This window comes from Salvelinus alpinus, chromosome 6 (assembly GCF_045679555.1).
Source record: "Salvelinus alpinus chromosome 6, SLU_Salpinus.1, whole genome shotgun sequence".
Taxonomy (NCBI): domain Eukaryota; kingdom Metazoa; phylum Chordata; class Actinopteri; order Salmoniformes; family Salmonidae; genus Salvelinus; species Salvelinus alpinus.
The window spans coordinates 88,089,057-88,156,871 of NC_092091.1; the positions used below are offsets into that span (position 1 = coordinate 88,089,057).

A 67,815-nucleotide genomic window follows, 5' to 3' on the forward strand; every position below is an offset into this window, starting at 1 on the left:
TGGCTGAGGGCTGTGGAGGAGGACAGGCTCAGGGGGATGTAGGTCTCCCCTCCACAGGACCAGCTACCCTGCACAGCAACATGAGGTAGGACTCTGCTGCTATCGCATGTTATAAAGAGGGAGAAGGTAGAGGAGGCTCAGTACAGGGAGAGGGAGAGGGGAGGAGGCTGAGGACAGGGAGCGGGGGAGGAAGCTGAGGACAGGGAGAGGGAGAGGGGAGGAGGCTGAGGACAGGGAGCGGGGGAGGAAGCTGAGGACAGGGAGAGGGAGAGGGGAGGAAGCTGAGGACAGGGAGAGGGGGAGGGGGGAGGCTGAGGACAGGGAGAGGAGGCTGAGGACAGGGAGAGGGAGGGGGAGGAGGCTGAGGACAGAGAGAGGGAGAGGGGAGGAAGCTGAGGACAGGGAGAGGGGGAGGGGGGAGGCTGAGGACAGGGAGAGGAGGCTGAGGACAGGGAGAGGGAGGGGGAGGAGGCTGAGGACAGAGAGAGGGAGAGGGGAGGAAGCTGAGGACAGGGAGAGGGGGAGGGGGGAGGCTGAGGACAGAGAGAGGGAGAGGGGAGGAAGCTGAGGACAGGGAGAGGGGGAGGGGGGAGGCTGAGGACAGGGAGAGGGGGAGGGGGGAGGCTGAGGACAGGAAGAGGGAGGAGGCTGAGGACAGGAAGAGGGAGAGGGAGGAGGCTGAGGACAGGAAGAAGGAGAGGGAGGAGGCTGAGGACAGGGAGAGGAGGCTGAGGACAGGGAGAGGGAGGGGGAGGAGGCTGAGGGCAGGGAGAGGGAGAGGGGGATGTAGGTAGAGGAGGCTGAGGACAGGGAGAGGAGGCTGAGGACAGGGAGAGGGAGAGGGGGATGTAGGTAGAGGAGGCTGAGGACAGGGCCAGGGAGAGGGGGATGGAGGGGGAGGACAGGGCCAGGGAGAGGGGGATGGAGGGGGAGGACAGGGCCAGGGAGAGGGGGATGGAGGGGGAGGACAGGGCCAGGGAGAGGGGGATGTAGGTATCCTCTCCACAGAATCAGCTACCCTTCACAACAACATGAGGTCGGAATGTACTGCTGTTTATACATGTTTAGCTCTATAACATATTGATTCTCAACTATTTTGCCCCTCAGGGCCACCGTATAGCAATCTTTTAACACTTATTTAATCAATGCTGTTATAGAAAAGGGTCAATGCAGACAGCTTGTTTAAAACTTTTCACAAATGCTAAAGTTTGGTATGAGCCGTTACCACACCCTTCATATCAGATAGAGAACTGGAAATCTTACATGTTGTTGTTTCATATCTCCTACAGTCCCCAGTTTTATAGAACCATCAGTCTGGACAGAGGAGCTCTGGGTCTGGGCTTCAGCATAGTAGGAGGGTTCAGCAGTCCCCACGGAGACCTGCCCATCTACGTCAAAACCGTCTTCGGAAAGGTAACTGACTATTTCATTTAGAACGGTAACACAGGCCTCTATTTCATTTAGAACAGTAACACAGGCCTCTATTTCATTTAGAACGGTAACACAGGCCTCTATTTCATTTAGAACGGTAACACAGGCCTCTATTTCATTTAGAACGGTAACACAGACCTCTATTTCATTTAGAACGGTAACACAGGCCTCTATTTCATTTAGAAAGGTAACACAGGCCTCTATTTCATTTAGAACGGTAACACAGACCTCTACTTCATTTAGAACAGTAACACAGACCTCTATTTCATTTAGAAAGGTAACACAGGCCTCTATTTCATTTAGAAAGGTAACACAGGCCTCTATTTCATTTAGAAAGGTAACACAGGCCTCTATTTCATTTAGAACAGTAACACAGACCTCTACTTCATTTAGAACAGTAACACAGACCTCTATTTCATTTAGAAAGGTAACACAGGCCTCTATTTCATTTAGAAAGGTAACACAGGCCTCTATTTCATTTAGAAAGGTAACACAGACCTCTATTTCATTTAGAAAGGTAACACAGACCTCTATTTCATTTAGAAAGGTAACACAGGCCTCTATTTCATTTAGAAAGGTAACACAGGCCTCTATTTCATTTAGAAAGGTAACACAGACCTCTATTTCATTTAGAAAGGTAACACAGACCTCTATTTCATTTAGAAAGGTAACACAGACCTCTATTTCATTTAGAACGGTAACACAGGCCTCTATTTCATTTAGAACGGTAACACAGGCCTCTATTTCATTTAGAACAGTAACACAGGCCTCTATTTCATTTAGAACAGTAACACAGACCTCTATTTCATTTAGAACGGTAACACAGGCCTCTATTTCATTTAGAACGGTAACACAGGCCTCTATTTCATTTAGAACAGTAACACAGGCCTCTATTTCATTTAGAAAGGTAACACAGGCCTCTATTTCATGTAGAACTGTAACACAGGCCTCTATTTCATTTATTAAGGTAACACAGGCCTCTATTTCATTTATTAAGGTAACACAGGCCTCTATTTCATTTAGAAATGTAACACAGGCCTGTATTTCATTTAGAACGGTAACACAGGCCTCTATTTCATTTAGAACGGTAACACAGGCCTCTATTTCATTTAGAACCGTAACACAGGCCTCTATTTCATTTATTAAGGTAACACAGGCCTGTATTTCATTTAGAACGGTAACACAGGCCTCTATTTCATTTAGAACAGTAACACAGGCCTCTATTTCATTTAGAAAGGTAACACAGGCCTCTATTTCATGTAGAACTGTAACACAGGCCTCTATTTCATTTATTAAGGTAACACAGGCCTCTATTTCATTTATTAAGGTAACACAGGACTCTATTTCATTTAGAAATGTAACACAGGCCTGTATTTCATTTAGAACGGTAACACAGGCCTCTATTTCATTTAGAACGGTAACACAGGCCTCTATTTCATTTAGAAAGGTAACACAGGCCTCTATTTCATTTAGAAAGGTAACACAGACCTCTATTTCATTTAGAACGGTAACACAGGCCTCTATTTCATGTAGAACGGTAACACAGGCCTCTATTTCATTTAGAAAGGTAACACAGGCCTCTATTTCATTTAGAAAGGTAACACAGGCCTCTATTTCATTTAGAACGGTAACACAGGCCTGTATTTCATTTAGAATGGTAACACAGGCCTGTATTTTATTTAGAAAGGTAACACAGGCCTCTATTTCATTTAGAACGGTAACACAGGCCTGTATTTCATTTAGAACGGTAACACAGGCCTGTATTTCATTTAGAATGGTAACACAGGCCTCTATTTCATTTAGAAAGGTAACACAGGCCTCTATTTCATTTAGAAAGGTAACACAGGCCTCTATTTCATTTAGAACGGTAACACAGACCTCTATTTCATTTAGAACGGTAACACAGACCTCTATTTCATTTAGAACGGTAACACAGGCCTCTATTTCATTTAGAACGGTAACACAGGCCTCTATTTCATTTAGAAAGGTAACACAGACCTCTATTTCATTTAGAAAGGTAACACAGGCCTCTATTTCATTTAGAAAGGTAACACAGACCTCTATTTCATTTAGAAAGGTAACACAGACCTCTATTTTATTTAGAACGGTAACACAGGCCTCTATTTCATTTAGAACGGTAACACAGGCCTCTATTTCATTTAGAACGGTAACACAGGCCTCTATTTCATTTAGAACGGTAACACAGGCCTCTATTTCATTTAGAACGGTAACACAGGCCTCTATTTCATTTAGAACGGTAACACAGACCTCTATTTTATTTAGAACGGTAACACAGGCCTCTATTTCATTTAGAACGGTAACACAGGCCTCTATTTCATTTAGAACGGTAACACAGGCCTCTATTTCATTTAGAACGGTAACACAGGCCTCTATTTCATTTAGAACGGTAACACAGGCCTCTATTTCATTTAGAACGGTAACACAGGCCTCTATTTCATTTAGAACGGTGACACAGGCCTCTATTTCATTTAGAACGGTAACACAGGCCTCTATTTCATTTAGAAAGGTAACACAGGCCTCTATTTCATTTAGAACGGTGACACAGGCCTCTATTTCATTTAGAACGGTAACACAGGCCTCTATTTCATTTAGAACGGTAACACAGGCCTCTATTTCATTTAGAACGGTAACACAGGCCTCTATTTCATTTAGAACGGTGACACAGGCCTCTATTTCATTTAGAACGGTAACACAGGCCTCTATTTCATTTAGAAAGGTAACACAGGCCTCTATTTCATTTAGAAAGGTAACACAGGCCTCTATTTAATTTAGAACGGTGACACAGGCCTCTATTTCATTTAGAACGGTAACACAGGCCTCTATTTCATTTAGAACGGTAACACAGGCCTCTATTTCATTTAGAACGGTAACACAGGCCTCTATTTCATTTAGAACGGTAACACAGGCCTCTATTTCATTTAGAAAGGTAACACAGGCCTCTATTTCATTTAGAACGGTAACACAGACCTCTATTTCATTTAGAAAGGTAACACAGGCCTCTATTTCATTTAGAAAGGTAACACAGGCCTCTATTTCATTTAGAACGGTAACACAGACCTCTATTTCATTTAGAAAGGTAACACAGGCCTCTATTTCATTTAGAAAGGTAACACAGGCCTCTATTTCATTTAGAAAGGTAACACAGGCCTGTATTTAATTTAGAACGGTAACACAGGCCTGTATTTAATTTAGAAAGGTAACACAGGCCTCTATTTCATTTAGAAAGGTAACACAGACCTCTATTTCATTTAGAAAGGTAACACAGGCCTCTATTTCATTTAGAAAGGTAACACAGGCCTCTATTTCATTTAGAATGGTAACACAGGCCTCTATTTCATTTAGAAAGGTAACACAGGCCTCTATTTCATTTGGAACGGTAACACAGACCTCTATTTCATGTAGAAAGGTAACACAGACCTCTATTTCATTTAGAAAGGTAACACAGACCTCTATTTCATTTAGAACGGTAACACAGACCTCTATTTCATTTAGAAAGGTAACACAGGCCTGTATTTCATTTAGAACGGTAACACAGGCCTCTATTTCATTTAGAAAGGTAACACAGGCCTCTATTTCATTTAGAAAGGTAACACAGGCCTCTATTTCATTTAGAAAGGTAACACAGGCCTCTATTTCATGTAGATAGGTAACACAGGGTAACACATTATTTTAGTCCTCAATGTCAATTCAATGAACCTGTCATTCTACTGTAAATTCCTTGTGTCTTACAACTATCAAAAGTTACTCGATTGTCTTTCAACACGAGTAGAAACTCAAACAATGCAACTGTGTTTGATGCCATGGTGATTGATGCCGTGGTGATTGATGCCATGGTGATTGATGCCATGGTGATTGATGCCGTGTCTCTCTGTCTCTCCCTCTGCATTTATCTCTCTCTCTCCAGGGAGCAGCGATTGAGGATGGCAGGCTGCAGCGTGGGGATCAGATCATTGCCGTGAACGGTCACAGTCTGGAGGGGGTCACCCACGCCGGCGCCGTCGCCATACTGAAGAGGACCAAGGGAACTGTAGTCCTCACCGTACTCTCCTGAGTGTAGTCCTCGCACAACCGTCTGTCGCCCTTTGATGATGTCATCAGCAGACTACATCAGGGTTGTGTTCGTCAGGAAACAGACGAAACAGGGAGGGACTGTCTGAACTTTTTTCAATAAGAAACATTAATTTATGTGTTCTGTTGCAAAACGTTTTGCTACGATGTGCGCTAATGAATACGACCATGTTTATCTCTAGAATGAGGTGAGGAGTCTCACAGAAGAATGTCTTCTATATGTCTTCCTAGATGTAACTGGTTCTCATTGTAACAAAACGATGAACCCTGTAATGCCTTTCTATGTGTCTATGTACATCAACACGGACCTCATCATAGCAGACTACTGACATCACTGTCTCCTTCTAAACGGACCTCATCATAGCAGACTACTGACATCACTGTCTCCTTCTAAACGGACCTCATCATAGCAGACTACTGACATCACTGTCTCCTTCTAAACGGACCTCATCATAGCAGACTACTGACATCACTGTCTCCTTCTAAACGGACCTCATCATAGCAGACTACTGACATCACTGTCTCCTTCTAAACGGACCTCATCATAGCAGACTACTGACATCACTGTCTCCTTCTAAACGGACCTCATCATAGCAGACTACTGACATCACTGTCTCCTTCTAAACGGACCTCATCATAGCAGACTACTGACATCACTGTCTCCTTCTAAACGGACCTCATCATAGCAGACTACTGACATCACTGTCTCCTTCTAAACGGACCTCATCATAGCAGACTACTGACATCACTGTCTCCTTCTAAACGGACCTCATCATAGCAGACGACTCACATCACTGTCTCCTTCAAAACGGACCTCATCATAGCAGACTACTGACATCACTGTCTCCTTCTAAACGGACCTCATCATAGCAGACTACTGACATCACTGTCTCCTTCTAAACGGACCTCATCATAGCAGACGACTCACATCACTGTCTCCTTCAAAATGGACCTCATCATAGCAGACGACTCACATCACTGTCTCCTTCTAAACGGACCTCATCATAGCAGACTACTGACTACTGACATCACTGTCTCCTTCTAAATGGACCTCATCATAGCAGACTACTCACATCACTGTCTCCTTCTAAACGGACCTCATCATAGCAGACTACTGACATCACTGTCTCCTTCTAAACGGACCTCATCATAGCAGACGACTCACATCACTGTCTCCTTCAAAACGGACCTCATCATAGCAGACTACTGACATCACTGTCTCCTTCTAAACGGACCTCATCATAGCAGACTACTGACATCACTGTCTCCTTCTAAACGGACCTCATCATAGCAGACGACTCACATCACTGTCTCCTTCAAAATGGACCTCATCATAGCAGACGACTCACATCACTGTCTCCTTCTAAACGGACCTCATCATAGCAGACTACTGACTACTGACATCACTGTCTCCTTCTAAATGGACCTCATCATAGCAGACTACTCACATCACTGTCTCCTTCTAAACGGACCTCATCATAGCAGACGACTCACATCACTGTCTCCTTCTAAACGGACCTCATCATAGCAGACGACTCACATCACTGTCTCCTTCAAAACGGACCTCATCATAGCAGACGACTCACATCACTGTCTCCTTCTAAACGGACCTCATCATAGCAGACTACTCACATCACTGTCTCCTTCTAAACGGACCTCGTCATAGCAGACGACTCACATCACTGTCTCCTTCAAAACGGACCTCATCATAGCAGACGACTCACATCACTGTCTCCTTCTAAACGGACCTCATCATAGCAGACTACTCACATCACTGTCTCCTTCTAAACGGACCTCATCATAGCAGACTACTGACATCACTGTCTCCTTCTAAACGGACCTCATCATAGCAGACTACTGACTACTCACATCACTGTCTCCTTCTAAATGGACCTCATCATAGCAGACTACTGACGACTCACATCACTGTCTCCCTCAAAATGGACCTCATCATAGCAGACTACTGACTACTAACATCACTGTCTCCTTCTAAACGGACCTCATCATAGCAGACGACTCACATCACTGTCTCCTTCAAAATGGACCTCATCATAGCAGACGACTCACATCACTGTCTCCTTCTAAACGGACCTCATCATAGCAGACTACTGACTACTGACATCACTGTCTCCTTCTAAATGGACCTCATCATAGCAGACTACTCACATCACTGTCTCCTTCTAAACGGACCTCATCATAGCAGACGACTCACATCACTGGCTCCTTCTAAACGGACCTCATCATAGCAGACGACTCACATCACTGTCTCCTTCAAAACGGACCTCATCATAGCAGACGACTCACATCACTGTCTCCTTCTAAACGGACCTCATCATAGCAGACTACTCACATCACTGTCTCCTTCTAAACGGACCTCGTCATAGCAGACGACTCACATCACTGTCTCCTTCAAAACGGACCTCATCATAGCAGACGACTCACATCACTGTCTCCTTCTAAACGGACCTCATCATAGCAGACTACTCACATCACTGTCTCCTTCTAAACGGACCTCATCATAGCAGACTACTGACATCACTGTCTCCTTCTAAACGGACCTCATCATAGCAGACTACTGACTACTGACATCACTGTCTCCTTCTAAATGGACCTCATCATAGCAGACTACTGACGACTCACATCACTGTCTCCCTCAAAATGGACCTCATCATAGCAGACTACTGACTACTAACATCACTGTCTCCTTCTAAACGGACCTTATCATAGCAGACTACTGACATCACTGTGTCTCCTTCAAAACGGACCTCATCATAGCAGACTACTGACATCACTGTCTCCTTCAAAATGGACCTCATCATAGCAGACTACTGACATCACTGTCTCCTTCTAAATGGACCTCATCATAGCAGACTACTGACTACTGACATCACTGTCTCCTTCAAAACGGACCTCATCATAGCAGACTACTGACATCACTGTCTCCTTCAAAACGGACCTCATCATAGCAGACTACTGACATCACTGTCTCCTTCAAAATGGACCTCATCATAGCAGACTACTGACATCACTGTCTCCTTCAAAACGGACCTCATCATAGCAGACTACTGACATCACTGTCTCCTTCAAAATTGACCTCATCATAGCAGACGACTGATGACTCACAGAACTAACTAACACACTCTAACGATGCAAGAACAAGTGTGGCAATAGATGCCAAGACTCTTCGCCAGTCTTTTATATTGGCAGTTAGGTGTAGAATTTACATTCAAATTCAAAATCGGAGCCTTTTTTCTCTCTCTCTCTCTGTACGTTAGTTGCTACCTTAACTACATGAATATGATACGGTTTTTTTCATTATGTAACTTTATTCTTCTATCATGTTCATGAATATATTAATGTGACTGTTATTTAACCATTTATTTATTCTGTTTTATATGTTGCTTGTAGGAAGGCGTAACTAACCTGTACTTTTGTTTACTTATTTCATATGGTGAATGTAATGTAGAAAGAAACGATTAAAGTTTTACGACATTAATTTTCTACATATAGATAGAATATTGGTATTTTAAGCTGCTTCGGCTGCTAATACTGAATTCTTAATTTATTGTAGTTTACGGATATACTGCCAGCTTACTATAGCTAATGCTATTACTAATAGTATATACGGGCTGGATGACAACGTCAGGAAAACGGTGCGCGTGCATCGATGAGGCAGAAGGCCCCGTGGTGATATGACTCTGAATGGTCAGATAGCTAGCAACAATGACAAGAAGCCGCCTCGTGGTGATATGATTCTGAACGGTCCGATAGCTAGCAACAATGACAAGAAGCCGCCACGTGGTGATATGACTCTGAACGGTCCGATAGCTAGCAACAATGACAAGAAGCCTCCACGTGGTGATATGACTCTGAACGGTCCGATAGCTAGCAACAATGACAAGAAGCCGCCTCGTGGTGATATGATTCTGAACGGTCCGATAGCTAGCAACAATGACAAGAAGCCTCCACGTGGGGATATGATTCTGAACGGTCCGATAGCTAGCAACAATGACAAGAATCCGCCTCGTGGGGATATGACTCTGAACGGTCCGATAGCTAGCAACAATGACAAGAAGCCTCCACGTGGTGATGTGACTCTGAACGGTCCGATAGCTAGCAACAATGACAAGAAGCCGCCACGTGGTGATGTGATTCTGAACGGTCCGATAGCTAGCAACAATGACAAGAAGCCTCCACGTGGTGATATGATTCTGATCGGTCAGATAGCTAGCAACAATGACAAGAATCCGCCACGTGGTGATATGACTCTGAACGGTCCGATAGCTAGCAACAATGACAAGAATCCGCCACGTGGTGATATGACTCTGAACGGTCCGATAGCTAGCAACAATGACAAGAATCCGCCACGTGGTGATATGACTCTGAACGGTCCGATAGCTAGCAACAATGACAAGAATCTTCCACGTGGTGATATGACTCTGAACGGTCCGATAGCTAGCAACAATGACAAGAATCCGCCACGTGGTGATATGACTCTGAACGGTCCGATAGCTAGCAACAATGACAAGAAGCTTCCACGTGGTGATATGACTCTGAACGGTCCGATAGCTAGCAACAATGACAAGAAGCCTCCACGTGGTGATATGACTCTGAACGGTCCGATAGCTAGCAACAATGACAAGAAGCCGCCACGTGGGGAATCGTAGGTGGCTGGTTTCAGCTCATTCTATCTTGTTATTGATACCATGTCTTATTTTGAGGTGTTTTGACTCATTTCATGTTTGTGCTAATATATAGCGACACATCCTCTAGCTAGCTAACCGACAACTCTAAGGATGTATTTGTGACAACAATTGTTCATTGTGCAAATGTATTTATGTTTTCAATAAAAATATAGTTTACAAACACACTACGGCAACCCAGTCTGTTTTGCCCCACGGTTGTGAACGCGTCGGTTTTGTTGCTAAACAACCAACCCGTCTACGCGACATAGGTCAGTACTTATCACACAAAGAAACATTGATTCTTAATCAACCAAAGAATCGACGAATCAACCGATCAATGATGGGCGCTGATCTATTTAGCATCGGTATAGAATGGATGACAACGACTGTCGGTATCTAATTTCTGCAATGCAATAGTTATCTATTCATTTATCTATTTATCTGTTCATTGTGTTTTATATATTCTCTGTAGGAACCTCTTAACCAATAGTTTTTCAGTTCTTCCATGCTAGAATCTTTTAGGTTCTAGAACCTTTTAGTGGAGTGTTTGTATAGGAGAAGGAGATATACACATGTATTCCGTGTGTTACTCCGTATGTAATCTGTAGACAAGTCAGTTCGTCTAATTTCTGCTCTGCTAGAGTTGTCAACTGTAAGTGCTGTTACTGTGAAGTGGAAACGTCTAGGAGCAACAACGGCTCAGCCTCGAAGTGGTAGGCCACACAAACCATTCCAGCGTCGCTTTGTCTGTATGCTTGGGGTGATTGTCCAGTTGGAACGTAAATCTTCGCGTCTAAGATTGTTTGAACTCTGAAGCAGGTTCTCATCAAGGATTTGCCTGTATTTGGCTCCATTCGTTGTTCCCTCTATCCTTACCAGTGTCCCAGTCCCTGCCGCTGAAAAGCGTCCCCATAGCATGATGCTGCCACCACAATGCTTCACGGTAGGGATGGTGTTAGAAGAGTGATGACCTGTGCCTGTGTTTCTGCGGACATAGCACTTTGCATTCAGGCCAACGAGTAACGTTTTTGTCTCATTAGACCACAGAATATTTAGCCTTATTTTCTCAGTCTTTCATGGGCCTTTATGCCAACTCCAGGCGTGCTGTCATGTGCTTTCTCAGGAGTGGCTTCCGTCTGGCCACTCTCCCATAAAGCCCAGTTTGGTGAAGTGCTGTAGAGACTGTTGTTCTTCTGGCAGGTTCTCCCATCTCACCCAAGGAACTCTATAGTTCTATCAGAATGGTCATTGAGTTCTTGGTCACCTCCCTGACCAAGGTCCTTCTTGCCCGGTTGCTTAGTCTGGTAGGATGGCCAGCTCTAGGCATTCTGGGTAGTTCCATATTTCTTCATTTTCCCAATGATGGAGACCACTGTGCTCTTGGAAACGTTCAACACTCTAGAAATGGTTTTATACCCTTCCACAGATATATATCACAATTCTATCTCGGACATCCACAAACAGTTCCTTGGACTTCATGGTATAGGTTCTGACATGCACTGTCCACTGTGAGACCTGATATAGACAGGTGTGTTTCTTTCTGAATCACGTCCAAACAATATAATTGGCCACAGGTGCACTCCAATCAAGTTGTAGCGACATGTCAAGGACGATCAAAGGAAATGGGATGCAGCTGAGCTCAGTGTGGAGCGTCAAAGCAAAAAGGGTGTGAATACTTATGTAAATGAGATATTTCTGAATTTCATTTTCAATACATTTGCACAAATTTCTAAAAACATGTTTTCATTTTGGTATTATGCGGTATTGTGTGTAGATGGGTGAGAGAGAGAAAAAAACATCTATTTAATACATTTTGAATTGAGGCTGTAACACAACAAACTGTGGAATAAATCAAGGGGTGTGAATATTCTCTGAAGCCACTGTATCTCACAGTAGACTGGAGCTATCAGTTCAATGCACAACCCATAATGTGTGAATGAATGGGATGGCCTGTTTAACTACAGCCGTGATGGTTGAATCCTTTCTGAAGGCGTAGTATGTAGGGTATAGGGTTTCATTTGGGACGCACCCTTGGCCTTTTGAGGGACTGCATTACCAATTAAACACACTGCTCACAGAAAACATGTTCACAGGAGGTGAGGGACAGTAAGAACACTCTAAACTACAGGAGGTTATATACAGTAGGAACACTCTAAACTACAGGAGGTTATATACAGTAGGAACACTCTAAACTACAGGAGGTTATATACAGTAGGAACACTCTAAACTACAGGAGGTTAGGGACAGTAGGAACACTCTAAACTACAGGAGGTTATATACAGTAGGAACACTCTAAAGTACAGGAGGTTATATACAGTAGGAACACTCTAAACTACAGGAGGTTGTGTACAGTAGGAACACTCTAAACCACAGGAGGTTATATACAGTAGGAACACTCTAAACTACAGGAGGTTATATACAGTAGGAACACTCTAAACTACAGGAGGTTATATACAGTAGGAACACTCTAAACTACAGGAGGTTATATACAGTAGGAACACTCTAAACTACAGGAGGTTATAAACAGTAGGAACACTCTAAACTACAGGAGGTTAGGGACAGTAGGAACACTCTAAACTACAGGAGGTTATATACAGTAGGAACACTCTAAACCACAGGAGGTTATGTACAGTAAGAACACCCTAAACTACAGGAGGTTATATACAGTAGGAACACTCTAAACTACAGGAGGTTATAAACAGTAGGAACACTCTAAACTACAGGAGGTTATGTACAGTAGGAACACTCTAAACTACAGGAGGTTATATACAGTAGGAACACTCTAAAGTACAGGGGGTTATATACAGTAAGAACACTCTAAAGTACAGGAGGTTATATACAGTAGGAACACTCTAAACTACAGGAGGTTATATACAGTAGGAACACTCTAAACTACAGGAGGTTGTGTACAGTAGGAACACTCTAAACTACAGGAGGTTATATACAGTAGGAACACTCTAAACTACAGGAGGTTAGGGACAGTAGGAACACTCTAAACTACAGGAGGTTATGTACAGTAGGAACACTCTAAACTACAGGAGGTTGTGTACAGTAGGAACACTCTAAACTACAGGAGGTTATATACAGTAGGAACACTCTAAACTACAGGAGGTGATGTACAGTAGGAACACTCTAAACTACAGGAGGTTATATACAGTAGGAACACTCTAAACTACAGTAGGTTCTGTACAGTAGGAACACTCTAAACTACAGGAGGTTATATACAGTAGGAACACTCTAAACTACAGGAGGTGATGTACAGTAGGAACACTCTAAACTACAGGAGGTTATATACAGTAGGAACACTAAACCACAGGAGGTTATATACAGTAGGAACACTATAAACTACAGGAGGTTATATACAGTAGGAACACTCTAAACTACAGGAGGTTATAAACAGTAGGAACACTCTAAACTACAGGAGGTTATGTACAGTAGGAACACTCTAAACTACAGGAGGTTATATACAGTAGGAACACTCTAAAGTACAGGGGGTTATATACAGTAAGAACACTCTAAAGTACAGGAGGTTATATACAGTAGGAACACTCTAAACTACAGGAGGTTATATACAGTAGGAACACTCTAAACTACAGGAGGTTGTGTACAGTAGGAACACTCTAAACTACAGGAGGTTATATACAGTAGGAACACTCTAAACTACAGGAGGTTAGGGACAGTAGGAACACTCTAAACTACAGGAGGTTATGTACAGTAGGAACACTCTAAACTACAGGAGGTTGTGTACAGTAGGAACACTCTAAACTACAGGAGGTTATATACAGTAGGAACACTCTAAACTACAGGAGGTGATGTACAGTAGGAACACTCTAAACTACAGGAGGTTATATACAGTAGGAACACTCTAAACTACAGTAGGTTCTGTACAGTAGGAACACTCTAAACTACAGGAGGTTATATACAGTAGGAACACTCTAAACTACAGGAGGTGATGTACAGTAGGAACACTCTAAACTACAGGAGGTTATATACAGTAGGAACACTAAACCACAGGAGGTTATATACAGTAGGAACACTATAAACCACCGGAGGTTATATACAGTAGGAACACTCTAAACTACAGGAGGTTATATACAGTAGGAACCCTCTAAACTACAGGAGGTTATATACAGTAGGAACCCTCTAAAGTACAGGAGGTTATAAACAGTAGGAACACTCTAAACTACAGGAGGTTATGTACAGTAGGAACACTCTAAACTACAGGAGGTTATAAACAGTAGGAACACTCTAAACTACAGGAGGTTATGTACAGTAGGAACACTCTAAACTACAGGAGGTTATATACAGTAGGAACACTCTAAACTACAGGAGGTTATAAACAGTAGGAACACTCTAAACTACAGGAGGTTATGTACAGTGGGAACACTCTAAACTACAGGAGGTTATATACAGTAGGAACACTCTAAACTACAGGAGGTTATATACAGTAGGAGCACTCTAAACCACAGGAGGTTGGTGTTACCTTAATTGGGGAGGACGGGTTCGTGGTAACGGCTGGGGCAGAATAGTGGAATGGTATCAAATAAATCAAACACATTGGTTTCTATGGTTTCCATGTGTTTGATGTCATTCCATTTGCTCCGTTCCAGCCATTATTATGAGTCGTCCTCCCCTCACCAGCCTCCACTGCCACTGCTCTAAACATCACACGGTTAAAGGTTGGGGGGGGGCTGAAATATTTAGCTTTTACAAAATGTTATGCAGTTTTTAAATGAAACAAAATACCTTGTTCTTGTTAAATAGTTTAGAAATGTAAATCCCCTAAATCTTTAATGTCTTGAGGGAATTGTATGGTACAATGCATTTCTCTCTCTCTCACTCACTCCCTCACTCACTCTCTCTGTCCACCTTTCTCCCCCCACTTTCTCTGTTCTCCCCCTCTCCCACTCTCTCTGTCCAACTTTCTCCCCCTTCTAGCTCCCCCCTCTTTCTCTGTTCTCCCCCTCTCCCACTCTCTCTGTCCAACTTTCTCCCCCTTCTAGCTTCCCCCTCTTTCTCTGTTCTCCCCCTCTCCCACTCTCCTTTAAAAGTTGATAGATTCGTCTGAAGGCCATATGTGGGTGACTGGAGGATGAAAGGATGATATGTTAACATGATCTCTTCTTCTCTCTCGTTAAGAAAGAGGGAGAAACCTGATCCAGGGGAATTGGATAGAGCCAGGTTCAAATTCCTCTCCCCATCTGTTAAATGTATGAGGTCCCATGCCTAGGGGGGACAGAGGTACTACCAGTAGACAAGACCGTGTTATTCATGAAGTGGATCTATGTGAATCTAAATGTGTGTGTGTGTGTGTGTCATGCCTACAGGGGACAGTGGAATGTCTCCCGCTAATGTTGTCCTCTGAAACCCTCTTGATACAGTGGTTGTCGTGGAAATTCTAATCAATAATGAGGAGAGACAAGGTCAATCACCAATCAGGATATTTACTTTATTCAAAACGTATTAATAACATTGATTAATTATTGCAATAATGAAGCTGGTCGACGAATCACCTTTAGATGATTCGTTGAGAGCCCCGACAAACACCTTATATAGTAAAGATACACCCCCTTAGTCTACATGACAAACAACAGATGTGTGGAACGGGTCACAAGGTGGTGAGACTTGATACATGAGAAAAGAGTATCACCCAGACAGATGGCATTTGTTATGAAGACTGTTTTTTATTGTACAGAATTTGGCCCCGAAGATCTCATACCTGGTACGTCATAGTACAGCAGCACTAACTCATTCTATGACATAAATCAATTGTCAGCTTCAGATACCCACATCTCAAGTAAAACCAATGTCCTTGACCACACGCCTCGACGAGCAGACTGAGGGGAGTGAGCCTCTGGGTCATACACTACACTATAGGTGCAACATCAGAGAGGACGTACAATGGTTCCAGACACTACCCCACACATCCTGTCTCAGACCTTATCTCCGCCAGGGCCCAAATCAGAAAGATCACAGATACGATTGTTCAAAAACCTCGATTCTATTCCAGAAAAACAATCATTTGATGCAACAACAGTATTATAACATCATCTTGTAAGTTCTCTCTCACACTGTCCTGGACTCTCTCACACTGTCCTGGACTCTCTCACACTGTCCTGGACTCTCTCACACTGTCCTGGACTCTCTCACACTGTCCTGGACTCTCTCACACTGTCCTGGACTCTCTCACACTGTCCTGGACTCTCTCACACTGTCCTGGACTCTCTCACACTGTCCTGGACTCTCTCACACTGTCCTGGACTCTCTCACACTGTCCTGGACTCTCTCCCACTGTCCTGGACTCTCTCCCACTGTCCTGGACTCTCTCACACTGTCCTGGACTCTCTCACACTGTCCTGGACTCTCTCACACTGTCCTGGACTCTCTCACACTGTCCTGGACTCTCTCACACTGTCCTGGACTCTCTCCCACTGTCCCGGACTCTCTCCCACTGTCCTGGACACTCTGTCCTGGACTCTCTCCCACTGTCCTGGACTCTCTCACACTGTCCTGGACTCTCTCACACTGTCCTGGACTCTCTCACACTGTCCTGGACTCTCTCACACTGTCCTGGACTCTCTCACACTGTCCTGGACTCTCTCCCACTGTCCTGGACTCTCTCCCACTGTCCTGGACTCTCTCCCACTGTCCTGGACTCTCTCCCACTGTCCTGGACTCTCTCCCACTGTCCTGGACTCTCTCCCACTGTCCTGGACACTCTGTCCTGGACACTCTGTCCTGGACACTCTGTCCTGGACACTCTGTCCTGGACTCTCTCACACTGTCCTGGACTCTCTCACACTGTCCTGAACTCTCTCCCACTGTCCTGAACTCTCTCCCACTGTCCTGGACTCTCTCACACTGTCCTGGACTCTCTCCCACTGTCCTGGACTGTCTCCCACTGTCCTGGACTCTCTCACACTGTCCTGGACTCTCTCCCACTGTCCTGGACACTCTGTCCTGGACACTCTGTCCTGGACTCTCTCACACTGTCCTTGACTCTCTCCCACTGTCCTGGACTCTCTCCCACTGTCCTGGACTCTCTCCCACTGTCCTGGACTCTCTCCCACTGTCCTGGACTCTCTCACACTGTCCTGGACTCTCTCACACTGTCCTGGACTCTCTCACACTGTCCTGGACTCTCTCACACTGTACTGGACTCTCTCCCACTGTACTGGACTCTCTCCCACTGTCCTGGACTCTCTCCCACTGTCCTGGACTCTCTCACACTGTCCTGGACTCTCTCCCACTGTCCTGGACTCTCTCCCACTGTCCTGGACTCTCTCCCACTGTCCTGGACTCTCTCCCACTGTCCTGAACTCTCTCCCACTGTCCTGAACTCTCTCACACTGTCCTGGACTCTCTCCCACTGTCCTGAACTCTCTCCCACTGTCCTGACTCTCTCCCACTGTCCTGAACTCTCTCCCACTGTCCTGGACTCTCTCCCACTGTCCTGGACTCTCTCCCACTGTCCTGGACTCTCTCCCACTGTCCTGGACACTCTGTCCTGGACACTCTGTCCTGGACACTCTCACACTGTCCTGGACTCTCTCACACCGTCCTGGACTCTCTCACACTGTCCTGGACTCTCTCCCACTGTCCTGGACTCTCTCACACTGTCCTGGACTCTCTCACACTGTCCTGGACTCTCTCCCACTGTCCTGGACTCTCTCACACTGTCCTGGACTCTCTCACACTGTCCTGGACTCTCTCCCACTGTCCTGGACTCTCTCCCACTGTCCTGGACTCTCTCCCACTGTCCTGGACTCTCTCCCACTGTCCTGGACTCTCTCCCACTAACGTTGTCCTCTGAAACCCTCTCTCCCACTGTCCTGGACTCTCTCCCACTGTCCTGGACTCTCTCCCACTGTCCTGGACTCTCTCCCACTGTCCTGGACTCTCTCCCACTAACGTTGTCCTCTGAAACCCTCTCTCCCACTGTCCTGGACTCTCTCCCACTGTCCTGGACTCTCTCCCACTGTCCTGGACTCTCTCCCACTGTCCTGGACTCTCTCCCACTAACGTTGTCCTCTGAAACCCTCTCTCACACTGTCCTGGACTCTCTCCCACTAACGTTGTCCTCTGAAACCCTCTCTCACACTGTCCTGGACTCTCTCCCACTAACGTTGTCCTCTGAAACCCTCTCTCACACTGTCCTGGACTCTCTCACACTGTCCTGGACTCTCTCACACTGTCCTGGACTCTCTCCCACTGTCCTGGACTCTCTCCCACTAACGTTGTCCTCTGAAACCCTCTCTCACACTGTCCTAGACTCTCTCCCACTAATGTTGTCCTCTGAAACCCTCTCTCACACTGTCCTAGACTCTCTCCCACTAACGTTGTCCTCTGAAACCCTCTCTCCCACTGTCCTGAACTCTCTCCCACTGTCCTGAACTCTCTCCCACTGTCCTGGACTCTCTCCCACTGTCCTGGACTCTCTCACACTGTCCTGGACTCTCTCCCACTGTCCTGGACTCTCTCCCACTGTCCTGGACTCTCTCCCACTGTCCTGGACTCTCTCCCACTGTCCTGGACTCTCTCCCACTGTCCTGGACTCTCTCCCACTGTCCTGGACTCTCTCCCACTGTCCTGGACTCTCTCCCACTGTCCTGAACTCTCTCCCACTGTCCTGGACTCTCTCACACTGTCCTGGACTCTCTCCCACTGTCATGGACTCTCTCCCACTGTCCTGAACTCTCTCCCACTGTCCTGAACTCTCTCCCACTGTCCTGGACTCTCTCCCACTGTCCTGGACTCTCTCCCACTGTCCTGGACTCTCTCACACTGTCCTGGACTCTCTCCCACTGTCCTGGACTCTCTCCCACTAACGTTGTCCTCTGAAACCCTCTCTCACACTGTCCTGGACTCTCTCCCACTAACGTTGTCCTCTGAAACCCTCTCTCACACTGTCCTGGACTCTCTCACACTGTCCTGGACTCTCTCACACTGTCCTGGACTCTCTCCCACTGTCCTGGACTCTCTCCCACTAACGTTGTCCTCTGAAACCCTCTCTCACACTGTCCTAGACTCTCTCCCACTAATGTTGTCCTCTGAAACCCTCTCTCACACTGTCCTAGACTCTCTCCCACTAACGTTGTCCTCTGAAACCCTCTCTCACACTGTCCTAGACTCTCTCCCACTAATGTTGTCCTCTGAAACCCTCTCTCACACTGTCCTGGACTCTCTCCCACTAACGTTGTCCTCTGAAACCCTCTCTCACACTGTCCTGGACTCTCTCCCACTAACTTTGTCCTCTGAAACCCTCTGGATACAGTGTTCCTGGACAGGTAGGTTACAGGTAGGGTACAGGTAGGTTACAGGTAGGGTACAGGTAGGGTACAGGTAGGGTACAGGTAGGTTACAGGTAGGTTACAAGGTGGGCATGCTTTTGTTCCAGGCAGCCCAACACACCTGATTTAACTAATCAACTAATCATCACACCTTGATTTTAGGCCAGTTTAGCTGAATCAGGTTTGTTAGAGCTGGTCTGCAATAATAGTTTGGATATGTACAGTAGCTTTCCAGGACCCAAACCCAGGGTTTACTTTCCCTTCAAGCCTCCTTCTCCAACTACCCGGTCAGCGGGCGAGAGAGGGAAGGTATCGCCGCTGGGTCTTCCGCCAAGCTACCCAGATAACTCCCCACAGTCATCACATCAAAACCCATCTCTCCCGTAGTGCAGACTGGACACGCTGCTTCGCCGGGATGCCTCCTGGCTCTCGGCCAGGCTACTCTCCTGGCTAGTCACCGCTGCCATCCCTCAGCTACACCTCCAGGTCCCAGCGCGTCGCCTCGATGCCGTCGTTGATCGACAGGAGCTGGCACATCAGACGGACGTCCATGCCCCGCAGGTGTGACTGTGTTGTTAGGAGAGAACAGGACAAACATGAGTTAGGGCAGGTGTGACTGTGTTGTTAGGAGAGAACAGGACAAACATGAGTTAGGGCAGGTGTGACTGTGTTGTTAGGAGAGAACAGGACAAACATGAGTTAGGGCAGGTGTGACTGTGTTGTTAGGAGAGAACAGGACAAACATGAGTTAGGGCAGGTGTGACTGTGTTGTTAGGAGAGAACAGGACAAACATGAGTTAGGGCAGGTGTGACTGTGTTACTAGGAGAGAACAGGACAAACATGAGTTAGGGCAGGTGTGACTGTGTTGTTAGGAGAGAACAGGACAAACATGAGTTAGGGCATGAGTTAGGGCAGGTGTGAACTTGAACGAGAACAGATTTTAATACCTGCTTGTCCTCCCCTCCCACTTATTCATTCCAATGCCATATTTTCTCTCTCTAAACATGTGGGTAAACGGTATTATAGCTTATTAATGTAACTTCCTAGTAACATTTAACTATTTAAAATTATCCAATAGGAGGACGTAATTAACGTCTTTAAAACCAACTGTCCTCATTACATTTTTTTGTTCTAATGATAATAAACACGTAAACACTCTATAGGACTTGGATAAACACGTAAACACTCTATAGGACTTGGATAAACACGTAAACACTCTATAGGACTTGGATAAACACGTAAACACTCTATAGGACTTGGATAAACACTCTACAGGACTTGGATAAAACACTCTACAGGACTTGGATAGACACTCTACAGGACTTGGATAGACACTTAGACACAATAAAGGTTAAATAAAATACTTACCATTTCTTGTCTTAGGAGTCGCATGTTGCTCTGCAGACTCGTGGTGTCGGACATGTCTTTTACACGGCCAGGCGAGTCCCACTCGTCTCTACCATCTGTATTCTCTTTCATCATCCGTCCATCCGGGGCAAAAGGAAACAGACTCTCTGGAATCTTCCGACCAATCTTTCTCTCGATCTCACTCAGATCCGTTGCGATGGTAATATCCATTACATAGGAAGTACACACTCTTCACCTGATGATAATAGTCCACGGTAATATAATGTCATAGACTACTGTTACGCAAAGTTTTGCCTCTGCGGGCCACGCGTAATGACGCGTCAGAGATCTGGCTGCAACCGATGGAAAGATACAGACAAGAGTCATACCATTCGATTCCCTCTCGACGCCAGCTGACTTTAACGTACTTTTTGAAAAGCGTTATCATCGAACATAAAGATAATGCATTAACACGCATTAAATGTGGGAGAGGAGGAGGTACATTTCCATATGAGGAATTCCAGACGGCCAGTGCCAACCATAGGAATGCAGGTTACGTCATTCAGCCAGCCAGCCAGCCCTATAACTGTGGGAACGAAGCGTAGACTGACACAAAACTCGAGGGGTGAGTGTTCAACTGTGAGTAAATGTAACGTACTGTTACATAAACACTTGACTGACTTGACTTTAGAGGTGAGTTACCCCGCCCAACAACATTGTGCTTAAACAAGGTGTCACGTTGCTCAATTTTTACACAATCTGCATACATTCTAGTAAGATTTAGGGCCTTTCAGCATTCATATCATATCAATATACACAATTATAATAATAAACATAATTGAATATTGGGGAAAAGTCGACTTCCCCAATGGCGTCACACCAGTCAATAACAGTGCGCACTTGTGGCGTGCGACGTTCTTTGGCTGAATCATAGAGATAGATAGAGGACTCATCTTTGGTATCTCTGCTATTATAGCATCTATTGAGGCTATCTCTAATTTTAAAGTAGTCCATTTTCTTATTCACGATTGGCTGATCCTTCCCGATGACCCGGTTGGATATGACTCCAACAGGGGCACCAGGAGGGAACAGCCAATGAAGTTGGAAGTCCCACCCAGTTGACTACATTAAAATGGTGGAAGCCCTCAATGGCGCTGCCTATGCTATTACAAGCCTATTGGCTACTAGAGGCCTCTGTCATTCTCTATGGGCTGAGCATGGTGAAAACAGCTGTTCAGAACCAGGAAATAGCTATGAGTTTGAACTGTTTGTTAGACCGCGCTAAACAACGACAAAAAACGAGTAAGTTGCAAACATATGGTCCCAATAAATATAGACCCCTATGTTAATAACAGGTATGTGTTTTCGTTTTCCTACTGAATTGTAGAATGTGGAAACTGTAACAAATGCAGAAAAACTGTAAAAACCTAAACGCACGTTGGACTGTCACTGTAGATCCATTGTAGCCTATTGGGCTAGAGGAAGTCCTAAATAGCGATGTCACGTAGAGTAGCCTATCAATAAAACAAACTTACAAGTTGTAAATAGACAGGTTATATTAAGACGGGAATGTTTTAGTCCATGAACGGGTTATCAAAAGAGGAGAATTGGCATTTTTCTAAACTAAATGCGTATGTGATTTTTAGATACTGTCTACGGTCCACATCGTCACTGGCAATTTGAATATATTCGTTTTCTTATTAGCAGGCGGCCTATTTTCATTTTAATAGTTTTTCTTCCATTACTGAAGCAAGTTAATGTGGTGCCTTGGGTTCAGACTAGCAGCTACAATGCCTGTGTGATGGGTGGTGCTGTGAAGCGTAGGACAGTATGCCTGTCTGATGGGTGGTGCTGTGAAGCGCAGGACAGTATGCCTGTCTGATGGGTGGTGCTGTGAAGCGTAGGACAGTATGCCTGTCTGATGGGTGGTGCTGTGAAGCGCAGGACAGTATGCCTGTCTGATGGGTGGTGCTGTGAAGCGCAGGACAGTATGCCTGTCTGATGGGTGGTGCTGTGAAGCGCAGGACAGTATGCCTGTGTGATGGGTGGTGCTGTGAAGCGCAGGACAGTATGCCTGTCTGATGGGTGGTGCTGTGAAGCGCAGGACAGTATATTCCCCACCGGAGGGCGCCCCATACACTGTTATGAAGGAACTACTATCTACAGTACGGGGATAAAAGGTGCCTGACCAGGTTTACTAATCCAGAGGCCCGTATCCACAAAACCCCTCAGGGTCTCAGTCTCCGTGGATACGGGGCCAAAGGGTAGTGAACGTTATGAAAACACAGACAAAGCCGCTCGGACACAGGTTTTCAAAACCAGTACAACTTTATTAGAAGAAGGAATAAAAACAGCATCAACTATAGACAGGGTTCTGGTTTAATAGCACCCTAACCTAAATATAGTGCACTACCTTTGACCAGAACCCTATGGGTACACAAGGGCACCATTCCCTCTATAGTGCACTACTGTTGACCAGGGATCGTATGCTAAAGTAGTGCATTAGTCCTAGTGGTAGTGCATTAGCCTAGTGGTAGTGCATTAGCCTAGTGGTAGTGCATTAGCCTAGTGGTAGTGCATTAGCCTAGTGGTAGTGCATTAGCCTAGTGGTAGTGCATTAGCCTAGTGGTAGTGCATTAGCCTAGTGGTAGTACATTAGCCTAGTGGTAGTGCATTAGCCTAGTGGTAGTGCATTAGCCTAGTGGTAGTGTATTAGCCTAGTGGTAGTGCATTAGCCTAGTGGTAGTGTATTAGCCTAGTGGTAGTGTATTAGCCTAGTGGTAGTGCGTTAGCCTAGTGGTAGTGCGTTAGCCTAGTGGTAGTGCGTTAGCCTAGTGGTAGTGCGTTAGCCTAGTGGTAGTGCGTTAGCCTAGTGGTAGTGCGTTAGCCTAGTGGTAGTGCGTTAGCCTAGTGGTAGTGCGTTAGCCTAGTGGTAGTGTATTAGCCTAGTGGTAGTGTATTAGCCTAGTGGTAGTGCATTAGCCTAGTGGTAGTGCATTAGCCTAGTGGTAGTGCTTTAGCCTAGTGGTAGTGCCTTAGCCTAGTGGTAGTACATTAGCCGAGTGGTAGGAGTGTTGGGCCAGTAACCCCAAGATTGAATCCCCGAGCTGACAAGGTAAAAGTATGTCGTTCTGTCCCTGAACAAGGCAGTTAACCCGCTGTTCCCCTGAACAAGGCAGTTAACCCGCTGTTCCCCCGAACAAGGCAGTTAACCCACTGTTCCCCTGAACAAGGCAGTTAACCCCCCGTTCCCCTGAACAAGGCAGTTAACCCACTGTTCCCCTGAACAAGGCAGTTATAACCCACTGTTCCCCTGAACAAGGCAGTTATAACCCACTGTTCCCCTGAACAAGGCAGTTATAACCCACTGTTCCCCTGAACAAGGCAGTTAACCCACTGTTCCCCTGAACAAGGCAGTTTAACCCACTGTTCCCTGGTAGGCCGTCATTGTAAATAAGAATTTGTTCTTAACTGACTTGCCTAATAAAAAATATTGTATAGGCTATGGTCCCTGGTCAAAAGTAGTGCACTACATAGGGAATAGGGTGCCGGTTGAGACATACCCTTGATCTCTACACTACAGACTGGCTCTTGTCCGTCCGTCTGTCGTCCTCCGAGTAGCGACGGAAGGCCTCCCCTAGCAACGGCTCCAGTCCCTCAGCCGAGCGGAAAGCGCGAGCACGCATGGCACAGGCGATGACCCCCGACACCACCGCAGCCACCAGCACCGCGGCAACGATCGCTATAGTGATGATCTCAGACAGCGTGTAGGGGCGAGCTGTGGGGGGTAAGAGAGAAAAGCAACAGTGAGCTAAATAATATATATATATATGAGAACAGATGGATGTGCAGGCTTTTGCTCTATCCCTGCACTAGGGTTATCAATATTACAGTTAACAATTAGACTACAGTTACGTCCCAAATGGAGTACTATTCTGGGAGTAGTCCACACTATAGGGAATAGGGCCTTGGTCTAAAGTAGTTCACTATATAGGGAATAGGGCCTTGGTCTAAAGTAGTTCACTATATAGGGAATAGGGCCCTGGTTTAAAGTAGTGCACTATATAGGGAATAGGGCTCTGGTCTAAAGTAGTGCACTATATAGGGAATAGGGCTCTGGTCTAAAGTAGTGCACTATATAGGGAATAGGGCCCTGGTTTAAAGTAGTGCACTATATAGGGAATAGGGCTCTGGTCTAAAGTAGTGCACTATATAGGGAATAGGGCCCTGGTCTAAAGTAGTGCACTATATAGGGAATAGGGCCCTGGTCTAAAGTAGTGCACTATATAGGGAATAGGGCCCTGGTCTAAAGTAGTGCACTATATAGGGAATAGGGCCCTGGTCACTAGTAGTTCACTATATAGGGAATAGGGCCCTGGTCTAAAGTAGTTCACTATATAGGGAATAGGGCTCTGGTCACTAGTAGTTCACTATATAGGGAATAGGGCCCTGGTCTAAAGTAGTGCACTATATAGGGAATAGGGCCCTGGTCTAAAGTAGTGCACTATATAGGGAATAGGGCCCTGGTCTAAAGTAGTGCACTATATAGGGAATAGGGCTCTGGTCTAAAGTAGTGCACTATATAGGGAATAGGGCCCTGGTCTAAAGTAGTGCACTATATAGGGAATAGGGCCCTGGTCTAAAATAGTGCACTATATAGGGAATAGGGCCCTGGTCTAAAGTAGTGCACTATATAGGGAATAGGGCCCTGGTCTAAAGTAGTGCACTATATAGGGAATAGGGCCCTGGTCTAAAGTAGTGCCCTATATAGGGAATAGGGCTCTGGTCACTAGTAGTGCACTATATAGGGAATAGGACTCTGGTCTAAAGTAGTGCACTATATAGGGAATAGGGCCCTGGTCTAAAGTAGTGCACTATAGGGAATAGGGCTCTGGTCACTAGTAGTTCACTATATAGGGAATAGGGCCCTGGTCTAAAGTAGTGCACTATATAGGGAATAGGGCCCTGGTCTAAAGTAGTGCACTATATAGGGAATAGGGGCCATTTGGAATATAACCATAGAGTTCAAAGGTCATACAGTCTCTGTGTATGACTCACTGTGCCTTGTGACCTAGGTTCTGTGTCTATGTCTGTCTGTGTGTCTGTCTGTGTTTGTGTGTGACTCACTGGGCCATGTGACCTCGTAGGCGTATCCCAGGTTCTCGGGGGCTGTGACGAACATCTCAGCGTTGGTGACGGGGGGCCAGAAGGGAACCATGTTGAACTGTCTGTTGTGACCAATAGGAGCATTCTCCTCCGGGTACGCTGCCTCACCTGGGGGACGACATGAACCTTAGCCTAGCGCTGGGTGTGGGTCTGCAGACGCTTTCCCCATTGGTCTGTTTGAATGAATTGTTTGTGTTCTGTGATTGGTTTCAGGTGTGACATACTATACCTGGGGCGTGTCGGCTCAGCCACTCATCAAAGATGGCGTCAGTGAAGGTGTGGAGCAGGACAAAGATGGGGTCGTTAGGGGACAGGTGTGTCTGCCCTCCCGTCCCGTTGAGGAACAGGTGAGCCAGGTTATGGAGGCTGCGCACCACTGGGTCATAACCACCCTGAGGGGCACTGTAGCCTGGAGGGAGGAGAGGAGGGGAGAGAGAGGAGGTGAGGAGAGGGAGGAGAGAGAGGGAAGAGAGGAGTGAGAGGAGAGAAGAGAGGAGAGGATTGTTAGGAGGTTTGGGGTGGAGGTATGTGTCCTCTGGAGGAAGAGGAGAGGAGGGTTACGTGTGGGTCAGGATAGTGGGTTCAATTCCCGGGACCAACATACGCAAAATGTATACACCCATAACTGTGAGTCTCTATGGATAAACGTGTCTGCTAAACGGGATGTATTATATTTACACCCTCTACTGTGTTCCTGAATCCTCACCCTCTACGGTGTTCCTGAATCCTCACCCTCTACGGTGTTCCTGAATCCTCACCCTCTACGGTGTTCCTGAATCCTCACCCTCTACTGTGTTCCTGAATCCTCACCCTCTACGGTGTTCCTGAATCCTTACCCTTTACGGTTTTCCTGAATCCTCACCCTCTACGGTGTTCCTGAATCTTCACCCTCTACGGTGTTCCTGAATCCTCACCCTCTACGGTGTTCCTGAATCCTCACCCTCTACGGTGTTCCTGAATCCTCACCCTCTACGGTGTTCCTGAGTCCTCACCCTCTACGGTGTTCCTGAGTCCTCACCCTCTACGGTGTTCCTGAGTCCTCACCCTCTACGGTGTTCCTGAGTCCTCCCCCTCTACGGTGTTCCTGAGTCCTCCCCCTCTACGGTGTTCCTGAGTCCTCCCCCTCTACGGTGTTCCTGAATCCTCACCCTCTACGGTGTTCCTGAATCCTCACCCTCTACGGTGTTCCTGAATCCTCACCCTCTACGGTGTTACTGAGTCCTCACCCTCTACGGTGTTACTGAATCTTCACCCTCTACGGTGTTCCCAAATCCTCACCCTCTACGGTGTTCCTGAATCCTCACCCTCTACGGTGTTCCTGAAGCTCTCTGAAGAGGTGGAGTAGTACGGCGGGGTATCGAAGGTTTTCAGGTCCAGACAGTCCACTACATCCTGGGGTTCAGGCAGCCTCTGCACCATGGGCCGCGCCACGTTACCTGCTGGGTTCCTCCTGATGGGACTGGTCTCTGAATCTATAAGGTCATAGGTTAGGGGTTAGAGGTCTCTGAATCTATAGGGGTCATAGGTTAGGGGTCACAGGTCTCTGAATCTATAGGGGTCCTAGGTTAGGGATTAGGGGTCACAGGTCTCTGAATCTATAGGGCACAGAGGGTTGACATGTCAAAAAGTATTGGACTAGTCTCTTAACTTCGGGATGGTCAACATCCACATTTAATATGCATGCATCTCAAATGGAACCCTATTTACTATATAATGTGCTTCTGTTGACAACAGTAGTGCACTAAGTAGTGCACTATATACTATGTAATGAGCTTCTGTTGACAACAGTAGTGCACTAAGTAGTGCACTATAACTATGTAATGAGCTTCTGTTGACAACAGTAGTGCACTAAGTAGTGCACTATAACTATGTAATGAGCTTCTGTTGACAACAGTAGTGCACTAAGTAGTGCACTATAACTATGTAATGAGCTTCTGTTGACAACAGTAGTGCACTAAGTAGTGCACTATAACTATGTAATGAGCTTCTGTTGACAACAGTAGTGCACTATATACTATGTAATGAGCTTCTGTTGACAACAGTAGTGCACTAAGTAGTGCACTATATACTATGTAATGAGCTTCTGTTGACAACAGTAGTGCACTAAGTAGTGCACTATATACTATGTAATGAGCTTCTGTTGACAACAGTAGTGCACTAAGTAGTGCACTATATACTATGTAATGAGCTTCTGTTGACAACAGTAGTGCACTAAGTAGTGCACTATATACTATGTAATGAGCTTCTGTTGACAACAGTAGTGCACTAAGTAGTGCACTATATACTATGTAATGAGCTTCTGTTGACAACAGTAGTGCACTAAGTAGTGCACTATATACTATGTAATGAGCTTCTGTTGACAACAGTAGTGCACTAAGTAGTGCACTATAACTATGTAATGAGCTTCTGTTGACAACAGTAGTGCACTATAACTATGTAATGAGCTTCTGTTGACAACAGTAGTGCACTAAGTAGTGCACTATATACTATGTAATGAGCTTCTGTTGACAACAGTAGTGCACTAAGTAGTGCACTATAACTATGTAATGAGCTTCTGTTGACAACAGTAGTGCACTAAGTAGTGCACTATATACTATGTAATGAGCTTCTGTTGACAACAGTAGTGCACTAAGTAGTGCACTATAACTATGTAATGAGCTTCTGTTGACAACAGTAGTGCACTAAGTAGTGCACTATAACTATGTAATGAGCTTCTGTTTACAACAGTAGTGCACTAAGTAGTGCACTATATACTATGTAATGAGCTTTTGTTGACAACAGTAGTGCACTAAGTAGTGCACTATAACTATGTAATGAGCTTCTGTTGACAACAGTAGTGCACTAAGTAGTGCACTATAACTATGTAATGAGCTTCTGTTGACAACAGTAGTGCACTAAGTAGTGCACTATAACTATGTAATGAGCTTCTGTTGACAACAGTAGTGCACTAAGTAGTGCACTATATACTATGTAATGAGCTTCTGTTGACAACAGTAGTGCACTAAGTAGTGCACTATAACTATGTAATGAGCTTCTGTTGACAACAGTAGTGCACTAAGTAGTGCACTATAACTATGTAATGAGCTTCTGTTGTCAACAGTAGTGCACTAAGTAGTGCACTATATACTTTGTAATGAGCTTCTGTTGACAACAGTAGTGCACTAAGTAGGGCACTATAACTATGTAATGAGCTTCTGTTGACAACAGTAGTGCACTAAGTAGTGCACTATAACTATGTAATGAGCTTCTGTTGACAACAGTAGTGCACTAAGTAGTGCACTATAACTATGTAATGAGCTTCTGTTGACAACAGTAGTGCACTAAGTAGTGCACTATAACTATGTAATGAGCTTCTGTTGACAACAGTAGTGCACTAAGTAGTGCACTATAACTATGTAATGAGCTTCTGTTGACAACAGTAGTGCACTAAGTAGTGCACTATAACTATGTAATGAGCTTCTGTTGACAACAGTAGTGCACTATAACTATGTAATGAGCTTCTGTTGACAACAGTAGTGCACTAAGTAGTGCACTATATACTATGTAATGAGCTTCTGTTGACAACAGTAGTGCACTAAGTAGTGCACTATATACTATGTAATGAGCTTCTGTTGACAACAGTAGTGCACTAAGTAGTGCACTATATACTATGTAATGAGCTTCTGTTGACAACAGTAGTGCACTAAGTAGTGCACTATATACTATGTAATGAGCTTCTGTTGACAACAGTAGTGCACTAAGTAGTGCACTATATACTATGTAATGAGCTTCTGTTGACAACAGTAGTGCACTATAACTATGTAATGAGCTTCTGTTGACAACAGTAGTGCACTAAGTAGTGCACTATATACTATGTAATGAGCTTCTGTTGACAACAGTAGTGCACTAAGTAGTGCACTATAACTATGTAATGAGCTTCTGTTGACAACAGTAGTGCACTAAGTAGTGCACTATAACTATGTAATGAGCTTCTGTTGACAACAGTAGTGCACTAAGTAGTGCACTATATACTATGTAATGAGCTTCTGTTGACAACAGTAGTGCACTAAGTAGTGCACTATAACTATGTAATGAGCTTCTGTTGACAACAGTAGTGCACTAAGTAGTGCACTATAACTATGTAATGAGCTTCTGTTGACCACAGTAGTGCACTAAGTAGTGCACTATAACTATGTAATGAGCTTCTGTTGACAACAGTAGTGCACTAAGTAGTGCACTATAACTATGTAATGAGCTTCTGTTGACAACAGTAGTGCACTAAGTAGTGCACTATAACTATGTAATGAGCTTCTGTTGACAACAGTAGTGCACTAAGTAGTGCACTATATACTATGTAATGAGCTTCTGTTGACAACAGTAGTGCACTAAGTAGTGCACTATAACTATGTAATGAGCTTCTGTTGACAACAGTAGTGCACTAAGTAGTGCACTATAACTATGTAATGAGCTTCTGTTGACAACAGTAGTGCACTAAGTAGTGCACTATATACTATGTAATGAGCTTCTGTTGACAACAGTAGTGCACTAAGTAGTGCACTATAAAAGGAATAGGGAGGTTTTCCCTGGACTCCTTGGCTCTGTCTGAAAACTAGCCGTTAAACCCTTGATTCCTTCGGTCCTTGATTCCTTCTGTCCTTGATTCCTTAATCATTCCTCCCCTTCCTCTCAAAGGTCACTGGAGGAGGGGCTCCAAGGGGAAGGGCCTTGATTGGATCTTTTCCTCCAATGAGCTTTGAGAGGGAGGCAAGGAATTTAGGAATCAAATCAAGGATTCAATGGTTAGTTATGCTTTCAGACAAAGACGTTTTCCCACTGGTTAGATCATGTGGTCACTGGTCAGGAAAATCTCTCGCACGCACACGCGCGCGTGAGGAGATACTGCATAGCTGTGTGCTGTCTATCTGTCCATTTGAGTGTAATTCCTCTTGATCAAAGAGAACCAGTAGACTGGCAGACTTCTTCCTCCTTAGCCTCATAACGCCCATATTAGGAAATCACATGACCATAATGTGTTGTTCCCTGTATACTGAGGTAAAGAGGATCAGATAGGAGACAGACTGGACAGCTACTAGATATCACTGAGCAGGTCACACACCCTCACTCCTCATGTTCTGTCAGGTCACACACCCTCACTCCTCATGTTCTGTCAGGTCACACACCCTCACTCCCTCATGTTCTGGCAGGTCACACACCCTCACTCCTCATGTTCTGTCAGGTCACACACCCTCACTCCTCATGTTCTGGCAGGTCACACACCCTCACTCCTCATGTTTTGTCAGGTCACACACCCTCACTCCTCATGTTCTGTCAGGTCACACACTGTCACTCCTCATGTTCTGGCAGGTCACACACCCTCACTCCTCATGTTCTGTCAGGTCACACACCCTCACTCCTCATGTTCTGGCAGGTCACACACCCTCACTCCTCATGTTCTGTCAGGTCACACACCCTCACTCCTCATGTTCTGGCAGGTCACACACCCTCACTCCTCATGTTTTGTCAGGTCACACACCCTCACTCCTCATGTTCTGTCAGGTCACACACCCTCACTCCTCATGTTCTGTCAGGTCACACACTGTCACTCCTCATGTTCTGGCAGGTCACACACCCTCACTCCTCATGTTTTGTCAGGTCACACACCCTCACTCCTCATGTTCTGTCAGGTCACACACTGTCACTCCTCTCATGTTCTGTCAGGTCACACACAGTCACTCCTCTCATGTTCTGTCAGGTCACACACCCTCACTCCTCATGTTCTGTCAGGTCACACACCCTCACTCCTCTCACGTTTTGTCAGGTCACACACCCTCACTCCTCATGTTCTGTCAGGTCACACACCCTCACTCCTCTCATGTTCTGTCAGGTCACACACCCTCACTCCTCTCATGTTCTGTCAGGTCACACACCCTCACTCCTCTCATGTTCTGTCAGGTCACACACCCTCACTCCTCATGTTCTGTCAGGTCACACACTGTCACTCCTCTCATGTTTTGTCAGGTCACACACTGTCACTCCTCTCATGTTCTGTCAGGTCACACACCCTCACTCCTCTCATGTTCTGTCAGGTCACACACTGTCACTCCTCATGTTCTGTCAGGTCACACACCCTCAGTCCTCTCATGTTCTGTCAGGTCACACACCCTCACTCCTCATGTTCTGTCAGGTCACACACCCTCACTCCTCATGTTCTGTCAGGTCACACACTGTCACTCCTCTCATGTTCTGTCAGGTCACACACCCTCACTCCTCTCATGTTTTGTCAGGTCACACACCCTCACTCCTCTCATGTTCTGTCAGGTCACACACCCTCACTCCTCTCATGTTCTGTCAGGTCACACACCCTCACTCCTCTCATGTTCTGTCAGATCACACACCCTCACTCCTCTCATGTTCTGTCAGGTCACACACCCTCACTCCTCATGTTCTGTCAGGTCACACACCCTCACTCCTCATGTTCTGTCAGGTCACACACCCTCACTCCTCTCATGTTCTGTCAGGTCACACACCCTCACTCCTCTCATGTTCTGTCAGGTCACACACCCTCACTCCTCATGTTCTGTCAGGTCACACACCCTCACTCCTCTCATGTTCTGTCAGGTCACACACCCTCACTCCTCATGTTCTGTCAGGTCACACACCCTCACTCCTCTCATGTTCTGTCAGGTCACACACCCTCACTCCTCTCATGTTCTGTCAGGTCACACACCCTCACTCCTCTCATGTTCTGTCAGGTCACACACCCTCACTCCTCTCATGTTCTGTCAGGTCACACACCCTCACTCCTCTCATGTTCTGTCAGGTCACACACCCTCACTCCTCTCATGTTCTGTCAGGTCACACACCCTCACTCCTCATGTTCTGTCAGGTGATACACCCTCACTCCTCATGTTCTGTCAGGTCACACACCCTCACTCCTCATGTTCTGTCAGGTCACACACCCTCACTCCTCTCATGTTCTGTCAGGTCACACACTGTCACTCCTCATGTTCTGTCAGGTCACACACCCTCAGTCCTCTCATGTTCTGTCAGGTCACACACCCTCACTCCTCATGTTCTGTCAGGTCACACACCCTCACTCCTCTCATGTTCTGCCAGGTCACACACTGTCACTCCTCATGTTCTGTCAGGTCACACACCCTCACTCCTCTCATGTTCTGTCAGGTCACACACCCTCACTCCTCTCATGTTCTGTCAGGTCACACACCCTCACTCCTCTCATGTTCTGTCAGGTCACACACCCTCACTCCTCATGTTCTGTCAGGTCACACACCCTCACTCCTCTCATGTTCTGTCAGGTCACACACCCTCACTCCTCATGTTCTGTCAGGTCACACACCCTCACTCCTCATGTTCTGTCAGGTCACACACCCTCACTCCTCATGTTCTGTCAGGTCACACACCCTCACTCCTCTCATGTTCTGTCAGGTCACACACTGTCACTCCTCATGTTCTGTCAGGTCACACACCCTCAGTCCTCTCATGTTCTGTCAGGTCACACACCCTCACTCCTCATGTTCTGTCAGGTCACACACCCTCACTCCTCTCATGTTCTGTCAGGTCACACACTGTCACTCCTCATGTTCTGTCAGGTCACACACCCTCATTCCTCTCATGTTCTGTCAGGTCACACACCCTCACTCCTCTCATGTTCTGTCAGGTCACACACCCTCACTCCTCTCATGTTCTGTCAGGTCACACACCCTCACTCCTCATGTTCTGTCAGGTCACACACCCTCACTCCTCTCATGTTCTGTCAGGTCACACACCCTCACTCCTCATGTTCTGTCAGGTCACACACTGTCACTCCTCTCATGTTCTGTCAGGTCACACACTGTCACTCCTCTCATGTTCTGTCAGGTCACACACCCTCACTCCTCTCATGTTCTGTCAGGTCACACACCCTCACTCCTCATGTTCTGTCAGGTCACACACCCTCACTCCTCATGTTCTGTCAGGTCACACACTGTCACTCCTCTCATGTTCTGTCAGGTCACACACCCTCACTCCTCTCATGTTCTGTCAGGTCACACACCCTCACTCCTCTCATGTTCTGTCAGGTCACACACCCTCACTCCTCTCATGTTCTGTCAGGTCACACACCCTCACTCCTCATGTTCTGTCAGGTCACACACCCTCACTCCTCTCATGTTCTGTCAGGTCACACACCCTCACTCCTCATGTTCTGTCAGGTCACACACCCTCACTCCTCTCATGTTCTGTCAGGTCACACACCCTCACTCCTCATGTTCTGTCAGGTCACACACCCTCACTCCTCATGTTCTGTCAGGTCACACACTGTCACTCCTCTCATGTTCTGTCAGGTCACACACCCTCACTCCTCTCATGTTCTGTCAGGTCACACACCCTCACTCCTCATGTTCTGTCAGGTCACACACTGTCACTCCTCTCATGTTCTGTCAGGTCACACACCCTCACTCCTCTCATGTTCTGTCAGGTCACACACCCTCACTCCTCATGTTCTGTCAGGTCACAGACTGTCACTCCTCTCATGTTCTGTCAGGTCACACACTGTCACTCCTCATGTTCTGTCAGGTCACACACTGTCACTCCTCTCATGTTCTGTCAGGTCACACACCCTCACTCCTCTCATGTTCTGTCAGGTCACACACCCTCACTCCTCATGTTCTGTCAGGTCACACACCCTCACTCCTCTCATGTTCTGTCAGGTCACACACCCTCACTCCTCATGTTCTGTCAGGTCACACACTGTCACTCCTCATGTTCTGTCAGGTCACACACTGTCACTCCTCATGTTCTGTCAGGTCACACACCCTCACTCCTCATGTTCTGTCAGGTCACACACCCTCACTCCTCATGTTCTGTCAGGTCACACACCCTCACTCCTCATGTTCTGTCAGGTCACACACCCTCACTCCTCTCATGTTCTGTCAGGTCACACACCCTCACTCCTCATGTTCTGTCAGGTCACACACCCTCACTCCTCTCATGTTCTGTCAGGTCACACACCCTCACTCCTCTCATGTTCTGTCAGGTCACACACCCTCACTCCTCATGTTCTGTCAGGTCACACACTGTCACTCCTCTCATGTTCTGTCAGGTCACACACCCTCACTCCTCATGTTCTGTCAGGTCACACACCCTCACTCCTCATGTTCTGTCAGGTCACACACTGTCACTCCTCTCATGTTCTGTCAGGTCACACACCCTCACTCCTCTCATGTTCTGTCAGGTCACACACCCTCACTCCTCTCATGTTCTGTCAGGTCACACACCCTCACTCCTCTCATGTTCTGTCAGGTCACACACCCTCACTCCTCATGTTCTGTCAGGTCACACACCCTCACTCCTCTCATGTTCTGTCAGGTCACACACCCTCACTCCTCATGTTCTGTCAGGTCACACACTGTCACTCCTCTCATGTTCTGTCAGGTCATACACCCTCACTCCTCTCATGTTCTGTCAGGTCACACACCCTCACTCCTCATGTTCTGTCAGGTCACACACTGTCACTCCTCTCATGTTCTGTCAGGTCACACACCCTCACTCCTCTCATGTTCTGTCAGGTCACACACCCTCACTCCTCATGTTCTGTCAGGTCACACACTGTCACTCCTCTCATGTTCTGTCAGGTCACACACCCTCACTCCTCTCATGTTCTGTCAGGTCACACACCCTCACTCCTCTCATGTTCTGTCAGGTCACACACCCTCACTCCTCATGTTCTGTCAGGTCACACACCCTCACTCCTCATGTTCTGTCAGGTCACACACCCTCACTCCTCATGTTCTGTCAGGTCACACACCCTCACTCCTCATGTTCTGTCAGGTCACACACCCTCACTCCTCATGTTCTGTCAGGTCACACACCCTCACTCCTCATGTTCTGTCAGGTCACACACCCTCACTCCTCTCATGTTCTGTCAGGTCACACACCCTCACTCCTCATGTTCTGTCAGGTCACACACTGTCACTCCTCATGTTCTGTCAGGTCACACACCCTCACTCCTCATGTTCTGTCAGGTCACACACCCTCACTCCTCATGTTCTGTCAGGTCACACACCCTCACTCCTCATGTTCTGTCAGGTCACACACCCTCACTCCTCATGTTCTGTCAGGTCACACACCCTCACACCTCATGTTCTGTCAGGTCACACACCCTCACTCCTCATGTTCTGTCAGGTCATACACCCTCACTCCTCATGTTCTGTCAGGTCACACACCCTCACTCCTCATGTTCTGTCAGGTCACACACCCTCACTCCTCATGTTCTGTCAGGTCACACACCCTCACTCCTCATGTTCTGTCAGGTCACACACCCTCACTCCTCTCATGTTCTGTCAGGTCACACACCCTCACTCCTCTCATGTTCTGTCAGGTCACACACCCTCACTCCTCTCATGTTCTGTCAGGTCACACACCCTCACTCCTCATGTTCTGTCAGGTCACACACCCTCACTCCTCTCATGTTCTGTCAGGTCACACACCCTCACTCCTCTCATGTTCTGTCAGGTCACACACCCTCACTCCTCATGTTCTGTCAGGTCACACACCCTCACTCCTCATGTTCTGTCAGGTCACACACCCTCACTCCTCCCATGTTCTGTCAGGTCACACACCCTCACTCCTCTCATGTTCTGTCAGGTCACACACCCTCACTCCTCATGTTTTGTCAGGTCACATACCCTCACTCCTCATGTTCTGTCAGGTCACACACCCTCACTCCTCATGTTTTGTCAGGTCACACACCCTCACTCCTCATGTTCTGTCAGGTCACACACCCTCACTCCTCATGTTCTGTCAGGTCACACACCCTCACTCCTCTCATGTTCTGTCAGGTCACACACCCTCACTCCTCATGTTCTGTCAGGTCACACACCCTCACTCCTCATGTTCTGTCAGGTCACACACCCTCACTCCTCTCATGTTCTGTCAGGTCACACACCCTCACTCCTCATGTTTTGTCAGGTCACACACCCTCACTCCTCATGTTCTGTCAGGTCACACACCCTCACTCCTCTCATGTTCTGTCAGGTCACACACCCTCACTCCTCTCATGTTCTGTCAGGTCACACACCCTCACTCCTCATGTTCTGTCAGGTCACACACCCTCACTCCTCATGTTCTGTCAGGTCAATTTTGCAATTTTGAATCTCTAGGAAATTGTAGGACATTTACTGAGACAAAAGCAGTGAGGAAGTGAGTGTTGTAATCTGGCCCAGATTATGCATACCAACCAGACTAATCTCCTAATCTGGAGTCATGTGAATGTAGATTATACTACTGATTCCTTCGTCCAGACCTTCAGAACCCTGTTGTTCATTGTGTGTTAGTTATAATTCCTTCCAAAGCCCAGAGAAATCACTAGCCAGCACTACTTCTAACAGGTCCAACCAAAACCACTGTTACAGATGGTTCCCACTATCCAGAGTGGTACAGTCTGGGGTGTGTTACTGTCAATTTCCCTGCCCCAGATCAGTCTCTGGTTAGTTACTGTCAGTTTCCCTGCCCCAGATCAATCTCTGGTTAGTTACTGTCAGTTTCCCTGCCCCAGATCAGTCTCGGGTTAGTTACTGTCAGTTTCCCTGCCCCAGATCAGTCTGGGGTGTGTTACTGTCAGTTTCCCTGCCCCAGATCAGTCTCTGGTTAGTTACTGTCAGTTTCCCTGCCCCAGATCAGTCTCTGGTTAGTTACTGTCAGTTTCCCTGCCCCAGATCAATCTCTGGTTAGTTACTGTCAGTTTCCCTGCCCCAGATCAGTCTCGGGTTAGTTACTGTCAGTTTCCCTGCCCCAGATCAGTCTTGGGTTAGTTACTGTCCGTTTCCCTGCCCCAGATCAGTCTTGGGTTAGTTACTGTCAGTTTCCCTTCCCCAGATCAGTCTGGTTTAGTTTATATCAGTTTCCCTGCCCCAGATCAGTCTGGGGTTAGTTACTGTCAGTTTCCCTGCCCCAGATCAGTCTCTGGTTAGTTACTGTCAGTTTCCCTGCCCCAGATCAGTCTCTGGTTAGTTACTGTCAGTTTCCCTGCCCCAGATCAGTCTCTGGTTAGTTACTGTCAGTTTCCCTGCCCCAGATCAGTCTCTGGTTAGTTACTGTCAGTTTCCCTGCCCCAGATCAGTCTCTGATTAGTTACTGTCAGTTTCCCTGCCCCAGATCAGTCTCTGGTTAGTTACTGTCAGTTTCCCTGCCCCAGATCAGTCTCTGGTTAGTTACTGTCAGTTTCCCTGCCTCAGATCAGTCTCTGGTTAGTTACTGTCAGTTTCCCTGCCCCAGATCAGTCTCTGATTAGTTACTGTCAGTTTCCCTGCCCCAGATCAGTCTCTGGTTAGTTACTGTTAGTTTCCCTGCCCCAGATCAGTCTCTGGTTAGTTACTGTTAGTTTCCCTGCCCCAGATCAGTCTCTGGTTAGTTACTGTCAGTTTCCCTGCCCCAGATCAGTCTCTGGTTAGTTACCTGTCAGTTTCCCTGTCCCAGATCAGTCTGGGGTGAGTTACTGTCAGTTTCCCTGCCCCAGATCAGTCTGGGGTTAGTTACTGTCAGTTTCCCTGCCCCAGATCAGTGTCTGGTTAGTTACTGTCAGTTTCCCTGCCCCAGATCAGTCTATGGTTAGTTACTGTCAGTTTCCCTGCCCCAGATCAGTCTCTGGTTAGTTACTGTCAGTTTCCCTGCCCCAGATCAGTCTCTGGTTAGTTACTGTCAGTTTCCCTGTCCCAGATCAGTCTTGGGTTAGTTACTGTCAGTTTCCCTGCCCCAGATCAGTCTTGGGTTAGTTACTGTCAGTTTCCCTGCCCCAGATCAGTCTGGGGTGTGTTACTGTCAGTTTCCCTGACTCAGATTTAGCCTAGTGCTGTACTAGAAAAGCCAGCTCAGTCTCCATAGCAGAGGGTTAGTAAAAAGGGTTAGTCATCACTGTTACAGATGGTTCCCAGAGGGTCGTAGTGTTTACAAGGTGTTAGTACATATCATGCTCACTGTTACAGATGGTTCCCAGAGTGTCGTAGTGTTTACAAGGTGTTAGGACATATCCTGCTCACTGTTACAGATGGTTCCCAGAGTGTCGTAGTGTTTACAAGGTGTTAGGACATATCCTGCTCACTGTTACAGATGGTTCCCAGAGTGTCGTAGTGTTTACAAGGTGTTAGAACATATCCTGCTCACTGTTACAGATGGTTCCCAGAGGGTCGTAGTGTTTACAAGGTGTTAGGACATATCCTGCTCACTGTTACAGATGGTTCCCAGAGTGTCGTAGTGTTTACAAGGTGTTAGGACATATCCTGCTCACTGTTACAGATGGTTCCCAGAGTGTCGTAGTGTTTACAAGGTGTTAGGACATATCCTGCTCACTGTTACAGATGGTTCCCAGAGTGTCGTAGTGTTTACAAGGTGTTAGAACATATCCTGCTCACTGTTACAGATGGTTCCCAGAGGGTCGTAGTGTTTACAAGGTGTTAGGACATATCCTGCTCACTGTTACAGATGGTTCCCAGAGTGTCGTAGTGTTTACAAGGTGTTAGGACATATCCTGCTCACTGTTACAGATGGTTCCCAGAGTGTCGTAGTGTTTACAAGGTGTTAGGACATATCCTGCTCACTGTTACAGATGGTTCCCAGAGTGTCGTAGTCCTCCACACTCTCACAGATCACCCTCCACTGGGAGAAGACAGAGTTGGGGCTGAGGCTGTTCATATCGAAGGCAGACCTGGCTCCTAGGAGGTCGTCAGTACACACGTCACACTCACTGCCGCCGATGGCAAAGTTCCAGTAGGGGAGGGCAAAGGTGGCATCACCCAGCATGTCCTGGAGAGATGAGAGATGGGAGATGAATGGATGGAGAGATGAATGGATGGATGGATGGATGGGGAGATGGATGGATGGATGGATGGAGAGATGGATGGATGGGGAGATGGAGAGTGGATGGATGGGGAGATGGAGAGATGGATGGATGGAGAGATGGAGAGATGGATGGATGGGGAGATGGAGGGATGGAGAGTTGGATGGAGGGATGGGGGGATGGGGAAATGGATGGATGGAGAGATGGATGGATGGGTCGATGGGTGGATGGGGAGATGAATGGATGGAGAGATGGATGGATGGAGAGATGGATGGATGGGGAGATGGAGGGATGGGGAAATGGATGGATGGATGGATGGGTCGATGGGGAGATGGATGGATGGAGAGATGAATGGATGGAGAAATGGAGAGATGGATGGATGGAGAGATGGATGGATGGGGAGATGGAGGGATGGAGAGATGGATGGGGAGATGGAGGGATGGGGAGATGGAGAGATGGAGGGATGGAGGGGGAAGACATATATGGTAAGGATCAATATTACAGTTTATAACCCCTGCTTGGCTGAATACTCAATTCTGATTGGTCGAGAGAGGGTTTGACAATGGTTGAATATATGGTAATATTGAACACACACACACACACACACACACACACACACACACACACACACACACACACTCTTCTCTATCTCACATACACTCTCTATTTTCTCTCTCACACACATACACTCTGTAACCCCTTCTCTCACTCACCTGCATATCTCTCTCCAGCTGCAGCAGGTGGAACCTGTGCCAGGTGACGAATCCCGGGCCTTCGTGAGAAAAGTCCACGCCCCCAAAGCTAGCCTGCCCCGCCCCCATGTAGGTCTTGCTGACAGAGTAGTAGTGTGTCCACACAAAGTAGTTATAGATGGAGATGTTGTCAAACTGAGGGGTGTTACCGTCCGGACCATACACTTCCTGGTAACTGTAGAGAGATGACGATTTACCAATGGCAATGTGGCAAAGTGGAGTTTAATGCACAACCAAGCTCCCATCCAAATCTCTAACTCTAGCCTCTAATTCTATAACCTCTAGCCTCCAAAACTCTAACTCTAGCCTCCAATTCTCTAACCTCTAGCCTCCAAATCTCTACTTCTAGCCTCCAAATCTCTAACCTCTAGCCTCCAAATCTCTAACCTCTAGCCTCCAATTCTCTAACCTCTAGCCTCCAAATCTCTAACTCTAGCCTCCAATTCTCTAACTCTAGCCTCCAATTCTCTAACCTCTAGCCTCCAAATCTCTACTTCTAGCCTCCAAATCTCTAACCTCTAGCCTCCAAATCTCTAACCTCTAGCCTCCAATTCTCTAACCTCTAGCCTCCAAATCTCTAACTCTAGCCTCCAATTCTCTAACTCTAGCCTCCAATTCTCTAACTCTAGCCTCCAATTCTCTAACCTCTAGCCTCCAAATCTCTAACCTCTAGCCTCCAATTCTCTAACCTCTAGCCTTCAATTCTCTAACCTCTAGCCTCCAATTCTATAACCTCTAGCCTCCAATTCTCTAACCTCTAGCCTCAATTCTATAACCTCTAGCCTCCAATTCTCTAACCTCTAGCCTTCAATTCTATAACCTCTAGCCCTCAAATCTCTAATCTCTAGCCTCCAAATCTCTAACCTCTAGCCTCCAATTCTCTAACCTCTAGCCTTCAATTCTATAACCTCTAGCCTCCAATTCTCTAATCTCTAGCCTTCAATTCTATAACCTCTAGCCTCCAATTCTCTAACCTCTAGCCTCCAATTCTCTAACCGCTAGCCTCCAATTCTCTAACCTCTAGCCTCCAATCTCTAGCCTCCAATTCTCTAATCTCTAGCCTCCAATCTCTAGCCTCCAATTCTATAACCTCTAGCCTCCAATTCTCTAACCTCTAGCCTCCAATTCTCTAACCTCTAGCCTCCAAATAACCTCTAGCCTCCAATTCTATAACCTCTAGCCTCCAATTCTCTAACCTCTAGCCTTCAATTCTATAACCTCTAGCCTTCAAATCTCTAATCTCTAGCCTCCAAATCTCTTACCTCTAGCCTCCATATCTCTAACCTCTAGCCTCCAATTCTCCAACCTCTAGCCTTCAATTCTCTTATCTCTAGCCTCCAAAGCTCTCCAATTCTATAACCTCCAATTCTCTTACCTCTAGCCTCCAATCTCTAGCCTCCAAATCTCTTACCTCTAGACTCCAATTCTATAACCTCTAGCCTCCAATCTCTAGCCTCCAATTCTCTTACCTCTAGCCTCCAAATCTCTAATCTCTAGAATCCAAATATCTAACCTCTAGCCTCTAATCCTCTAATCTCTAGCCTCCAAATCTCTAACGAATGAGATTATATGATATTTAAACAGATGAATGGTGATGAAGTATCAGTTATTTGGTTCCGATGCACAATCAGATCGAAGCAGATCGACCTCCGCTCATTAAGATCACAGCACCGTCAAACGGGTTACCGTCGTGTGCAGATGACCAGGTCAGGGTGGACGGTCCTCTTGGCCTGGTCCAGAGAGTTCACAAACACCTGCTTCTCTGCTGAACTCATCTGCATCACATTCCTCCTGACTGGAGAGAGGGAGGGAGGGAAGCAGGAAGGATGGAGGGAGGGAAGGGAAGCATGGAGGGAGGGAGGGAAGCATGGGGGAGGGAGGGAAGCAGGGAGGATGGGGGAGGGAAGCATGGAGGGAGGGAGGGAGGATGGCGGGAGGGAGGGAAGCATTGAGGGGGGAGGGATGCAGGGAGGGTGGTGGGATGAGGGAGGATGAAGGGAGGAAGGGAAGCATGGGGGAGGGAGGGAAGCAGGGAGGATGGATGGAGGGAAACAGGGAGGATGGAGGGAAGCATGGGGGAGGGAGGGAGGGAGGGAGAAGAAAGGGTGAGGGAAACAGGGAAGGGAAGAGGGAGGAAGGGAGAGATGCATCAAATATTGTACATTAGAAACTAGATGGTCTCTGATAAAGAAATACATGGATGTATGAAGAAAACCTAGAATAAATATATTTATTATCTATTTTTTTAAAGGAAGTAGGAAAGAGAGGAAAGAGACTATATCCAATCAGATAAATAAATACACCTCCCTCTCTCTTACCCACAGATATCCTCTGATCACAGTTAGGTCCGGTGAGTCCATGTCTGCACCAGCCACAGTTATACCCCGCAAAGTTCCCGTTACACCGGCACGTCCGGTTAAAGAACCTTAACGGCCAGCGCTCCCGGTCGTCCCGGCCATCATGTGGGTACTGGGGGCCGTGGCGGTGGCTGTCGGCAGCTACGGACACACACTGACCCCTCCCTGTGGCAGAACCACACTCGTCACCCAGGGCTCCAGCGGGAGAGGGGCAGCACTGGCCGCTGCGTAGCCCCACTGAGGTGACACATTCTCTGGGAAACTGTGCCAGGGTCCATGGGGTCAGGGCCAGCACCACCAGGAGACCCAGCCAACACATACTGGAGATGGAGGACAGAGAAAAAGGGAGTCTTTATTAGTTTTTGAAAGAAAGACAGTTTTTTATTCATTTGTGTGTGTGTGTAATGTTAACTGTTAATTCGTGACTGTTGATTTAACTTGTTTTGGCAATGTAAACATATGTTTTCAATGCCAATAAAGGTCCTTTGAATTTAAATTGAATTGAGAGAGAGAGAAAGTGGCATAGCAGAGGAGAGAGAGAGAGAGAGATCGAGATCATTATAACACTGTATATATATGTAATATGACATTTGAAATGTCTTTATTCTTTTGGAACTTCTGTGAGTGTAATGTTTACGCTAAATTTGTATTGTTTATTTCACTTTTGTTTATTATACTCTTAAATTTCTTTAAAATAAATAAATAAAGCCCTTGAATTGAGAGAGAGAGAGAGAGGGGGAGGGAGAGAGAGGAGAGCAGAGAGAGAGGGGGAGGGAGAGAGAGAGAGAGAGAGAGAGAGGAGAACGTCAACAGCAGACTTGTACATTTCCTCAGTGAAAACAATGTACTGAGCAAATGTCAAATTGGCTTTTTACCAAATTATTGTACAACAGACCACGTATTCACCCTGCACACCCTAATTGACAAACAAACAAATCGAAACAAAGGCAAGTCTTCTCAGCCTTCGACTCAATTTGGCATGAGGGTCTGCTTTACAAATTGATGGATAGTGGTGTTGAAGGAAAAACATACGACATTATAAAATGCATGTACACAAACAAGTGTTTTTTGGGGGGGGGACCTAGCTAAAAATACTTGAATCAGTCATAGAGCCCATTGCCCTTTATGGTTGTGAGGTCTGGGGTCCGCTCACCAACCAAGAATTCACTAAATGGGAAAAACACCAAATTGAGACTCTGCATGCAGAATTCTGCAAAAATATCCTCAGTGTACAACGTAGAACACCAAATAATTAATGCAGAGCAGAATTAGGCCGATACCCGCTAATTATCAAAATCCAGAAAAGAGACGTTAAATTCTACAACCACCTAAAAGGAAGCGATTCCCAAACCTTCCATAACAAAGCCATCACCTACAGAGAGATGAACCTGGAGAAGAGTCCCCTAAGCAAGCTGGTCCTGGGGCTCTGTTCACAAACACAAACACACCCCACAGAGCCCCAGGACAGCAACACAATTAGACCCAACCAAATCATGAGAAAACAAAAAGATAATTACTTGACACATTGGAAAGAATTTACGAAAAAACAGGGGGAAACTAGAATGTTATTTGGCCCTAAACAGAGAGTACACAGTGGCAGAATACCTGACCACTGTGACTGACCCAAACTTATGGAAAGCTTTGACTATGTACAGACTCAGTGAGCATAGCCTTGCTATTGAGAAAGGCCGCTGTAGGCAGACTTGGCTCTCAAGAGAAGACAGGCTATGTGCACACTGCCCACAAAATGAGGTGGAAACTGAGCTGCACTTCCTAACCTCCTGCCCAATGTATGACCATATTAGAGAGACATATTTCCCTCAGATTACACAGATCCACAAAGAATTTGAAAACAAATCCAATTTTGATAAACTCCCATATCTACTCGGAGAAATTCCACAGTGTGACATCACAGCAGCAAGATGTGTGACCTGTTGCCACAAGAAAAGGGCAACCAGTGAAGAACAAACACCATTGTAAATACAACCCATATTTATATATTATTTTCCCTTTTGTACTTTAACCATTTGCACATCGTTACAACACTGTATATATACATAATATGACATTTGTGATGTCTTTATTCTTTTGAAACTTCTGTGAGTGTAATGTTTACTGTTAATTTTTAATGTTTGTTTCACTTATGTATATTATCTACTTCACTTGCTTTGGCAATGTTAACATATGTTTCCCATGGCAATAAAGCCCCTTGAATTGAATTGAGAGAGAGAGAGACAGAGAGAGAGAGACACAGAGAGAGAGAGAGAGACACAGAGAGAGAGACAGAGAGAGAGAGAGAAAGAGACACAGAGAGAGAGAGAAAGAGACACAGAGAGAGAAAGACAGAGAGAGAGAGAGAGAGAGAAATAGACACAGAGAGAGAGAGAGAGAAAGATACACAGAGAAAGACAGAGAGAGAGAGAGAGAGAGAAAGAGACACAGAGAGAGAAAGATGTAGTTAGAGAGTTGAAACAAAGGCTGGTCCATTGAGTGCCAAGCCCAGCTCAGCCTAGACTCCACATCAGATATCAGATCACACAAAGGATTGGAGATGTTGTCTTGTACAAATGTATGCCAGCTCCAGCAAATCTCTTTTATCTCTGAAATCAACCATTCCCTTTGTTATAATTCCCTTTATGATTCCCAATAATTCCCTTTCCCTCCGAATAACTTATCGAGCCAAAGAAAACAAACAAGTTCTACTTTCTAAACAAATATCAAAAGTGTTCTAGGATTTGCAAGGACCCTGTTTACATGCCCCCCCCCCAAAAAAAAACAACCACATAAAATCCCTCCTTGATCACGTTTAAAAGCAACAAGATAACAGAGAGGATTAGACAGATTGACAGCTGTGTCTGGATTCTGTGGGTGGTGGTGCGACACTCAAATCTCTCCTCCAACTAAGAACGGCAAATCGTATGTGAGCTTGGTTCTGCAACTGTTTATCACGAGTGGCGCAGCGGTCTGAGACACTGCATCTCAGTGCTAGAGGCGTCACTACAGACACCCTGGTTCAAATCCAGGCTGTATCACAGCGGTCTGAGACACTGCATCTCAGTGAAAGAGGTGTCACTACAGACACCCTGGTTCAAATCCAGGCTGTATCACAGCGGTCTGAGGCACTGCATCTTAGTGCTAGAGGCGTCACTACAGACACCCTGGTTCAAATCCAGGCTGTATCACAGCGGTCTGAGACACTGCGTCTCAGTGCTGGAGGCGTCACTACAGACACCCTGGTTCAAATCCAGGCTGTATCACAGCGGTCTGAGACACTGCATCTTAGTGCTAGAGGCGTCACTACAGACACCCTGGTTCAAATCCAGGCTGTATCACAGCGGTCTGAGACACTGCATCTTAGTGTTAGAGGCGTCACTACAGACACCCTGGTTCAAATCCAGACTGTATCACAGCGGTCTGAGACACTGCATCTCAGTGCTAGAGGTCGTCACTACAGACACCCTGGTTCAAATCCAGGCTGTATCACAGCGGTCTAAGACACTGCATCTCAGTGCTAGAGGTCGTCACTACAGACACCCTGGTTCAAATCCAGGCTGTATCACAGCGGTCTGAGACACTGCATCTCAGTGAAAGAGGCGTCACTACAGACACCCTGGTTCAAATCCAGGCTGTATCACAGCGGTCTAAGACACTGCGTCTCAGTGCTAGAGGCGTCACTACAGACACCCTGGTTCAAATCCAGGCTGTATCACAGTCCCATAGGGAGGCGCACAATTGGCCCAGCGTCGTCCGGGTTTGGCCGGTGTAAACCGTCATTGTAAATAAGAATTTGTTCTTAACGGACTTGCCTTGTTAAATAAAGTTTTTTTTAAACAATCCCACCGCCTACAAGATTCTCAGTTTCCATTCTCTCAGTGATGTTTCACAGAATGGACACCATGTCCAGTGGTCTGACGAAGGAGTATCTCCAAAGCACCTATAAACTCAATCCCCTGTCTTTGTAGCCTACTATAAATAAACCAGCGATCTGTTCTCCCATATAATACCAGACAATTTAAATGTCTATAGACCAAGAAATAAATATCAATATATAATATCAACAGTATATATCCTTATCAAACCTGTTGCTGTATTTCATTAGTTAACTAGGCAAGTCAGTTAAGAACAAACTCTTATTTTCAATGACGGCCTAGGAACGGTGGGTTAACTGCCTTGGTCAGGGGCAGAACGACAGATTTTACCTCGTCAGCTCGGGGATTTGATCCAGCAACCTTCTGGTTACTGGCCCAACACTCTAACCCCTAGGCTACCAGGCTACCTGCCGCCCCCGTATCATAGTGATTAAATATGAATACGATACAGATATACAGATTATACAAAACCAATTATGATAAATCAATAAATTAGTTGAATAGATGAATGAATTAACAACTAACCTGTTGCTGTCTCCTACCTGTTGCTGTTTCCTACCTGTTGCTGCCTCCTACCTGTTGCTGTTTCCTACCTGTTGCTGTCTCCTACCTGTTGCTGTTTCCTACCTGTTGCTGCCTCCTACCTGTTGCTGTTTCCTACCTGTTGCTGTCCTACCTGTTACTGTCTCCTACCTGTTACTGTCTCCTACCTGTTGCTGTCTCCTACCTGTTACTGTCTCCTACCTGTTACTGTCTCCTACCTGTTACTGTCTCCTACCTGTTGCTGTTTCCTACCTGTTGCTGCCTCCTACCTGTTGCTGTTTCCTAACTGTTGCTGTCTCCTACCTGTTGCTGTTTCCTACCTGTTGCTGCCTCCTACCTGTTGCTGTTTCCTACCTGTTGCTGCCTCCTACCTGTTGCTGTCTCCTACCTGTTGCTGTCCTACCTGTTACTGTCTCCTACCTGTTGCTGTCTCCTACCTGTTGCTGTTTCCTACCTGTTGCTGCCTCCTACCTGTTGCTGTTTCCTAACTGTTGCTGTCTCCTACCTGTTGCTGTTTCCTACCTGTTGCTGCCTCCTACCTGTTGCTGTTTCCTACCTGTTGCTGCCTCCTACCTGTTGCTGTTTCCTACCTGTTGCTGTCCTACCTGTTACTGTCTCCTACCTGTTGCTGTCTCCTACCTGTTGCTGTTTCCTACCTGTTGCTGCCTCCTACCTGTTGCTGCCTCCTACCTGTTGCTGTTTCCTAACTGTTGCTGTCTCCTACCTGTTGCTGTTTCCTACCTGTTGCTGCCTCCTACCTGTTGCTGTTTCCTACCTGTTGCTGCCTCCTACCTGTTGCTGTTTCCTACCTGTTGCTGTCCTACCTGTTACTGTCTCCTACCTGTTGCTGTCTCCTACCTGTTGCTGTTTCCTACCTGTTGCTGCCTCCTACCTGTTGCTGTTTCCTACCTGTTGCTGTCTCCTACCTGTTGCTGTTTCCTACCTGTTGCTGTCTCCTACCTGTTGCTGTTTCCTACCTGTTGCTGTCCTACCTGTTGCTGTCTCCTACCTGTTGCTGTCTCCTACCTGTTGCTGTGTCCTACCTGTTGCTGTCTCCTACCTGTTGCTGTCTCCTACCTGTTGCTCTCTCCTACCTGTTGCTGTGTCCTTCCTGTTGCTGTTTCCTACCTGTGATAGTGCATGCTGTTCCTCTGTCTCAGTCCAACTGATCACCCCCAAGGGGCGACCCATTGGCCCCTTCTCTCTCATATAGCCTACTGCACACACACATTAACACACACACACACACTCTGCCGCATGACTTGGCCTTTCCTCCCTGAGCCCCCCCACACACACACCTCACCTCGTGATTCAACCCAACCCAGCGGAGGCCAATCTGGGAGTTCACTCACGCACAAAACGTGATCCTACTACCATGGAACCCACACACGCCCTGAGGAAATACCACAGGACAGCCATACCTTTATAAAGATGGTTTTATTGTGCACACGTCAAACAACAAAATGGCCATCAGAAGGTAGTCGTGTGGTAATGAGGTATTTGATCAGGATCCTCATTATCTGTTTCTAAAGCAGCAGCTACTCTTCCTGGGGTTTATTAGGATCATTATCTGTTTCTATAGCAGCAGCTACCCTTCCTGGGGTTTATTAGGATCATTATCTGTTTCTATAGCAGCAGCTACTCTTCCTGGGGTTTATTAGGATCATTATCTGTTTCTATAGCAGCAGCTACTCTTCCTGGGGTTTATTAGGATCATTATCTGTTTCTATAGCAGCAGCTACTCTTCCTGGGGTTTATTAGGATCATTATCTGTTTCTAAAGCAGCAGCTACTCTTCCTGGGGTTCCACACAAGACATGAAACATGACATAATACAGAACATTCATAGACAAGAACAGCTGAAGGACAGAAATACATCAATTTTTTAAAATAAATTAAAAAAGGCACATGTAGCCTACATATCAATGCATACACACAAACTATCTATGTCCAATAGGGGAGAGGCGTTGTCCCGTGAGGTGTCGCTTGATCTGTTTCTTGAAACCAGGTTTGATGTTTATCTGAGCAATATGAGATGGAAGGAAGTTCCATGCAGTAATGTCTCTACATAATACTGTACGCTTTCTTCAATTTGTTCTGGATTTGGGGACTGTGAAAAGACCCCTGGTGGCATGTCTGGTGGGGGATAAGTGTGTGTTCATCACCAGAACAACAAAATGGCGATCAGAAGGTTGTAGTTCATCACCAGAACAACAAAATGGTGATCAGAAGGTTGTAGTTCATCACTAGAACAACAAAATGGAGACCAGAAGGTTGTAGTTCATCACCAGAACAACAAAATGGTGATCAGAAGGTTATAGTTCATCACTAGAACAACAAAATGGAGACCAGAAGGTTGTAGTTCATCACCAGAACAACAAAATGGAGACCAGAACGTTATAGTTCATCACTAGAACAACAAAATGGCGACCAGAAGGTTATAGTTCATCACCAGAACAACAAAATGGTGATCAGAAGGTTGTAGTTCATCACCAGAACAACAAAATGGCGACCAGAAGGTTGTAGTTCATCACCAGAACAACAAAATGGAGATCAGAAGGTTGTAGTTCATCACCAGAACAACAAAATGGCGACAAGAAGGTTGTAGTTCATCACCAGAACAACAAAATGGAGACCAGAAGGTTATAGTTCATCACCAGAACAACAAAATGGTGATCAGAAGGTTATAGTTCATCACTAGAACAACAAAATGGAGACCAGAAGGTTGTAGTTCATCACTAGAACAACAAAATGGAGACCAGAAGGTTGTAGTTCATCACTAGAACAACAAAGTGGAGACCAGAAGGTTGTAGTTCATCACCAGAACAACAAAATGGAGACCAGAAGGTTGTAGTTCATCACCAGAACAACAAAATGGAGACCAGAAGGTTGTAGTTCATCACCAGAACAACAAAATGGAGACCAGAAGGTTGTAGTTCATCACCAGAACAACAAAATGGAGATCAGAAGGTTATAGTTCATCACCAGAACAACAAAATGGAGACCAGAAGGTTGTAGTTCATCACCAGAACAACAAAATGGCGACAAGAAGGTTGTAGTTCATCACCAGAACAACAAAATGGAGACCAGAAGGTTATAGTTCATCACCAGAACAACAAAATGGTGATCAGAAGGTTATAGTTCATCACTAGAACAACAAAATGGAGACCAGAAGGTTGTAGTTCATCACCAGAACAACAAAATGGAGACCAGAAGGTTGTAGTTCATCACCAGAACAACAAAATGGAGGCCAGAAGGTTGTAGTTCATCACCAGAACAACAAAATGGAGACCAGAAGGTTGTAGTTCATCACTAGAACAACAAAATGGAGACCAGAAGGTTGTAGTTCATCACCAGAACAACAAAATGGCAACAAGAAGGTTGTAGTTCATCACCAGAACAACAAAATGGAGACCAGAAGGTTATAGTTCATCACCAGAACAACAAAATGGCGATCAGAAGGTTGTAGTTCATCACCAGAACAACAAAATGGAGACCAGAAGGTTCTAGTTCATCACCAGAACAACAAAATGGAGACCAGAAGGTTGTAGTTCATCACCAGAACAACAAAATGGAGACCAGAAGGTTGTAGTTCATCACCAGAACAACAAAATGGAGACCAGAAGGTTGTAGTTCATCACTAGAACAACAAAATGGCGACCAGAAGGTTGTAGTTCATCACAACAATGGTTAAATTGCATTTCAAAACAATGTATTCATTTATTCTGTATAGAATGATCAAGTTAGCCAGGTATGTTCTTACATGGCATTTGTAATTACAGTAGTAACAGTAGAGGTGATGGTATGCAGGACAGGGCTGATTACAGTAGTAACAGGGTTGAGGTGATACGTATGCAGGACAGGGCTGATTACAGTAGTAACAGTAGAGGTGATGGTATGCAGGACAGGGCAGATTACAGTAGTAACAGGTGATAGGTATTCAGGATAGGGCTGAATACAGTAGTAACAGTAGATGTGATGGTATGCAGGACAGGGCTGATTACAGTAGTAACAGTAGAGGTGATGGTATGTAGGACAGGGCTGATTACAGTAGTAACAGGGTTGAGGTGATACGTATGCAGGACAGGGCTGATTACAGTAGTAACAGTAGAGGTGATGGTATGCAGGACAGGGCAGATTACAGTAGTAACAGGTGATAGGTATTCAGGACAGGGCTGATTACAGTAGTAACAGTAGATGTGATGGTATGCAGGACAGGGCTGATTACAGTAGTAACAGTAGAGGTGATGGTATGTAGGACAGGGCTGATACAGTAGTAACAGTAGATGTGATGGTATGCAGGACAGGGCTGATTACAGTAGTAACAGTAGAGGTGATGGTATGCAGGACAGGGCTGATTACAGTAGTAACAGTAGAGGTGATGGTATGTAGGACAGGGCTGATTACAGTAGTAACAGGGTTGAGGTGATACGTATGCAGGACAGAGCTGATTACAGTAGTAACAGTAGATGTGATGGTATGCAGGACAGGGCTGATTACAGTAGTAACAGTAGAGGTGATGGTATGTAGGACAGGGCTGGTTACAGTAGTAACAGTAGAGGTGATGGTATGCAGGACAGGGCTGATTACAGTAGTAACAGTAGAGGTGATGGTATGCAGGACAGAGCTGATTACAGTAGTAACAGTAGAGGTGATGGTATGCAGGACAGGGCTTATTACAGTAGTAACAGTAGGATGGGTATGCAGGACAGGGCTGATTACAGTAGTAACAGTAGAGGTGATGGTATGCAGGACAGGGCTGATTACAGTAGTAACAGTAGAGGTGATGGTATGTAGGACAGGGCTGGTTACAGTAGTAACAGTAGAGGTGATGGTATGCAGGACAGGGCTGATTACAGTAGTAACAGTAGAGGTGATGGTATGCAGGACAGAGCTGATTACAGTAGTAACAGTAGAGGTGATGGTATGCAGGACAGGGCTTATTACAGTAGTAACAGTAGGATGGGTATGCAGGACAGGGCTGTTTACAGTAGTAACAGTAGAGGTGATGGTATGCAGGACAGGGCTGATTACAGTAGTAACAGTAGAGATGATGGTATGTAGGACAGGGCTGATTACAGTAGTAACAGTAGAGGTGATGGTATGCAGGACAGGGCTGGTTACAGTAGTAACAGTGTAGGTGATGGTATGTAAGACAGGGCTGATTACAGTAGTAACAGTAGAGGTGATGGTATGCAGGACAGGGCTGATTACAGTAGTAACAGCAGAGGTGATGGTATGTAGGACAGAGCTGATTACAGTAGTAACCGTAGAGGTGATGGTATGCAGGACGGGCTGATTACAGTAGTAACAGTAGAGGTGATGGTATGTAGGACAGGGCTGATTACAGTAGTAACAGTAGAGGTGATGGTATGCAGGACAGGGCTGATTACAGTTGTAACAGTATAGGTGATGGTATGCAGGACAGGGGTGATTACAGTAGTAACAGTAGAGGTGATGGTATGCAGGACAGGGCTTATTACAGTAGTAACAGTAGGATGGGTATGCAGGACAGGGCTGATTACAGTAGTAACAGTAGAGGTGATGGTATGCAGGACAGGGCTGATTACAGTAGTAACAGTAGAGATGATGGTATGTAGGACAGGGCTGATTACAGTAGTAACAGTAGAGGTGATGGTATGCAGGACAGGGCTGGTTACAGTAGTAACAGTGTAGGTGATGGTATGTAAGACAGGGCTGATTACAGTAGTAACAGTAGAGGTGATGGTATGCAGGACAGGGCTGATTACAGTAGTAACAGCAGAGGTGATGGTATGTAGGACAGAGCTGATTACAGTAGTAACCGTAGAGGTGATGGTATGCAGGACGGGGCTGATTACAGTAGTAACAGTAGAGGTGATGGTATGTAGGACAGGGCTGATTACAGTAGTAACAGTAGAGGTGATGGTATGCAGGACAGGGCTGATTACAGTTGTAACAGTATAGGTGATGGTATGCAGGACAGGGGTGATTACAGTAGTAACAGTAGAGGTGATGTTATGCAGGACAGGGCTGATTACAGTAGTAACAGTAGACGTGATGGTATGCAGGACAGGGCTGATTACAGTAGTAACAGTAGAGGTGATGGTATGCAGGACAGGGCTGATTACAGTAGTAACAGTAGAGGTGATGGTATGCAGGACAGGGCTGATTACAGTAGTAACAGTAGAGGTGATGGTATGTAGGACAGGGCTGATTACAGTAGTAACAGGGTTGAGGTGATACGTATGCAGGACAGGGCTGATTACAGTAGTAACAGTAGAGGTGATGGTATGTAGGACAGGGCTGGTTACAGTAGTAACAGTAGAGGTGATGGTATGCAGGACAGGGCTGATTACAGTAGTAACAGTAGAGGTGATGGTATACAGGACAGAGCTGATTACAGTAGTAACAGTAGAGGTGATGGTATGCAGGACAGGGCTTATTACAGTAGTAACAGTAGGATGGGTATGCAGGACAGGGCTGATTACAGTAGTAACAGTAGAGGTGATGGTATGCAGGACAGGGCTGATTACAGTAGTAACAGTAGAGGTGATGGTATGTAGGACAGGGCTGATTACAGTAGTAACAGTAGAGGTGATGGTATGCAGGACAGGGCTGGTTACAGTAGTAACAGTAGAGGTGATGGTATGTAGGACAGGGCTGATTACAGTAGTAACTGGGTTGAGGTGATACGTATGCAGGACAGGGCTGATTACAGTAGTAACAGTAGATGTGGTGGTATGCAGGACAGGGCTGATTACAGTAGTAACAGTAGAGGTGATGGTATGTAGGACAGGGCTGGTTACAGTAGTAACAGTAGAGGTGATGGTATGCAGGACAGGGCTGATTACAGTAGTAACAGTAGAGGTGATGGTATACAGGACAGAGCTGATTACAGTAGTAACAGTAGAGGTGATGGTATGCAGGACAGGGCTTATTACAGTAGTAACAGTAGGATGGGTATGCAGGACAGGGCTGATTACAGTAGTAACAGTAGATGTGATGGTATGCAGGACAGGGCTGATTACAGTAGTAACAGTAGAGGTGATGGTCTCTAGGACAGGGCTGATTACAGTAGTAACAGTAGAGGTGATGGTATGCAGGACAGGGCTGGTTACAGTAGTAACAGTAGAGGTGATGGTATGCAGGACAGGGCTGATTACAGTAGTAACAGTAGAGGTGATGGTATGTAGGACAGGGCTGATTACAGTAGTAACAGTAGAGGTGATGGTATGCAGGACAGGGCTGGTTACAGTAGTAACAGTAGAGGTGATGGTATGTAGGACAGGGCTGATTACAGTAGTAACAGTAGAGGTGATGGTATGCAGGACAGGGCTGATTACAGTAGTAACAGTAGAGGTGATGGTATGTAGGACAGGGCTGATTACAGTAGTAACAGGGTTGAGGTGATACGTATGCAGGACAGGGTTGATTACAGTAGTAACAGTAGATGTGATGGTATGCAGGACAGGGCTGATTACAGTAGTAACAGTAGAGGTGATGGTATGTAGGACAGGGCTGGTTACAGTAGTAACAGTAGAGGTGATGGTATGCACGACAGGGCTGATTACAGTAGTAACAGTAGAGGTGATGGTATACAGGACAGAGCTGATTACAGTAGTAACAGTAGAGGTGATGGTATGCAGGACAGGGCTGATTACAGTAGTAACAGTAGGATGGGTATGCAGGACAGGGCTGATTACAGTAGTAACAGTAGAGGTGATGGTATGCAGGACAGGGCTGATTACAGTAGTAACAGTAGAGGTGATGGTATGTAGGACAGGGCTGATTACAGTAGTAACAGTAGAGGTGATGGTATGCAGGACAGGGCTGGTTACAGTAGTAACAGTAGAGGTGATGGTATGTAGGACAGGGCGGATTACAGTAGTAACTGGGTTGAGGTGATACGTATGCAGGACAGGGCTGATTACAGTAGTAACAGTAGATGTGGTGGTATGTAGGACAGGGCTGATTACAGTAGTAACAGTAGAGGTGATGGTATGCAGGACAGGGCTGGTTACAGTAGTAACAGTAGAGGTGATGGTATGCAGGACAGGGCTGATTACAGTAGTAACAGTAGAGGTGATGGTATGCAGGACAGGGCTGATTACAGTAGTAACAGTAGAGGTGATGGTATGTAGGACAGGGCTGATTACAGTAGTAACAGTAGAGGTGATGGTATGCAGGACAGAGCTGATTACAGTAGTAACAGTAGATGTGATGGTATGCAGGACAGGGCTGATTACAGTAGTAACAGTAGAGGTGATGGTATGTAGGACAGGGCTGATTACAGTAGTAACAGTAGAGGTGATGGTATGCAGGACAGGGCTGGTTACAGTAGTAACAGTAGAGGTGATGGTATGTAGGACAGGGCTGATTACAGTAGTAACTGGGTTGAGGTGATACGTATGCAGGACAGGGCTGATTACAGTAGTAACAGTAGATGTGGTGGTATGCAGGACAGGGCTGATTACAGTAGTAACAGTAGAGGTGATGGTATGTAGGACAGGGCTGGTTACAGTAGTAACAGTAGAGGTGATGGTATGCAGGACAGGGCTGATTACAGTAGTAACAGTAGAGGTGATGGTATACAGGACAGAGCTGATTACAGTAGTAACAGTAGAGGTGATGGTATGCAGGACAGGGCTTATTACAGTAGTAACAGTAGGATGGGTATGCAGGACAGGGCTGATTACAGTAGTAACAGTAGAGGTGATGGTATGCAGGACAGGGCTGATTACAGTAGTAACAGTAGAGGTGATGGTATGTAGGACAGGGCTGATTACAGTAGTAACAGTAGAGGTGATGGTATGCAGGACAGGGCTGGTTACAGTAGTAACAGTAGAGGTGATGGTATGCAGGACAGGGCTGATTACAGTAGTAACAGTAGATGTGATGGTATGTAGGACAGGGCTGATTACAGTAGTAACAGTAGAGGTGATGGTATGCAGGACAGGGCTGGTTACAGTAGTAACAGTAGAGGTGATGGTATGCAGGACAGGGCTGATTACAGTAGTAACAGTAGAGGTGATGGTATGCAGGACAGGGCTGATTACAGTAGTAACAGTAGAGGTGATGGTATGTAGGACAGGGCTGATTACAGTAGTAACAGGACTGAGGTGATACGTATGCAGGACAGGGGTGATTACAGTAGTAACAGTAGATGTGATGGTATGCAGGACAGGGCTGATTACAGTAGTAACAGTAGAGGTGATGGTATGTAGGACAGGGCTGGTTACAGTAGTAACAGTAGAGGTGATGGTATGCACGACAGGGCTGATTACAGTAGTAACAGTAGAGGTGATGGTATACAGGACAGAGCTGATTACAGTAGTAACAGTAGAGGTGATGGTATGTAGGACAGGGCTGATTACAGTAGTAACAGTAGAGGTGATGGTATGCAGGACAGGGCTGATTACAGTAGTAACAGTAGAGGTGATGGTATGTAGGACAGGTCTGATTACAGTAGTAACAGTAGAGGTGATGGTATGCAGGACAGAGCTGATTACAGTAGTAACAGTAGAGGTGATGGTATGCAGGACAGGTGTCATCAAACATTCTGTCTCGAGGGCCACATCAGGATGTAATTAATTAGCGGTGGTTTATTGTGATTTCTACATATCTGGTTGTTGACGTTCCGGTGTATCCCGAATAGTTATTTTATTTTCACAGTGAGCTGCAGTTACTCAGCCGTATGTTGCCCACCAATAGGCTGGGTGGTGGGTGATATAGTAAGGCTCTGTCCCAAAGGGTAGCCTGTTCCCTATATACTCTAGTGAACTACTTTTGACCAGAGCCCTATTGGCCTATATAGGGAACAGGGTTCCATTTGAGACACATTTAAAGACAGACACAGGAACAGTGGGAGGGAAAGAGGGGGAGAGGGACACAGGAACAGTGGGAGGGAGAGAAGGGGAGAGGGACACAGGAACAGGGGGAGGGAGAGAGGGGGAGAGGGACACAGGAACAGGGGGAGGGAGAGAGGGAGAGAGGGACACAGGAACAGGTGGAGGGAGAGAGGGAGAGAGGGACACAGGAACAGTGGGAGGGGAGAGGGGGAGAGGGACACAGGAACAGGGGGAGGGAGAGAGGGGGAGAGGGACACGGGAACAGGGGGAGGGAGAGAGGGGGAGAGGGATACAGGAACAGATGGAGGGAGAGAGGGGGAGAGGGACACAGGAACAGGGGGAGGGAGAGAGGGGGAGAGGGACACAGGAACAGGTGGAGGGAGAGAGGGGGAGAGGGACACAGGAACAGGGGGAGGGAGAGAGGGACACAGGAACAGGTGGAGGGGGAGAGGGGGAGAAGGATAGAGGAACAGGTGGAGGGAGAGAGGGGGAGAGGGACACAGGAACAGGGGGAGGGAGAGAGGGGGAGAGGGACACAGGAACAGGTGGAGGGAGAGAGGGGGAGAGGGACACAGGAACAGGGGGAGGGAGAGAGGGACACAGGAACAGGTGGAGGGAGAAAGGGGGAGAGGGATACAGGAACAGGGGAGGGAGAGAGGGGGAGAGGGACACAGGAACAGGTGGAGGGAGAGAGGGGGAGAGGGACACAGGAACAGGGGGAGGGAGAGAGGGACACAGGAACAGGAGGGGGAGGGAGAGAGGGGGAGAGGGACACAGGAACAGGAGGGGGAGGGAGAGAGGGGGAGAGGGACACAGGAACAGGGGGAGGGAGAGAGGGGGAGAGGGACACAGGAATAGGGGGAGTGAGAGAGGGGGAGAGGGACACAGGAATAGGGGGAGGGAGAGAGGGGGAGAGGGACACAGGAACAGGATGGGGAGGGAGAGAGGGGGAGAGGGACACAGGAACAGGGGGAGGGAGAGAGGGGGAGAGGGACACAGGAACAGGGGGAGGGAGAGAGGGGGAGAGGGACACAGGAACAGGGGGAGGGGGAGAGGGATACAGGAACAGGGGGAGGGAGAGAGGGGGAGAGGGACACAGGAACAGGGGGAGGGAGAGAGGGGGAGAGGGACAGAGGAACAGGGGAGGGAGAGAGGGGGAGAGGGATACATGAACAGGGGGAGGGGGAGAGGGATACAGGAACAGGAGGAGGGAGAGAGGGGGAGAGGGACACAGGAACAGGGGGAGGGGGAGAGGGATACAGGAACAGGGGGAGGGAGAGAGGGGGAGAGGGACACAGGAACAGGGGGAGGGAGAGAGGGGGAGAGGGACACAGGAACAGGGGAGGGAGAGAGGGGGAGAGGGACACAGGAACAGGAGGGGGAGGGAGAGAGGGGGAGAGGGACAAAGGAACAGGGGGAGGGAGAGAGGGGGAGAGGGACACAGGAACAGGGGGAGGGAGAGAGGGGGAGAGGGACACAGGAACAGGGGGAGGGAGAGAGGGGGAGAGGGACACAGGAACAGGGGGAGGGAGAGAGGGGGAGAGGGATACATGAACAGGGGGAGGGAGAGAGGGGGAGAGGGATACATGAACAGGGGGAGGGGGAGAGGGGGAGATGGATACAGGAACAGGGGGAGGGAGAGAGGGGGAGAGGGACACAGGAACAGGTGGAGGGAAAGAGGGGGAGAGGGACACAGGAACGGGTGGAGGGAGAGAGGGGGAGAGGGATACAGGAACAGGGGGAGGGAGAAAGGGGGAGAAGGACACAGGAACAGGTGGAGGGAAAGAGGGGGAGAGGGACACAGGAACGGGTGGAGGGAAAGAGGGGGAGAGGGACACAGGAACAGAGGGAGGGAGAGAGGGGGAGAGGGACACAGGAACAGGTGGAGGGAGAGAGGGGGAGAGGGACACAGGAACAGAGGGAGGGAGAGAGGGGGAGAGGGACACGGGAACAGGGGTAGGGGGAGAGGGACACGGGAACAGGTGGAGGGAGAGAGGGGGAGAGGGACACGGGAACAGGTGGAGGGAGAGAGGGGGAGAGGGACACAGGAACAGAGGGAGGGAGAGAGGGGGAGAGGGACACAGGAACAGGGGGAGGGAGAGAGGGGGAGAGGGACACAGGAACAGGTGGAGGGAGAGAGGGGGAGAGGGACACAGGAACAGGGGGAGGGAGAGAGGGGGAGAGGGACACAGGAACAGGGGGAGGGAGAGAGGGGGAGAGGGACACAGGAACAGGGGGAGGGAGAGAGGGGGAGAGGGACACAGGAACAGGGGGAGGGAGAGAGGGGGAGAGGGACACAGGAACAGAGGGAGGGAGAGAAGGGGAGAGGGACACAGGAACAGGGGGAGGGAGAGAGGGGGAGAGCGACACAGGAACAGGGGGAGGGAGAGAGGGGGAGAGGGACACAGGAACAGTGGGAGGGAGAGAAGGGGAGAGGGACACAGGAACAGGGGGAGGGAGAGAGGGGGAGAGGGACACAGGAACAGGTGGAGGGAAAGAGGGGGAGAGGGACACAGGAACAGAGGGAGGGGGAGAGGGACACAGGAACAGAGGGAGGGAGAGAGGGGGAGAGGGACACAGGAACAGGGGGAGGGAGAGAGGGGGAGAGGGACACAGGAACAGAGGGAGGGAGAGAGGGGGAGAGGGGCACAGGAACAGGGGGAGGGAGAGAGGGGGAGAGGGACACAGGAACAGGGGGAGGGAGAGAGGGGGAGAGGGACACAGGAACAGGTGGAGGGAAAGAGGGGGAGAGGGACACAGGAACAGAGGGAGGGAGAGAGGGGGAGAGGGATACAGGAACAGATGGAGGGAGAGAGGGGGAGAGGGACACAGGAACAGGGGGAGGGAGAGAGGGGGAGAGGGACACAGGAACAGGGGGAGGGAGAGAGGGGGAGAGGGACACAGGAACAGGGGGAGAGGGACACAGGAACAGGTGGAGGGAGAGAGGGGGAGAGGGACACAGGAACAGTGGGAGGGAGAGGAGGGAGAGGGGGGAGAGGGACACAGGCACAGAGGGAGGGGGAGAGGGACACAGGAACAGAGGGAGGGAGAGAGGGGGAGAGGGACACAGAAACAGGGGGAGGGAGAGAAGGGGAGAGAGTCACAGGAACAGGGGGAGGGAGAAAGGGGGAGAGGGACACAGGAACAGGGGGAGGGGGAGCGGGACACAGGAACAGGGGGAGGGAGAGAGGGGGAGAGGGACACAGGAACAGGGGGAGAGAGAGTGTCAGCTGACTCTGTAGATCTATAGAACTGAAGTCTGGACATCATGTGACAGATCTACTGGTCTGTTAGTCAGGTCCTCTTTGGAGGTGAGCTGTAGATCCGTCATTTCTACCCCCTCCTCCTCCTCCTCCTCCTCCTGCTGCTGCTGCTGTTGGGTTAGAGAGGGGTCCAGGTCCCTCGGGTCCAGAACAGCAATTCTAGAGGAGAGAAGGAACTAGAATGGGTTAAAGATACATAAGTATATACAGGTAGGGTAGACAATACAGAGAGAGAAGGGGAGAGAGGAGGAGAGAGAGGGGAGAGAGGGGAGAGGGTAAGGCAGTATAATACTCTGGCCTCAGCTGGACTGAGGTCTGCAGTAAGGCAGTATAATACTCTGGCTTCAACTGGACTGAGGTCTGCAGTAAGGCAGTATAATACTCTGGCTTCAGCTGGACTGAGGTCTGCAGTAAGGCAGTATAATACTCTGGCTTCAGCTGGACTGAGGTCTGCAGTAAGGCAGTATAATACTCTGGCTTCAGCTGGACCGAGGTCTGCAGTAAGGCAGTATAATACTCTGGCTTCAGCTGGACCGAGGTTTGCAGTAAGGCAGTATAATACTCTGGCTTCAACTGGACTGAGGTCTGTAGTACGGCAGTATAATACTCTGGCTTCAACTAGACCAGCTAACTCATGTCATGTGACCTCCTGGGCCTCGACTACAGATCAACAGACCTAGAACAGACTTACCCAAGACTCAGAGGCAGGAAACCATGTTGAGACACACAGGTAATAGATAAAATGTACACTGATATACATTGAGTTTGCAAAACATTAAGAACACCTTCCTAATATTGAGTTGTTACTTTTTAAGTCTGCATTTGTTGGTTAAGGGCTTGTCAGTAAGTATTTCACAGTAAAGTCTACACCTGTTGTATTCAGCACATGTCACTATGTTTGTGTTGTTGTTGTTATTGTTGTTGTTTGTGTTGTTGTTGTTGTTTGTTTTGTTGTTGTTGTTTGTGTTGTTGTTGTTGTTGTTGTTTGTTTGTGTTGTTTTTGTTGTTGTTGTTGTTTGTGGTGTTGTTGTTGTTGTTGTTTGTGTTGTTGTTGTTGTTGTTGTTTGTGTTGTTGTTTGTGTTGTTGTTGTTATTGTTGTTGTTTGTGTTGTTGTTGTTGTTTGTGTTGTTGTTGTTGTTTGTGTTGTTGTTGTTGTTGTTGTTTGTGTTGTTGTTGTTGTTGTGTTGGGCGGTGGTGATAAACGCTGGTTCTGAAGAGCTACAGGGCTGCGTGCAGGCTTTAGTTACAGCCCGACACTAACACTCTTGATTCGTCTTATTGTTATCTTGAGGACTGGTTGAATCAGGTGGTCTTCAGTGCAGGGCTGGAACTAAAGCCTGCACTCCCTGTACCTCTTCAGGACCAGGTTAGGAAACCACCGTATCTGTATTGAGTAAAAGACAGACTGCAGGGTTTTGTTACAGCACAACAATAAAAGACAGAATGCAGGGTTTTGTTACAGCCCAACAATAAAAGACAGACTGCAGGGTTTTGTTACAGCCCAACAATAAAAGACAGACTGCAGGGTTTTGTTACAGCCCAACAATAAAAGACAGACTGCAGGGTTTTGTTACAGCCCAACAATTAAAGACAGACTGCAGGGTTTTGTTACAGCCCAACAATTATAGACAGACTGCAGGGTTTTGTTACAGCCCAACAATAAAAGACAGACTGCAGGGTTTTGTTACAGCACAACAATAAAAGACAGACTGCAGGGTTTTGTTACAGCCCAACAATAAAAGACTGACTGCAGGGTTTTGTTACAGCCCAACAATAAAAGACAGACTGCAGGGTTTTGTTACAGCCCAACAATAAAAGACAGACTGCAGGGTTTTGTTACAGCCCAACAATTAAAGACAGACTGCAGGGTTTTGTTACAGCCCAACAATAAAAGACAGACTGCAGGGTTTTGTTACAGCCCAACAATAAAAGACAGACTGCAGGGTTTTGTTACAGCCCAACAATAAAAGACAGACTGCAGGGTTTTGTTACAGCACAACAATAAAAGACAGACTGCAGGGTTTTGTTACAGCCCAACAATAAAAGACAGACTGCAGGGTTTTGTTACAGCCCAACAATAAAAGACAGACTGCAGGGTTTTGTTACAGCCCAACAATAAAAGACAGACTGCAGGGTTTTGTTAGCAGCAAAACAACCTTATTCTTTCTTTACTCTGATAAACTGCGAAATGCTAAGCAAAGAATCCTGGGTAATGTAGTTGTATGCACTGTTCATGAGATGCTATGTAAATCGACATTCTCATACTGCATTGCTGATATGACGCTCGTTTGACTTCTCAAACCGCCTGGTACAGCTCTTTCATTTCCAAAGTAAACATGGTTGTAAAAAAAAAAAGAAGTATTGGAAGATATTTTTTTGAGTCGTTGCAGTAGTAGGAATTTAGGAATTTAGGAATTTAAGGTGTAATATGTGTTTCAACGTGTTTCTCAAGAAGAGACAGTTAAAGGTTGACGGGGGTAGATTACAGTTTGGACATAGACACCCGGGTTGTGTTCAGTAACCAAGTAATTAAAAACAGGAGTTCTATATTTATTTAACCTTTATTTAACCTGGCAAGTCAGGAACACGTTCTTATTTACAATGACGGCCTGCCACGGCCCTAACCTGGACGACGCTGGGCCAATTGTGCGCCGCCCTATGGGACTCCCATCACGGCCGGATGTGATACAGCCTGGACAATGTTAAGGTAATGTAGCTTTAGAACTCACTGTTGGCATTCTCCATCTCCGGCTGGTAGAGTCTCTTCATTACACAGTGCTGCACCTGTCTCCACCTCCACACGCCCCTCCTCACACAGCCTCGCTGGGGCTGGGCTGCTACACAGAGACGCAGTTTCACACATCAACCCTGCATCCTCACCAGAAACTTGACAGAAACCTTAACCCGCATTTGAACTCTAACCTCAATCTCCAAGAAAGAGAAGACATTTAAAGTGCCACATAGAAGATGTTCCAGAATGTGTATATTTCATAGTTCTGAGGGAGCACGTCAAGATGTTCCAGAATGTGTATATTTCATAGTTCTGAGGGAGCACGTTAAGATGTTCCAGAATGTGTATATTTCATAGTTCTGAGGGAGCACGTTAAGATGTTCCAGAATGTGTATATTTCATAGTTCTGAGGGAGCACGTTAAGATGTTCCAGAATGTGTATATTTCATAGTTCTGAGGGAGCACGTCAAGATGTTCCAGAATGTGTATATTTCATAGTTCTGATGGAACACGTTAAGATGTTCCAGAATGTGTATATTTCATAGTTCTGAGGGAGCACGTTAAGATGTTCCAGAATGTGTATATTTCATAGTTCTGATGGAACACGTTAAGATGTTCCAGAATGTGTATATTTCATAGTTCTGAGGGAGCACGTTAAGATGTTCCAGAATGTGTATATTTCATAGTTCTGAGGGAGCATTAAGATGTTCCAGAATGTGTATATTTCATAGTTCTAAAGCAGCATTAAGATGTTCCAGAATGTGTATATTTCATAGTTCTGAGGGAGCACGTTAAGATGTTCCAGAATGTGTATATTTCATAGTTCTGAGGGAGCACGTCAAGATGTTCCAGAATGTGTATATTTCATAGTTCTGAGGGAGCACGTTAAGATGTTCCAGAATGTGTATATTTCATAGTTCTGAGGGAGCACGTCAAGATGTTCCAGAATGTGTATATTTCATAGTTCTGATGGAACACGTTAAGATGTTCCAGAATGTGTATATTTCATAGTTCTGAGGGAGCACGTTAAGATGTTCCAGAATGTGTATATTTCATAGTTCTGATGGAACACGTTAAGATGTTCCAGAATGTGTATATTTCATAGTTCTGAGGGAGCACGTTAAGATGTTCCAGAATGTGTATATTTCATAGTTCTGAGGGAGCATTAAGATGTTCCAGAATGTGTATATTTCATAGTTCTGAGGCAGCATTAAGATGTTCCAGAATGTGTATATTTCATAGTTCTGAGGGAGCACGTTAAGATGTTCCAGAATGTGTATATTTCATAGTTCTGAGGGAGCACGTTAAGATGTTCCAGAATGTGTATATTTCATAGTTCTGAGGGAGCACGTTAAGATGTTCCAGAATGTGTATATTTCATAGTTCTGAGGGAGCACGTTAAGATGTTCCAGAATGTGTATATTTCATAGTTCTGAGGGAGCACGTTAAGATGTTCTAGAATGTGTATATTTCATAGTTCTGAGGGAGCACGTTAAGATGTTCCAGAATGTGTATATTTGATAGTTCTGAGGGAGCACGTTAAGATGTTCCAGAATGTGTATATTTCATAGTTCTGAGGGAGCACGTTAAGATGTTCCAGAATGTGTATATTTGATAGTTCTGAGGGAGCACGTTAAGATGTTCCAGAATGTGTATATTTCATAGTTCTGAGGGAGCACGTTAAGATGTTCCAGAATGTGTATATTTCATAGTTCTGAGGGAGCACGTTAAGATGTTCCAGAATGTGTATATTTCATAGTTCTGAGGGAGCACGTTAAGATGTTCTAGAATGTGTATATTTCATAGTTCTGAGGGAGCACGTTAAGATGTTCCAGAATGTGTATATTTCATAGTTCTGAGGGAGCACGTTAAGATGTTCTAGAATGTGTATATTTCATAGTTCTGATGGAGCACGTTAAGATGTTCCAGAATGTGTATATTTCATAGTTCTGAGGGAGCACGTTAAGATGTTCCAGAATGTGTATATTTCATAGTTCTGAGGGAGCACGTTAAGATGTTCCAGAATGTGTATATTTCATAGTTCTAAAGCAGCATTAAGATGTTCCAGAATGTGTATATTTCATAGTTCTGAGGGAGCACGTTAAGATGTCCCAGAATGTGTATATTTCATAGTTCTAAGGGAGCACGTTAAGATGTTCCAGAATGTGTATATTTCATAGTTCTGAGGGAGCACGTTAAGATGTTCCAGAATGTGTATATTTCATAGTTCTGAGGGAGCAGGTTAAGATGTTCCAGAATGTGTATATTTCATAGTTCTGAGGGAGCACGTTAAGATGTTCCAGAATGTGTATATTTCATAGTTCTGAGGGAGCACGTTAAGATGTCCCAGAATGTGTATATTTCATAGTTCTAAGGGAGCACGTTAAGATGTTCCAGAATGTGTATATTTCATAGTTCTGAGGGAGCACGTTAATAAGATGTTCCAGAATGTGTATATTTCATAGTTCTGAGGGAGCACGTTAAGATGTTCCAGAATGTGTATATTTCATAGTTCTGAGGGAGCACGTTAAGATGTTCCAGAATGTGTATATTTCATAGTTCTGAGGGAGCACGTTAAGATGTTCCAGAATGTGTATATTTCATAGTTCTGAGGGAGCACGTTAAGATGTATCAGACCCACCTGTTAGTTTGATTTCTACCTACAGACCCACCTGTTAGTTTTGTCACGACACTTGAGGACGTAGACGATGATGACGATGATCTCCAGGACCAGAAACACAGCAGCAGAGACGGCTCCTATCTTCCAGGCTTCCAGACCTGATTCTGAACAGGAGAAGAGAGGAGGAGAGGAGAAGAGAGGAGGAGAGGAGAAGAGAGGAGGAGAGGAGAAGAGAGGAGAGGAGAGGAGAGGAGAGGAGAGGAGAGGAGAGGAGAGGAGAGGAGAGGAGAGGAGAGGAGAGGAGGAGAAGAGAGGAGAGGAGAAGAGAGGAGAGGAGAGGAGGAGAGGAGAGGTACATTAACACAGCAGCAGAGACGGCTCCTATCATCCAGGCTTCCAGACCTGATTCTGAACAGGAGATGAGAGGAGGAGAGGAGAAGAGAGGAGGAGAGGAGATGAGAGGAGAGGAGAGGAGGAGAGGAGAGGAGAGGAGGAGAGGAGAAGAGAGGAGGAGAGGAGAGGAAGAGAGGAGAAGAGAGGAGAGGAGAGGTACATTAACACAGCAGCAGAGACGTAGTTATAACACAGGATACAGTTCCCTGTTGTCAGTAGTTATAATACAGGATACAGTTACCTATTGTCAGTAGTTATAATACAGGATACAGGATACAGTTCCCTGTTGTCAGTAGTTATAATACAGGATACAGTTCCCTGTTGTCAGTAGTTATAATACAGGATACAGTTCCCTGTTGTCAGTAGTTATAATACAGGATACAGTTACCTGTTGTCAGTAGTTATAATACAGGACACAGTTCCCTGTTGTCAGTAGTTATAATACAGGATACAGTTACCTGTTGTCAGTAGTTATAATACAGGATACAGTTACCTGTTGTCTGTAGTTATAATACAGGATACAGTTCCCTGTTGTCAGTAGTTATAATACAGGATACAGTTCCTTGTTGTCAGTAGTTATAATACAGGATACAGTTCCCTGTTGTCAGTAGTTATAATACAGGATACAGTTACCTGTTGTCAGTAGTTATAATACAGGATACAGGATACAGTTACCTGTTGTCAGTAGTTATAATACAGGATACAGTTCCCTGTTGTCTGTAGTTATAATACAGGATACAGGATACAGTTACCTGTTGTCAGTAGTTATAATACAGGATACAGGACACAGTTCCCTGTTGTCAGTAGTTATAATACAGGATACAGTTCCCTGTTGTCTGCAGTTATAATACAGGATACAGTTACCTGTTGTCAGTAGTTATAATACAGGATACAGTTACCTGTTGTCAGTAGTTATAATACAGGATACAGGATACAGTTACCTGTTGTCAGTAGTTATAATACAGGATACAGTTACCTGTTGTCAGTAGTTATAATACAGGATACAGGATACAGTTACCTGTTGTCAGTAGTTATAATACAGGATACAGTTCCCTGTTGTCAGTAGTTATAATACAGGATACAGTTACCTGTTGTCAGTAGTTATAATACAGGATACAGGATACAGTTACCTGTTGTCAGTAGTTATAATACAGGATACAGTTACCTGTTGTCAGTAGTTATAATACAGGATACAGGATACCGTTACCTGTTGTCAGTAGTTATAATACAGGATACAGTTACCTGTTGTCAGTAGTTATAATACAGGATACAGTTACCTGTTGTCAGTAGTTATAATACAGGATACAGTTCCCTGTTGTCTGTAGTTATAATACAGGATACAGTTACCTGTTGTCAGTAGTTATAATACAGGATACAGTTCCCTGTTGTCAGTAGTTATAATACAGGATACAGTTCCCTGTTGTCAGTAGTTATAATACAGGATACAGTTCCCTGTTGTCAGTAGTTATAATACAGGATACAGTTACCTGTTGTCAGTAGTTATAATACAGGATAAAGTTCCCTGTTGTCTGTAGTTATAATACAGGATACAGTTACCTGTTGTCAGTAGTTATAATACAGGATACACCCTGTTGTCAGTAGTTATAATACAGGATACAGTTACCTGTTGTCAGTAGT

General features: G+C 46.4%; 3 protein-coding genes and 1 long non-coding RNA gene across 4 annotated transcripts in view; 2 read left to right on the forward strand and 2 right to left on the reverse strand.

The window, feature by feature from the left end:
* LOC139579790 (multiple PDZ domain protein) overlaps positions 1-5,971 on the forward strand; it is a 126,085-nt gene extending 120,114 nt beyond the window's left edge. Inside the window, exons 38-40 of the mRNA XM_071408610.1 lie at positions 1-85; positions 1,290-1,413; positions 5,357-5,971. The exon at positions 1-85 is cut by the window's left edge and continues 19 nt beyond it. Of these exons, the coding sequence (XP_071264711.1) occupies positions 1-85; positions 1,290-1,413; positions 5,357-5,503 (356 nt within the window). The 3' untranslated portion in view covers positions 5,504-5,971. The remainder of the gene's footprint in view (positions 86-1,289; positions 1,414-5,356) is intronic.
* Positions 5,972-18,884: 12,913 nt separating this feature from the next.
* Positions 18,885-21,667, reverse strand: LOC139579535 (leucine rich adaptor protein 1-like). Its single transcript, XM_071408265.1, has 2 exons — positions 20,865-21,667; positions 18,885-20,062 (listed from the first exon to the last, which is right to left on the reverse strand). The coding sequence occupies exons 1-2, from the start codon at positions 21,072-21,074 to the stop codon at positions 19,970-19,972; spliced, it is 303 nt and encodes a 100-aa protein (XP_071264366.1). The 5' UTR covers positions 21,075-21,667; the 3' UTR covers positions 18,885-19,969.
* A 2,578-nt stretch (positions 21,668-24,245) lies between these two features.
* tyrp1b (tyrosinase-related protein 1b) lies at positions 24,246-48,563 on the reverse strand. Its single transcript, XM_071408264.1, has 9 exons — positions 48,469-48,563; positions 42,890-43,248; positions 42,258-42,366; positions 40,533-40,746; positions 39,581-39,785; positions 27,314-27,481; positions 26,239-26,418; positions 25,971-26,117; positions 24,246-24,621 (listed from the first exon to the last, which is right to left on the reverse strand). The coding sequence occupies exons 1-9, from the start codon at positions 48,480-48,482 to the stop codon at positions 24,416-24,418; spliced, it is 1,602 nt and encodes a 533-aa protein (XP_071264365.1). The 5' UTR covers positions 48,483-48,563; the 3' UTR covers positions 24,246-24,415.
* Positions 40,506-43,424, forward strand: LOC139579536 (uncharacterized). The gene is made up of 2 exons (XR_011675775.1): positions 40,506-40,640; positions 42,896-43,424. It is a non-coding gene; the product is annotated as an uncharacterized lncRNA (long non-coding RNA).
* Positions 48,564-67,815: the final 19,252 nt, after the last annotated feature.

Bases quoted from the DNA above. Each gene is read 5' to 3' on its own strand.
- tyrp1b (XM_071408264.1), bottom strand. The intron at 42,367-42,889 runs GTAAGAGAGAGG...CCCTCTCTCCAG, and splicing joins TGATCAGAGGATATCTGTGG to TCAGGAGGAATGTGATGCAG. The intron at 27,482-39,580 runs GTGAGCAGGATA...ATGACCTTATAG, and splicing joins TCTGGGAACCATCTGTAACA to ATTCAGAGACCAGTCCCATC.
- LOC139579535 (XM_071408265.1), bottom strand. From the start codon at position 21,074: ATGGATATTACCATCGCAACGGATCTGAGTGAGATCGAGAGAAAGATT. The intron at 20,063-20,864 runs GTAAGTATTTTA...CTAACAACACAG, and splicing joins GACTCCTAAGACAAGAAATG to TCACACCTGCGGGGCATGGA.